This window comes from Wyeomyia smithii, chromosome 2 (assembly GCF_029784165.1).
Source record: "Wyeomyia smithii strain HCP4-BCI-WySm-NY-G18 chromosome 2, ASM2978416v1, whole genome shotgun sequence".
In the NCBI taxonomy this organism is placed as follows: domain Eukaryota; kingdom Metazoa; phylum Arthropoda; class Insecta; order Diptera; family Culicidae; genus Wyeomyia; species Wyeomyia smithii.
The window spans coordinates 220,621,687-220,693,627 of NC_073695.1; the positions used below are offsets into that span (position 1 = coordinate 220,621,687).

Sequence of the window (71,941 nt, forward strand, 5' to 3'; positions counted from 1 at the left end):
ATCGTAGCTTGGCCGAGTCCGGCAGGTTTTTCATCAAATTAAATTTGATCCTGTCTGGTCCTGTAGCCTTATTCTTGCAAGACGCGAGGGCAAATGAAAACTCCAACATGGTTAATTCTGGTTCTTCAATAGCCTTATATCGCTGAATTTTTGCTGTGATGAAATCATAGATCCAATGTTCAGAGTATTCATTAGCCTCATTACTGTCGGACCTATTGCGCATTTTTCGAGCCGTATTCCAGAGATAGCTCATAGAAGCATCTCTAGGTAACGTGCTTATGAAATTTTGCCAGTATGATCTTTTTTTCAGTTTGTGTAGCGTAGACTGTTTTATCTCAAGCTCCCTTAACTGATCATAAAGCTCAATTGAGCCACCATTCCTGAATGCTAAGTATGATGCTTTCAGAGCTTTTTTCATCTCGGTGCAATCTTTGTCCCACCATTGTTTGTTGGGACGAATTTTCAACTTGTTCTCAGGGGCGGGCCTCATCTGAGATTGCAACGCGCTATCTAGCACTAATGTTGCAAGGAAGTTGTATTCGTCAGATGGGGAAAGCTCTTCGTTTGTTTCGAGACCCTGGAATATTATGTTCGAGAATTTTTCCCAATCAATATTCCGGGTAAGATCATACTCTACTTCGACTGTGGTAGCAGAATGGAGCCTGTTCATAATCAAAATACTGATTGGCAAATGGTCGCTACCGTGGGGATCTTGAATAATTGCAGTTCAAAGCTATTGAGGAGGAGCACATCGACAAGCCTAATGTGCTCTCTCGTATTGGAGGCCTTGCTATTCTCGTAGCTAACCCAGGTATGTTCAATAAGGTCAGATCGAAGTCGTCTAACAAACTTTCAATGAGAACAGCACGGCTGTCATCCCTGGGTGCTCCCCACGCCGTACCGTGAGAGTTGAAATCTCCCAGGATAAGGCGTGGAGTCGGAAGAAGTTCAGCTATTTGTGTCAGCTGCAACCGATTAATAGAAGCTCTAGGCGGAATGTAGACTGATGCAACAGTGAGGCCCTCACCAGCAATTGTTATATGGCAAGCAACAATTTCTATACCGTCAATTGCTGGGAGAGGAATACGGAAGAATGTGTAGCATTTTTTGATACCAAGGAGCACTCCGCCATAAGAGTTTCCTCGGTCTAAACGGATGATATTGAAGTCTGGTACGGCTAGTGTCGTATCAGTTGATAACCATGTTTCAGATAACGCGTAAATATCGCATTTGCTATCGTGAACCAGAAGTTTAAATTTATCTAATTTGGGGATCAAACTTCTACAGTTCCATTGTATGACCCTTGTTGTCGATTTGTCACTTCTGTTGTCTAATTTAGACATCGAAGGATACGAACGCGAGGAGGGGCCATTTGGTGCTTAGTTGCTTACCCAACATGCAGATTGTTGGAAGCCAAGCCGAAATCATACTTTTAAGAGTCCCAAGTAACACACGTTGGTATAGAATAGTTGACGTTACCTATTCCATGACATCAATATCACCAGAAAAGCGCAAAACATGAAGGCTAGTAGAACAAGTACCGATAACTGCATGAAAGCAAGCCAACTTGATATAATTAAGTGGTAAAATACATCTCGAGTACTAATACGGCAATGCGCAAATCTTTTGCTATGACAACTGTTAACCAGCGCATGCGCAAATGTGTTGTGTCTGCGCAGTGCAACTAGGTCGGCAATTTCTTTTATCAGTGGCAGTTTTAATTGATTATAAAATGATGACAAAAAATAATATTCAACCTTTCAAAAAGAGTTGTTTCTTTCGCTTGAATATTGAAATTGTTTTCGCATAGTTTCAACGTTATCTGGATATAAAATCTAACAAAACTAGAAAACGTTGTTAAATAAACAATAACAAAAATCTCCAGTGATATTGGTTACACTGCAAGCGTTTTGTTTATCTTTTAATAGCGCGTTGTGAGCCGTTTCGAATAAATATTGAAATCGTTCATATAATTTAAATAATAATTTGATCAAGTAATTTTAAGTTGGGTGTTGAATGCTACGACTATTGTACTAAGGAAAAGCATTTTACAGGTACCTACGTAGTGTTGTTATTAGATGGTGTAATGTCTTACGGAAAGACCAAGTGATAGGGATTGTCATTCTTGAACTCATGTTATTAAAAACATCTCTAAAACCAGAAAAAACGAGCTTGTTTCAGAAATGCGGTTGTATTACTAATGAAAAACTACTTCAAACACAATATAATAACACAAGTTTTCAATTGCGCTTGTAGTACACTTATATGACTACTTTCGTTGTTACTTATTTTCTAACATGCTTTGTGTGTTACTTGGGGTATCGGATAAACCAAAAGTCGTAAATATCCATTCAACGATCATTTTGAATAAGATACGTCCATCAGTGGTCTGTATTTCAGGTTCCGATGACTGTTTTTTGGCGGAAGCAGATTGTTTTCCTGGTAGTTTGGGAAACTCTTTATCGAAATTGTTACCCTCAGGATAAGGCTTGAATCCTGGAGGTGATGGCTTAGCAATATTTTGCTTAGGAGGACCACTTGGGGTATCTGTATGCGTTTTCTTCTGCTCTTTTCTAGGGAGCTTGGGGGAAGATACGCTTGGTCGTTTCCGCACGGCCCCGCTTGACGGAAGAGGTTGATATACCTCTTCATCATCATTGGGATCGTCATGTTCCAAGCTGGAATACGGATTTTCCTGATGCTGTAAGGCAGTCTTTAGCATCTGTGCAAATGACTGCTTACAGCGTTGTTTCGTCGATTTTTTCAACGCTTCTGAGCGCAATTTATATGTTGGGCACGCTTCTATTTTATGTGGTTCACCTCCACATAGACAGCATTTTACGTGCTGTTCGCTACAAGTGTGGTTAATCTCGGAGATTTCACCACACTTGGAGCATTTAGATTTCTTATTGCAGTGGGTTTTCGTGTGCCCTAACTGCAAACAGTTCGTACACGTCATGACTTTCGGAAAAAAAAAGTCTTACGGGTACCGTGCTGGATCGAAACCCGTACAGTATCGAAATCCGTACACCTTGATGTTTTTCTTCAGTTTTAAGCATTATAAAAGTGAAAATTAATATGATAGTTACATGTACATATCCGTTGAGTTGTTGGCCTTCTGTTAAATTAAACTATGCGCCAGTAGGCCATGAAATAAAAATATTAAAAATGAAAAATCAATCGTGTATCGGTTTCAGTTGTCATTTCGTTGTATCGTTAAAGAATTTACTAAGGAATCGTTCTTCAGATAAAAACGATTTTCAAGTGAGATATAAGTGTTTTACTCTGTGAATCTTTTTAAAATTGATGAAAAAGGTAAGTCTTTGTCATTTTCGAGCTGTATATTGTCTAATAAATAGTGTAAGTTGTATTTATTAAACAAAAACTGTGCCGTACGGATTTTGATTCTTGTTATTTGTTTGAATCAAAATCCGTACAGCGTGTGTATCATGCATATATTGTTGAACTTTCTTCTTGTTTTCAGCATATAATGGAAGAAAACAAGTATAAATATACGACAAACAATTTTAAACGAGCTGTGACTGAGGTGCGCAAGGGAAAGTCGTACCGGGAAGCTTCGAGAGGTTCCGGCGTTCCGGTTACTATGAAACGCTACGAAAATTTCACTATTTCAGCTGATATCAAAAATTTGAAAACCGTGTGAAACTTTAGGAGCCAGTTGATCCTCAAAATATACTTATTCGGTAATTTAAAGATAAATTATAAATAAAAGATGTTCATTTTTGTATTTCTTCACCTATACGGAGTTTGATTTATTGTTGTATGGACTTTGATCCAGTCTATATCGCGTATGTGCGGATTTCGATTCAAAAGTGTACGGGTTTTGATTCAGACAAAAAACTGTGTACGGATTTCGATTCAAAACATGTTTTATTTAAACATGATTTTTTAGAGTTTCGGAGTGATTTTAATCATTTTGCTGGAAAATAGTGATAAAATATAAGTAGACCTATAACTAAACATGTCAGTTTAAAGCAATATGTCATTTCTTGATTTAAGATTGACCGTCGAAGATTATCATGTGCTTAGGTGTACGGATTTCGATCCAGCACGGTAGTCGAAGCTTGTGGAGCTCGACAAAATCCGGGAGTACTTTTCCCTCAAAAGTTACTCTAAACGAGTCGTTTGGGGAATATTTGCCCGTATTGTCCTTGGAATACATTCTCCTGCATTCAAGGATCTTGATTTCAGGAAGGGATGGATTTTTAAAACATCCAACACCTTTCATAATATCTTCTTCAGTGAGGTCAGCCTCTGTGATAACACCTTCTATTTCAACAACGCGTGCCGGTATATAAACGCGGTACTCGATGTTGAAATTTGGATCCTGGACGACAGCATTTGCTTGTCGAGGATCAGAAAAGGTTGCCTTCAGCTTGTCCGTTTTGACTTTAAAAATCTCAGTCAAGCTGGTGTAATCTTTCTTCAGAGTTTTGCATATCTGCATAACTCTGAGAGGTTTATTTTTGGGTCGGAAATACACGACCCAACGAAGACCGGGTTGGTTCACCTGGTACTGTTTGACCCGTATTGGCACATCATTAGTGGATGGGACAATCGGGACAGTTTTACGGGGCCTTTTACGCTTCTTTACTACATCAAAGAAAGCGTTGTTGTCATTTATGGGAATCTCGGCAAAGTCCGTCCCGGACTCTTCACCCTCTGAGGAGGATGAAAGGTCCGGTGGGGTAGCCAGACCCCCAACCGCCATTCAACGGCTGCGCAATGTATCAAGTATAAGAATATGTAATATACTAATGTATACAAGGTAAAAAAAATGAATATATGTATTAGAAAAAGAATGCAAGATAGATCAGATATGTATATACACAAGTGGGAGAGAGAATAAATAAAAATTGTCACTTATCTTTGTATGTAGTTGTAATCAGCACTAGCGGGAGTTACATCGACTGCAAAACGGCGCCGCCGATTTTCTCCTCTGTCAACGCACGCGCCAAAAACTAGCACGACACCTTCCAGCACAGTTGCGATGTTGCACCGTCTGAGAAACGGCGTCACCGCCTCCTTTCCCTCGCCGGAGCTCCGATCAAATCGCCCTGTTCTGCTGGGAGAAGAAGCAAACCAAAAAACAAGCGCTGCACCTTCCAGCACACGCGCCAAAAGCAAGCACTTCACCACTACCACACACTGTTCTTTACCAGCGAGCGCTAGAAAAAACGGTAAATTAATTTAAGCGAACTGCGGAGCGCACTAGAAAATGAACTTTCCTCTTCGGCTGCCGAATAAGCAATGAAATTCGATACCTGATATCTCTTAAAAAGTCATAAATAGGTATTATAAGCGCGGGGTTGCGGCTAGCAAGCGCATCCCGTACTTGCATTGTCACATTCTGTTTCCGGAGAAAATCAATAAGCTTGGTCCTTGCTCTGTGGTACTTTTTTTTTCTCTGTGTGGACTTATCACTGCGACCAGAGACATTTTGATCTATTGTTATATTGCCCAGGTGTTTTCTGTACTCCGCACTTCATATTATTGGCAGTATCACTATTGAAATGAATGATACGCTTTTTTTTATTTATATCCGTGCTTGTGTGTGAGAGTTTACCCTTACATTTCAAGCTTACTGCTCTACTATACCGAGCCTCTTTTCTATCCAACCAATATCGCCGAATTACAATTGCCTGAGCTGAGGCTACACCTAATGTTCCTCTCTGGCCAGTTTTATTCTAAGAGGGACATATTATGTCAAGAGGAAGGAGTCTTATCGAAACCTCGTTCCTCGTGCCAATATCGCCAATTACAATTCCCTGTAGAGGGTAAATATTTCTGAAATCAGTTTTATCATAAGAAGGACCTATTTTGTCAAGAGGAAGGAGTCTTATCAAACCTAGTTCCTCCTACCAACACCGCGTCACAATCACAATTCCCTGAAAGGCACTCAATGCTTCACCTCTGGTCAGGTTTATTATAAGTAGGACTTATATTTTTTGTCAAGAGGAAGGAGTCGTATCGAAACCTCGTTCCTCCAGCCAAGACCGCGCCATAATTACAATTCCCTGAAGAGAACTATTATACGTTACTCAGAACAGTTTTATTATAAGAGGGACTTTTTTGTTAGGATGAAAGTCAGCAAGGGTACTATAGAATTCAGCTTAAAGGAAGGGTATGTAGTAGAGAGCCTGAGAATGAACCCATGTTAAAGTCCTTTGACAACCAAATGGCCTGATTCTACTTAGATTCGAACCCACGACCACTCGCTTATCAAAGCGGACTCTGTAACCTTGCGGCTACGAAGCTCTCTTGTGGTACTTAGGGCATACGAAGACTATATGATCAATATCTTCGTACCCTCCACATTCGCACAGATTACTATCGACTAAGTTTATTCGATAAAGGTGTGCGTTTGCAACATAGTGATTGGACATTAGGCGCGAATTAACTCGAATGAAATCTCGAGTTAAATCTAAGCCTTTGAACCAAGCTTTTGTAGACGCTTTAGGCGAAATCGAATGCATCCATCGCCCAAGATCGTCTTTATCCCATTTTTCCTGCCAGTTTGCCGTGGCCAGCTGTCGAGGCAGGTGAAAATACTCGGTATAGGTGATCGGTCTATCAAATATATCTCCTTCTATGGCACCCCTTTTCGCTGATAAATCAGCTTCTTCATTGCCTGGGATTGAGCAATGAGAGGGGACCCACACAAAGCAGATAATGAAAGACCGATCAACCAGCACTTCTAATATCGGCTAATTTCCGGAAGGAAATAGGACGGGTGCTTGACCGGTTTGATCGATCGGATAGCTTCGATAGAACTGAGGCTGTCCGAGAAGATGAAATAATTGCCTGGTGTCTTGAGCTCCATAATTCGCAGTGAATTGTGTATGGCAGCTAATTCAGCTACGTATATGGAGCAAGGCTGTGCCAGTTTGCGGGATAGCGGATGATCTGTGTTAAAAACGCCATATCCGGCATGTCCATCCATTACAGATCCATCCGTGAAAAAGGAATTCTGTTCTGGGAGGTGGCCGAATTTTGCCGAAAATATTGATGGCACAACTGTTCGTTTGATGTGTTCGGGGATTCCCTGGATTTCTTGTTTCATCGTCAAATCAAATACAACAGAAGAATTGTTGAGCGATGGTGAAATCTCACGGTATGGAGCAACATCCGTAGGGTTTATCTCCATAGTCAAAAACTGCTGGTATACTGACATACAGGGTTTTTGAACAACTTCCAAACATTTCGTATAGTTCTCGATTATCATTGGGTTTGCTATCTCCGATCTGATGAGGAAACGAAGAGCCAACTCATATAGCCTCTCTTTGAGTGGTAGTACTCCCGCAATGACCTCTAGAGACATGGTATGTGTCGATTGCATGCAGCCTAGAGCGATACGCAAACAACGGTATTGTATCCTCTCTAGCTTCAGCATGTGTGAGGCTGCGACACCTCTGAAGCATATGCTGCCGTATTCTATTACGGGCAAAATCGTGGTTCGGTAGAGTCGTATCAAATCCTCTGGATGAGCTCCCCATGTGGTTCCTGTTACCATCCGAAGAAAATTAATTCTCGGTTGGCATCTTTGCTTCAGGTAATTGACATGTTTTTCCCATGTGCACTTAGAGTCATACCATACTCCTAGATACTTGAAGCTAGGTGACTGAGTGATGGGTCTTCCGGACAGAACTAGCTCGAAGCGAGGTGGTGGTCGCTTTTTCGAAAAAACTACCATCTCCGTTTTTTCAAGCGAGAACTCGATTCCAAGACAACTGGCTCAACCGGTCAGATTATCTAGCGTATTTTGCAGGCTGTTTTTCATGTCTACAGCTAGAGTCGCCGTGACTGATACAACGCAGTCGTCAGCTAACTGGCGCATTGTGCAGCCGTCCGTCAAGCATGTGTCGATGTCACTGATGTAGAAGTTGTACAACAGCGGACTCAGACAAGAGCCTTGGGGGAGACCCATGTAGCTTGTTCGTGTTATTGTTGAAGAACCGTGGTTGAAAAGTAAATGCTTTTCAGACAGCAGGTTGGTCAAAAAGTTTGTCAATACAGGGGAGAATCCTCTTTGATGCAGTTTCTCGGAAAGAATTTCGATTGAAACTGAATCAAATGCGCCTGTGATATCCAGGAAAACCGAGGTCATTTGTTGTTTGCTGCCAAGAGCCATTTCCGCTCCTGTGGCTAGCAATGCCAGGCAATCGTTAGGGCCCTTGCCCCTACGAAAGCCGAACTGGGTCTCTGAAAGTTGGTTAGTTGTTTCTGCCCAGTTGTCAAGTCATTTTTTCAAGCAATTTGCGTATGCATGAGAGCATCGCAATCGGCCTGTACGAGCGGTGATCTGCGGCAGGTTTGTCTGGCTTTTTGATTGCGATAATCTTAACCTGTCTCCAAGCTTCCGGAATCATATTGTTCCTGATAAGCTTATTAACAGTTTAAGAAATCGTAGCTTGGCCGAGTCCGGCAGGTTTTTCATCAAATTAAATTTGATCCTGTCCGGTCCTGGAGCCTTGTTCTTGCAAGACGCGAGGGCAATTGAAAACTCCAACATGGTAAATTCTGGTTCTTCAATAGCTGTTGTATCGCTAAATTTTTGCTGTGATGGGACAGCGTCTGGGCATACCTTTTTCGCGAAATCATAGATCCAACGTTCAGAGTATTCATTAGCCTCATTACTGTCTGACCTATTGCGCATTTTTCGAGCCGTATTCCAGAGATAGCTCATAGAAGCATCTCTGGGTAACGAGCTTATGAAATTTTGCCAGTATGATCTTTTTTTCAGTTTGTGTAGCTTAGACTGTTTTATTTCCAGCTCCCTAAACTGATCATAAAGCTCAATTGAACCACCATCCCTGAATGCTATGTATGATGCTTTTAGAGCTTTTTTCATCTCGGTGCATTCTTTGTCCCACCATTGCTTGTTGGGACGAATTTTCAACTTGTTCTCAGGGGCAGGTCTCTTCTGAGATTGCAACGCGCTATCTAGCACTAATGTTGCAAGGAAGTTGTATTCGTCGGATGGAGAAAGCTCATCCGTTGTTTCGAGACCCTGGGATATTGTGTTCGAGAATTTTTCCCAATCAATATTCCGGGTAAGATCATACTCTACTTCGACTGTGGTAGCAGAATGGAGCCTGCTCATAATCGAAATACTGATTGGCAAATGGTCGCTACCGTGGGGATCTTGAATAATCTCCCATTTGCAGTCCAAAGCCATTGAGGAGGAACACATCGACAAGTCTAATGTGCTCTCTCGTATTGGAGGCCTTGCAATTCTCGTAGCTAACCCAGGTATGTTCAATAAGGTCATATCGAAGTCATCGAGAAAGCTTTCAATAAGAACAGCGCGGCTATCATCCCTGGGTGCGCCCCCCGCCGTACCGTGAGAATTGAAATCTCCCAGGATGAGGCGTGAGACGGAAGCAGTTCCGTTATTTGTGACAGCTGCAACCGGTTAATAACCGCTCTAGGCGGAATGTAGACTGATGCGACAGTGAGGCCCTCCCCAGCAATTGTTATATGGCAAGCAACAATTTCTATTGCATCAATTGCTGGGAGAGGAATTCGGAAGAATGGGTAGCATTTTTTGATACCAAGAAGCACTCCGCCATAAGAGTTTCCTCGGTAAGCTTGAATCCTGGAGATGACGGCTTAGCAATATTTTGCTTAGAAGGTGGACCACTTGGGGTATCTATATGTGTTTTCTTCTGCTCCTTTCTAGGAAGCTTGGGGGAAGATACGCTTGGTCGTTTACGCACGGCTCCACTTGACGGAAGAGGTTGATATACCTCTTCATCATCATTGGGATCGTCATGTTCCAAGCTGGAATATGGGTTTTCCTGTTGCTGTAAGGCAGTCTTTAGCATCTGGGCAAATGACTGCTTACAGCGTTGTTTTGTCGATTTCTTTAACGCTTCTGAGCGTATTTCATATTTCGGACACGCTTCGACAGCATTATGTCTCTTGATCGCCGCAAGCGTGGTTAATTTCGGAGATTTCACCACACTTGGAGCATTTGGATTTTTTGTTGCAGTAGGTCTTCGTGTGCCCTAGCTGCAAACAGTTCGTACACGTCATGACTTTCGGAAAGAAAAGTCTCACGGGTAGTCGGAGCTTGTGAAGCTCGACAAAATCCGGGAGTACTTTTCCCTCAAAAGTCAATCTGAATGAGTCATTTGGGGAATACTTGCCCGTATTATCCTTGGAATACATTCTCCTGCACTCAAGGATCTTGATTTCAGGAAGGGATGGATTTTTAAAGCATCCAACACCTTTCATGATATCCTCTTCGGTGAGGTCAGCCTCGGTGATAACACCCTCTGTTTCAACTACGCGTGCCGGTATATAAACGCGGTACTCGATATTGAAATTTGGATCCTGGACGACAGCATTTGCCTGACGGGGATCCGAGAATGTTGCCTTGAGTCTATCTGCTTTGACCTTGTGAACCTCGGTCAAGCTTGAGTACTTTTCTTTTAGAGTTTTGCATATCTGTAAAACTCCAAGAGGCTTATTTTTGGGTCGGAAATACACGACCCAACGTAGACCAGGTTGATTCAGCTGGTACATTTTAACCCGAGTTGCCCCGTCATTAGTGGGTGGGGCAATTGGGGAAGTTTTACGGGGTCTTTTACGCTTTTTAACTACGTCAAAAAAGCGTTGTTTTCGTTATTTGGGATGTCAGAGAAATCCATCCTGAACTCGTCACCTTCTGAGCAAGATGAGAGGTCCGGTGGAATAGGCAATCCACCCACCGCCATAGCGGTTGTGAACTATATGCCGCTAATAGCTAATATATGAAATATATAGAGAAATACTTATATATTTAATGCTAAAAAGAATGACTATATATATATAAAAGGAATGAAAATGCGAAATCAAAATATATATATATATATATATATATATATATATATATATATATATATATATATATATATATATATATATATATATATATATATATATATATATATATATATATATATATATATATATATATATATATATATATATATATATATATATATATATATATATATATATATATATATGTATATATATATATATATTTGTATATATGGAAATAAAAAATGTAAAAAAGTAAGGGTTGTGTCACTTATCTTATGAATCAGCAGCACTGCTTGCGCTGTCTCTTCAACTGCAGAGCGGCGATGCCGTACGCTTTCCCCCCGTCGGGGTTCCACAGCATACACGCCAACTAACCACTTCCACAGCTCCGTATTCCTCTGCTGCGGGAATCGACCTTCGCTGATGCTGGACCAGCACGACACCTTTCAGCACTCGGGCCAAAACAAGCACGACTCACCACCTTCACACGCGAACGCCGCAATCGCGCCGATTAGCATCACTACCACTGGCGCTGTTCGGTTGTCGGGGCTCCCCCACCAAAAACGACGCGTATTCGCACACCAAACAACTGCGCACGCGAACGCTAAAAAAAAAAGAGCGGTAAATTATTTTTCGGTAATCCACAGAGCACTCTAGAAAAACGACTTTCCTGCTCGGCTGCCGAAAAGACTATCGGATGGATAGCGTTGAAAAATAAGTGGGTTTTCAAGGTAAAGACAAACACGGATGGTTGTACCGAGCGGTATAAGGCCCGGTTCGTAATCATGGACTATTCGCAAATAAAAGGCGTGGATTTAAAAAAAAACTTATTCTCCTGTTGTGTGGTATGCAACCGTGCGTTATCTTCTGGCGTGGGTGGCAAAGTTAAAGCTTGTCGTACACCAGATGGACGCGGTAACAGCTTTCCTACAGGGCGATCTAGAGTAGGAAGAAATCTTTATGGAACAGCCAGGATGATTCCGTGACAATGGAACACCAACGAAGGTGTGCAGGCTGTATAAAGCTCTGTACGACCTTAAGTTGGCTAGTAGAGTATGGAACCAAAAGCTGGATGCGCAACTCAAACGAATGGGCTAAGAGTGATCAGATTTAACATTGCTGTGGTAATAAACCTTGAACTTGAGGCCCCCTACTACTATGGTTTAAATCCTGCTTGACAGATCGGCGTTTAGCAGTGAACATCGACGGAGTTTCCTCGAATTCGTTTTCCGCTCACTCCGGCATTCCTCAAGGTAGCCACCTCGGACCACCTGAACGATGTCAACTTCCGGCTTCAGGGCCCTCGACTGTCCTTCGCTGACGATCTGAAGCTATTTGCAAAAATGAAGGTCCCATCAGATGCCACTGCACTCCAGGAGCAGTTATCGATTTTCGCGAAATGGTGTGTCGACAATCGCATGCAATTGAACGTCGACAAATGCGAGATTATAACGTTCTCAAGGAAGCTTAGCCCAGTAACTTTTGATTATAAGCTATCACATACGCCTCTACGACGCACAACCTGTGTTAATAACTTGGGAGTACTGCTCGACTCCAAACTCACATTTAAACAACATATGACCTTCACCGTCGACAAGGCCAGCAGGAACCTGGGATTCATAATGCGCATTACAAAAAATTTCAGCGACATTTACTGTCTAAAATCTTTATATGCGCTTTGGTACGATCTAGCTTAGAATACTGCGCTTCAGTGTGGAGTCCCTACTACCTGAACGGAGTAAGCAGAATCGAGGCAGTACAACGACGGTTCATTCGCTTTGCTCTCCGTAGACTACCGTGGACTGACCCCTTTCAACTACCAAGCTACGAACAGCGTTGCAGGCTAATCGATTTGGACACCCTGCAAATTCGTCGGGATGTGATCAGAGCTATATTCATCTCGGACGTATTGACTTCACGGATAGATTGCCCGGCGATTCTCGAACAACTTAACATCTATGTCAGACCACGTATGTTGCGAAATAGCCTGTTTCTTCACGTGCAAAGTAGACGAACAAACTACAGTAGCTTCGGCACGATAACCGGTCTACAGCGCCATTTTAACCGTTACGCATCATGTTTCGACTTTGACGCCAGTCGCGATGTACTGAAGAATCGATTTTTAACATTAGCACGTAGCACTTAGATTAAGAAAATCAGTTGGGCCACAAGGCCTGTTGATGTATTTTTTACAAATAAACAAATAAGGAACCATTCAAATATTACATAACGCGGAATTTGGCAATTTTCAATACCCACCCACCCCCATGTAACGCAATTTTACCACATCCCTGTCACGAACGTCATCCCCATACATTTTGGTTGAAGCCGTTTTTCTCTGGCTCTTTGGCTCGATTATCCGTCAAAAGGCTGTCAGTGCTTGCGAAACAGCCGAATAAGCTCCGTCCATGCGAGATCAACTGTTGCTGCAAGTGGTGTGTAGGAATGCAAAAAGCGAAGAACGACTGTTTTGCTTTGAACGTTCTATGGATTTTGTGCGGGACACAAATGGTGATGTTCAAACATGTTTCAACACGTTCTGGATAGCCCTAAATTCAATATAGTTAGAAGCACGAAAAAAATCTGTACAGTAACACATGCGGCACAATGAACGGAGCTTATGATCATATTTTCAACACTAGCGTCATCATCATCGGCGGCGGCTTCAGGAAACAGTTGCCATGACATCGGTCTGAATTTTACATGTTTGTCACATATAACGCTCCGCTAAATATCCCCCCATCCCCTAGAGCGTTATGTATTATTTGAATGATCCCTAAGCTCTACCATCAAGTTGCCAAAGGAAAACTAATCACCATTGCAATTTGCGTCGATAATTTCCTTATCCTGTCGGATGAGGAGCAGTTGATGAGCCGAATCAAGCCGCAGTTGTGAGCGGACTTTAAAATGAAGGACCTGGGATCAATCAAGCAGGTGTTTGGATTAAGAGTGATCAGATTTAACATTGCTGTGGTGATAGACCAAGGACAATACATCAATGAATTACTAACCAAATTCAACTTGATTGATTGTAACGCTGTTCCGACTCCTTTGGAAGCAAACCAGCGTCTAACCGAGAAAATATGCCCTTCGATTGAAGTGATGGAGACAATGAAAAATATTCCGTACAGAGAGCTAGTCGGAGGATCTCAATTCGTCACGCAGTGTACCAGACCAGATATCAGTCATGCTGTCGGTATTGTTAGTAGCTTCTGTAGCAACCCTGGACCTGCTCATTAGACTGCGTTCAAGAGGATTCTTAGGTACTTGAAGAACACGAAGCACGAGAAACTCACGTACAGACGGAATGAAGACAGGAATTTTCACGGCTAAAGCGATGCAGATTGAGGAAATGGTCCAGTCATATTTTTTTCTTGAAAAACATTTTTGTTTCGACAGGAGTTAAAGATACACTCATTCATTAGTTCGATATTAGCGTGTAATTATGTGACAGGATGAGAACTACTGTACCGACTTGAAACATATTCTATTTGTGACGATTTTTCACTATTAAATACAAGAGATCCAATGCTGCTCATCGCATTTGTTTCACTCTAAAGTGAAGTTGTCCCCGATAAACAGTATTCAAACATTCAGCGCATTTACTGAACAAAATCACGTTTGGCAATTGCGCCATTTACATCCGTAGGGAAAAGATATTTCACGAATCAACATGGAAGGTAAATACAACATTGAAACATTGAAATGGGATCATGCAATTATTTGTTTTATAATTGCAGAGCTGCAAAATACGTCCAATGATATGGATTCAGTGAATACGATCGAATCGATTGCTATTAACTACGAATACCCTGCAGCATCCATTATTGTAAATGAAGATGAAGTGGTTCAACATGAGGAAACGGTCCATACAGAGGAGGATTCGTCGGCAATGTACAACTGCGACTCCTGTGGTATGGCGTTTCGTTCCATCGAGGAACACATCCGTCAATACCATCGAGATGAGGAGGTCATGATTGAGCTGGAAGAAGAGCAGCTGGTCGATGATCAGGATGATTTTGGAATAGCAGAGTTCACAGATGAAGATAGTTCCGAGGAATCATCTGGTTTCAAATGCAGAATTTGCAAAACAGAACTGCAAAGCGCAAGAAGCCTAAAACTTCATTTAAAAATGCATGACAGAGAGAAGCATTCAGGTGCGAAAGTGAACCTCGCAAATCATTGCAGCATATGCAATAGGTCATTCAGTAGTAGTGAGCATTTGCAGCTGCATATTTTGGGTCACGGTGAAGCATCCCGGCTGATAAAAATCAGTTCGACTGGGAGTGGCTATCCGTGCAACTACTGTGGCAAACGATTCAAGCGACCGCACGAAAAAGTGAAACATGAACGAATTCACACCGGTGAACGACCGTATTGTTGTGATATCTGCGGGAAGCGATTTCGTATTTCGAATTGCCTAACAATCCACCTAAGGACGCACGAGGATTCCCGACCATTTGTTTGTCCGTACTGCAAGAAAAGGTGGGTAGCACAGGTGTGAGAAAATGACAATTTTAAGTAATACGCGAAAAACATTTGTAAGGTTCTTATGCATCGATAGAACTGTTTTTTCGGAGCCTTGGTATATATATTCGAAACTTTCACGCGGTGAATGTGTCTTTTGAAAGGAGAGCAGGTTAGCACTCCCCTTGACAAGGATGGAACATAACCGGACCAGGAGGCACAATTCTGGTTCCGACTCATTTTTTTTCTTAATAGTAATACTACCCATTTTTTTTCTTAATAGTAATATTACCCATTTTTTTTATTCCATTACAGGTTCAAAGTGCAATCAGCCTACAACCACCATTTGAAAACGCATTCAAGTGTACGAAATTATCGCTGCTCCTTGTGTCCGAAAGCGTTCAAAACTGCTGTTCAGTTGAATGGGCACAAAAAGTGTCACACCAAACCATTCTCCTGCTCCGAATGCAGTCGGCCCTTTGGAACTTTGTACGCTGTGCGTAAACATATGCAAGAACACCAGCTTGCGAATAATAAGCTCACTTATGGCTGCGACATTTGTGGAGCCCATTATGCTCGGGCGTTTGCTTTGCGCGATCACCGGAAGGAGAAACATGGTGTTGAAAAATGTGGCGATAATGCGACCGTTGTTACCAATAATCAAACTGCTGAACGTATTTCCGTGGTTCATGAACAAATTATTCTTTCTGATGTTGGACCTGACGTTACTGAGGATGTGATGTTATAAAGCTCAAATAAATGAAATTGAAACTGCAATTATTTGTATTAATTTTTCTTTGTTATTTTTTCAACAGATATGCTAATTGCGCAAATGTTTTTTATATGTTTTGTTTTGCTATATCCTTGCATTGCAATACCCTTCACTAGATATCGTGACCTTTCCTTACACACTATCGGTAAGTCGATAAAATGTTGCTAATTAGAGTGTAATAGCTATTGTTCCATGTCTTTTTATGCTATGAAGAATGTTTGTTTCTCTCAATACTTGGTAATTTACTTTCTTCATTAAACGAAAATTGCAATAACAATAAGGTTTACTTAGGTTTTCCATTATGCCTAGCGTCATCACCTGTAGTGTTATTTCGTTTTTTTTTTTCGAATCATGACCCCACATTTTAGTACGAAGATCAAGTGTGACATCCTACTTCATATTAACAAACTGGGTATACAGATTCGATTTTTATATCTAACAATATTTCAAACATATAATTTAATAATAAATACAAAAAATATATACACACATAAAGCTGCTCCTAACAATAACGGCATTCGAATTACAGATTAATAAAGGTAAAATCTTTCTTTTAATGCCAATTAGCGTTGGAATGTGTTTGTTTGTTTGGTACACTTGTTTCTTTTTTTCTATAGTAGATACAATCTATTGCAGCATACACCGTCAGCTAATAGATGCCCTATTCATGCGTATTGTTATGATTTTTGTAGTCATACTGTTTAGTGCTATATCAATGACATAATTTTTAACTTGATTGACTATCCTGCTATTGATTAGATTCTGCTGAAAGGTTGAGTAGATTCCCACTATTAGGTAATCAATTTCAATATATTATTGCGGTAAGATTGTGTGTTTTATAAGCAACAACTAAACATAAACTTTGGGAGTATTTCTCTTAAGGATTGTTCGGCCGCGCAGGAAGAGGAGGTGCACCACCGCTTCGGTTTGGAATTGGCGGAGGCATACCACGGCGAATCGGTAACGGAGGAGGATTAGCTTTTGGCATGTCTGACGTAATGGATCCTGGCGGTATCGAGGATTGTGGTGAGCCAGCGCCAGAGCTGCCAGATGTACCAGGAGGAGATATTTTATTTGACTTATTGTTGTTGCTGCTGCTGTTGTTGTTGCCAACGATGTCCAGGTCGTACACATCACAGCGTGGAGGAGGAGGCGGAGGACCGCGTGGTTCCGGTATGGCCTGAAATAGTAAGATGAATTTCAATTTCTATAAATTTCTGGTCAATGACGAGGACTTACAATGTCATCGCTAATTTCCTCGTAGATAGCTCCGGTATCTTGCATGGTGGTACGGTTGGCAGACGAACTCCCTTGCACAGGAGAGCCACTGATCGGACTAGAGCGGGCATACTCTTCAATGGGAGGAGTAGTTTTAGAAGTAGCCGACGACGGCACCAGCGGTATCGGTGGAATGGCGGGCTTCTGCTGCAATTTAGAGGCCAGTAAAACTTCAGCGCCCAGACTGATGACACCGGCCTTTGGATGGTGATGATGATGATGGACAGGTTGGTGTTTTGGTGACGCTTGAGGAGACTTAGGTAATGGAGGTCGGCCAGGAGGCGCTGGTCGCAATGGCGGTTGCTGTGGAGTTGGTGGACTTTTTGGACGCGAAGGAACTTCCGGAATGCCAAGACTGTTGTAGTCACCCATTTGGTTGTCACAGAAACTAACAGTATTGGGAGTGCACAGCAAGATCTCTTTTTCCACACTTTGTACCCAATTTTCGGTTTTCAGCTTAATGGCAAGATTGACCCCACAAACTAACACACATTTCTTCTGGGCAGCAGTAAGAGCAGATTGTCCATCTCGGAAAGTAACCCACATCGTATCACCCACGAAACGTACCAACGTTACTTCACCGATTTGAGTTAATTCCTGAATCAGTGCGCTCATTAAATTCTCATCGTAAATGCTTCCTTCATCCTCATCTCCTGAGTCTGCGCCACTAGTGGTAGGATTCGTTGCTTGAATTAAAATTGTTCCGTCCGGTGGTCCCAAATCCCTTATGACATCGTTGAAAACTTGCGATCTTCGTTGCTGATCGATTTTACAAATTCCTACATCGATTATCGCAATTACAGGACGATGGTCACTTTGCTTTAACTCAGCTCGCCCGTAGTGCACCAGTCTGCCAGGATTCCAATCGGGATGTTTATCGGCATCTGGACTCTGCTTGCGCCTTCGCCATAACACCCGGTCCGTCCAAGCGGGTGCGCGACATTTTTCACTTGTATCGTAATCGTCACTAAATAGATCATACTTGTATGTTGGAGGAAAAGAAATCTCGCCTTCTAGGAAATCATTGAACACACTTCCCGTGTTTTGTTGAATTCTCAATTGATCATACTGCAGCACCGAAGCGATATCGCCTTGTTTAAGAAATTCCTTCAACTCGTCCTTTTCCATGTCGATACGGTAGTTGAAATCACCGCACCAAAATATATAGTCATGCGACTTCAGTGATCTTCCCATTGGGAATACAATTTTTCTGGTAATCTCGGCATAATCTGCATTGCGTTCGGCAACCTGTGACTGTCCGGCAGCAAAATGAGCACACACAAAGCAAATAGAAGTTCCATGGATAACGAAACGAATTGCGGCTGCACCCTTGTTTCCAGTAGCACCGCCCAGACCAGTTTTGACGCAATCGATTGCGACATCGCGAATGTATTGCGCATGTTTTGGCCGAATATAAATATACAAACAAACACCGACCAGCTGCTGGTACGTCAACAGAACATATTCCTCGTCTCGACTAATAACCTTCTGCAGTTCCTCGGCCCATGCTTTTGCATTATCAGAACTAGAAGAAACGAAAAATTATTTTTCAAGATTTTCCTACCGGTTAGAATTTGAAGTACCTTGCCGCCACTATGTTCGAAGCATTCAAATCGACAATTTCTTGAAAACCGATAGCAAATATATCGATGGGAGGTTCTTCAGTTTCCTCGGGATGGCTTACGTCAACTAGCGCTGAAAAAAGAAACGAATAATTATGCCACAGCTTGAAACTACTTCGAATAACCTACATCTCGATCTGGCCAACCGATGGCAATCTAATAGCCAATCAGCTAGAGAAACATCCTTATAGACGACGCTTCTGAAGTGTTTTCCACCATTCACATTATATGTACCGCATGTGATGCGAAGTTCCAACGGTTCAACAAATTCTTCATATCGACGACACATTTCCCGCAAAACAGGTGTTGGTGCTGCAAATCTTAATCCGGTTAATAATTATCACCAATATACATCACGTTCGTTACTTACCATGAAGCATGTTGGATGGCAACAGGATTCTGGCACGATCAGCCAGTTCGGAACTGAGCGTTGATCCGACTAGTAAAACATCGATGGCTTCCTGTTTCGAACTATCCAATAAATTGTTCTGAATCGTACGGGCAGCCGATCGGGCTCCATCCATCAGCTTCGAACCTCCTTGTATTGCACCTGTTCCTGCATAAATTTTACTTACTTCATTACCATTATTAATCCACATCTGACGAAAAACTTCTTCGAAGCGCGAACTTATTTGCTGTTTCTTGTCTGATAACGCCGACATTTGCAGTATTTGTTCATTCAATATTTCCAGCCCGATGTAAGTTTGAACGCAATTGGTACGATCTAAACAGTCCAGACAATTCGTTCGAATTGCTCCCTTCTGTTCACGGAAAACACTGTCTCCCATTGCATGCAGTAGTCCGAAGTCAGCACACATAGCGTCAATCTTCGCTTTCAGCTTGGACAATGCACTAGTATTTCCGCCCCGACACTCTTGGTGGTAATCGAAAACGATGTGTGGCACATCAGTATGATTAGATTCTTTGTGGTGTCTTTGAAATTCGTTGCTTAGCATTGCCTCTCCCTCCTTACTTCCTATTAAGCTTGTTCCGAGTAGGTTAATTATGGCTTGTTTTCCATAGCGTGCCTTCATGGTGTTCATATGCCTATCGAAAGCAGCTTTGGATGCTTCGTAGCCACGCGATAATTTGACTTTATGAGATCCCACTTGAACGCCTGGTTGTTCCCAGAAGAGCGGCACACTTCCTCGCGTTTGAATGTATGATGATACTTCGTTATCTAAATAGATACATTGCTCTGTTTCTACGAAGTTTGCCACGCATCCTTCATCATTCGTTCCTCTGACATTAAACCGAGTGCCCGCACGTTCACAGCTAAGGCGGGAAATTATTGCAGCTCGAGCCTGCTTACTTCCGGCGTAAACAGTTCGAATTTCCACCGATCCACACATTGCCTTCAAAAGCCAGAAGTCGCATTCTACTCCGAACCGTAGCATGTGAATAAATAGCATCCGATTCCAGAAAAATCGATTATCGGTGTCGGTAGTTCTTCGCCGTCGCTGAGCGGAAAGTGTAATATCGAAGTTATAACCACCACTAGATTGCTGCAGTCCACTGTTCGCTGCCGGATTCCAGAAGGAAAAATAGAACGTTCCCGAGTTGAGAACTTTTCTAATTTCCGATATACGATCTTCGCTTGTTGGCTGATATTGGAGCGACACAAATTGCGTTTGTGTAATACGAAAGACTTCGCTGTCCAGGATTTTTCCAACCGAAAAACAACCGGTCACCATCACCAGATAGAGCAGCGAACTGTCTCCGGCGTTGAGCTGCAGTACTCCGAGACATCCGTAGGCATCCAACACTTTAGTGTATTGCTTGCGAACGATTTCTGTTTCTTGGGCAGCTGTGAGAGTAAAAAATCGATAAATATTTTTTTAGTGCAATTATTCAGCAATCTTAGATAACTTTATAAATCAAACTTTAACCCAACACATTGTATATGCATGCAATAACCACAATGAAAACCTGCACGATGCAAAGCATATCAACCGTGTCATTCTTCGAAGGCGTGTGCATTCATTGGTCGATTACAATGAATCTGCCCACTTTGTACCAGCAGCACTTATCGCCACTTCATGCTCCAACATATATCAACGTCAAAGAGTTTGTTGAACTTACATAATACAGCAACAGCTTGTGACTCGAAAAGAAGCGTTTCCGATTTGTTGCGATGTTCCAGCAGTACACTATGCGGAGATGGTGGCTTAGATTTTTCAAGCACTCGAAATCCCTTTGACATTGCCATGGTCAGTACTTTAAGGGATTAGTCGCTGATCAAACTTTATCACCTATAATGGAAAAAAAAAAACAATTAATCAATTACCAAGAATTAAAACACGTAGTTAAAATTGTGCAAAGATCATGAACAAACAACAAAGGGGAAGTGATTTTTACCACTGTTTACGACACGCTAACTGTAGCCCATAAGATCTTCTGCTAGCATCACAGAGGATCGCTACGAAGAAAAATAAACCAACTCAGCTTATTTTTTTTTCTTTTAGCATCATTTTCTCACGATTTCGTTATTTTCCCACGGTTAATGTTAATTACAGTGAAGACAGTGCTGCCAAAAACTGACTTCACCATTTCCTTATCGAATCATTTTTTGGGTGAATCGTAACGTAACAAAACATAAAAAGTTTTGTGTTAACAAAAGTTCTCATGCTGAAAATTCATGATTTTTGGAGAAAAAAAATCGAACGAGATTTTACTTTTACGCTCAAGTAAAATGACACTTTTTGTAACCAGTGGAACTTTGATAATTTAGGAATATTGACCACACTGGTACATGCATACCTTTCGCTTTCGCCTTTGCTGCGCGGCCCGCCTGTCGTTTTTGAGAATATAGGAACGTACGCCCCCGCGTCTGGATTCCTCTTGTGACTGCAGGATAAAAAAAAATGAAAGAACCGATCCAATAGCACCTTTTATACCCTAATAGCGACGATAACAACTAGCGCAGATTGTTTCTACTAATCACCTTATGCACTTTTATCACTCCAAAGTTCACGAATGAAAACTGGAAAATCGCTTCGAGTGACGTAAGTGCAACTCTTTCTTTTTACTGCATATGCAGTGAAGTTATTTTTCTCTTGCTGCTTTGAAACGGGTGTTACATATCAGACTTTTACGTGAATGTGATCATGCCATCATCCACTAGGAAAATAGTTTCCCACTTTATTCAAATGGAAGTTGGACGTTCCATGTGCATTGTTTGTAGGAAAGCATGATTAGATTTGCGAAAAACACTAATTTTGCGGAACAAAAACTGTAGTAAAAACATTTACTGAAGAACCAATCTGTCTCCAACTTTAACACTTGAATGTTTGACGTTTCGTATGCGATTGAAAAATCGATTGCGAATGGCTGAAGTGTTGGCAGCCAACGAAATCGGTGATGGAAAAGCTACGAGAGAGTGATAAATAGAGAGAGAATCAAGATCGTTGGAGCGAGCAAATGTTTTTGTTTTGATGTTCGTGGCTGCGTACTTCGTGCAAAACGTTCACATTTTTATCTAGATTTCAGTGAACGGTAATGCAGCCCATTAAATTAATCCATGTACTTTATTTATTTCTGAATTTCGCTGATATTTCATAAAATGAATCGCTGCCCATTAATATATGACCACGTCAATATAAACTAAGCCCAATCAACCATTATTAGACGTACCGTTTTGAACGGGATAGTACCGTTTTTAGAATTATTTTCGCAATGTTGTTTTAAAACAACACTACTTAAAACTTTTTAAAGTATACGTATTTTAGTATTTTAGTATTTTCTAGAAATATAATTCATTAGAACAGCTCTCTAGACTCTAACGAAGAAAACTTAATAGCTGGAAGTACTGTATTTGAATGTTTTAAAATTGTTTTTATTTTTGGCTGTAAAAATCTCGGAAACAAAAAAAACATGGCGAGATTACCTTCTGGTGTTTACTGTCTATGAAAATAAATTTTAAAATGAGGTTAGTGGTAAGTGAAAATGTCTGAATTATTAGAAATTATACTACCGAAAGGTTAATTTTAAAGTTACTGTTAACAAAAGTAATTGTTTTGACTTTATTCTGCGATAAAGTCACAGTGTTGTTTAAAAATAACATGGTAATATTTGCACATTTAAAAGTAAATCTTTAAATTTTTTTGTGCATATTGGTTAGTTTTAGAGCAGTAAACTTGTTGAACAAAGATTTTATGTTTTTAGATGATTTTTTAACGTCGTGCGCAAAAAAACGAAAAAAGTGAAAAATATGTCCAATTTCAAATGCTAATAAATCGGTTAGTATCCGATGGATTTCCTTCGTTTTTGCAGTAATAGATTGGAAAATTTTATAAGATTCTTCCCAAAAGAAGATAATTGTAATTTTATTATTCACACTATTGTACTATTGAAAATAGTCAAGCCTTGTCAAAACGAAAAATTCGACCTCTGATTGGTCGTTATATGATAGCTTCCCAAGCACGGTCGACAGAATCATATACCTTGCAATTGAAAACATGCTATTTGGCCTATATAGCAGCCTGTTACAGCCGAAGCCGCTCATAATAGTTCTAGACAGCGACAACAGCAGTCGTCCTTAGCAGCAGCACTAGCAGTGCAGTGGATACCAGCGATGGCGGAAAGCGGCCACAGCTGTGGCGTACCATTGGATAGCGCACTATTTGCAGCGGATTCCAGCAACGATAGCAGCTGGGCCAGCTGATGCAGGGACAGTGGAAACCAATGGCAGCGTATAGCGGCCACCACTGTGGCATGGCTATGGATAGCGAACTAGTTGCAGCGGATCTCAGCATCGATAGCGGCTGATGCAGTCTGGCACTTTAGCGAAATGCAGTCTCTGAGCGATAGTGGGCACTAGTAAATGCATTCAATGAAAAGTTGACTCTTTTTGACAACACGTGAGCCGTCTAGTTTTGAGTGTTATATTAGCATTTCACTGTTTACTTTATCACAACGAATACTTTGTTCGCACTGTCAGTGATAACGCAAAGATGTTATCGGCATCTTATCCGATACTAAATCGAACAACAAATTGTTCTTTTCAGGATGAAATAAAAACCTGATGATTAAAGCGTAAATGTTTTCTCTTGAGTTAATTTACATTTTTAAATTTGTAGAAGTTATAAATTTTACTTTATTTCCGTATCTCAGAACGTACTGAATTATCTTTTCCTTCAGTCATGAGCACGACATCCGAAAAAATTTCATCTCAAAATTTAAAAATTGTCAAGCCCCAACCATGACAAGCAACTTACTATATTATTGAATTTGAATGATCTGATTAGTCAACGTTTATTTACTAGAAAAATGACTGACACGCAAGCAGCCGGGTTATCTTTCTTGTAAAAGTATTCTACTTCAACCTTGCGGTCGTGGCATTGCACACAACCCTCCTGTTTTTCGTATCTGAGATACTTAATTGTGGTTTCTATCCAAACCAGTTCCCAGTAAATCATTCTTTTGCAGCATTGAACGGATATACCGCTGCCGCTGCCGTTACCGATATTGCTACCCGCTGCTGCTATCAGCTGCTATAAAGTTGGGACCGTTCTTTCTATCATCCATTACTAAAGTGATTGGTTTGAGCAGAAGCAGGTTTTTATATAGTCCAAGAAGTGTATTGCTGCACACTTAAAACTGGATTCCGAGGTCGGCTGAATAATCCGAGTACACTTGGCAACTTGATGTTCAACCACAACCTAGAGTTCAACGGATATTTCAAAATACTACAAGGTATACAGCCATAGGGGTTGCATGATATGTGTGACGTGTAATTAGAAGGATTTTCAGTTACAAAGGTTACAGAGTCCGCAGACAACTTTGTTCAGTGATTTACATATTTTTGCTCTCAATCTTTCCATAAAATGTTTAAGAAATATATTCACAACACTCGAAAGAATTTCGTTTACGCTTGGCCATATTGTACAATGTTTTTTTGAAGTAGAATACTTCTCTCAGGAAGTTCGGCTACATAGGGATGTGAAATGAAAATCTAAAACCGAAAAAAGTGAAAAATATGTCCAATTTCAAATGCTAATAAATCGGTTAGTATTCAATGGATTTCCTTAGTTCTTGCAGCAATAGATTGGAAAATCTTCTAAGATTCTTCCCAAAATAAGATAATTGTAATCTTATTATTCACACTATTGTACTATTGAAAATAGTCAAGCCTTGTCAAAACGAAAAATTCGACCCCTGATTGGTCGTTATATGCTTGCTTCCCAAGCACGGTCGACAGAATCATATACCTTGCAATTGAAAACATGCTATTTGGCCTATATAAGAGCCTGTTTCAGCCGGAGCCGCTCATAATAGTTCTGAACAGCGACGACAGCAGTCCTCCCTTAGCAGCAGCGGGAGCGAGCAGTGGGTACCATCGATAGTGGAAAGCGGCCACAACTGTGGCATGGTTGTGGATAGGCGTAGCAGTTCCAGCGGATCTCACCATCGATAACAGCAGGGCCAGCAGATGCAGGTACAGTGGATACCAATGGCGGCCACAACTGTGGCATGACTACGGATAGTGTTGCAGTTGCTCAGCAGTTAGGCCAGTGTATAGCGGCCACAACTGTGGCATGGCTATGCATAGCGTAGCATCAGACAGCGACAACAGCAGTCGTCCTTCCTCAGCAGCAGCACTAGCCCTGTGGTTGGTCACCACGTCTCAGGAGCAGCGCGGTTTTTCTCAGCGTGTGTCGCCAGACAGCCATTATTCCCCCCGTGTTGGGGCAGCATGATGATTGCCATCAGGAAATCCAGTTTCGGAAATCAAAATGCCTTTTTGAAGGCAAATAAACAAGTCATTGAAAGTTAATAATTTTTGTCAACGCAAGCAAGCATTCTGTGTTGCATCCTAGCAATTCAAATTTGTCGCACCCGTCTAATTTACTGAATGTGAAATAGCTTCCACAGTGCATGTTGTCCGTGTATCTTAATTCCCCCAATGTTAGGGCAGCTCAAAGGTTGTAATTAGCAACCAATTTTGAACAGCAAAATGCTTTTTTGAAGGCAAATAAAAAATAATCGAAGGTTAATAATTTTCTGGCATCAACACAAGCAGACATTCTGTGCGGGATGCAATCAAATTCTGTTGTAGTTGTCTAATTTTTACTTTCACTTTATTTAGTAAACCCCCCACTGTAGGGGCAGCGCAAAGGCTGCGATCAGCATAAACGACATTGAATAATAAATTGCCCTGTTAGTACGCATTCACAAAAGCAGTTAGCTCGACTATGCAGAGCTAATATGAAGTCGATTCAATCAATCAGCATAAACAGAATTTCGTCGTCCCCCAGCTGCCAAGTTGCAACATGATGCAACACGCAACAGCGAGCAAACGAAATCGGTTGATGTTACAAACCGCAATAAGATACGGGTTAAAACCGTTGCGTGTGTGAGAGCACCATCGGTGTTTATTCGCTGGATACACTATCTACTGTCTACTGAGCGCAATAATCTGCTTACATGCGACACGGGGACGGGAACATTTTCTTCAACCAAGCTGCACAACACGACACAAAACATGTTATTTTGTTGTTTCAATGAGAGTGCTATCGGTCCGGCTCGACAAGAAATCATTTTTGTGCATCCGTGCTACGAAACTGAGGAAAAACTTTAGAAACTGAAAAAAGAGGTGGAGCTTATCAAATGATCGCTCTGAGCCATGAGCTATATCATTCCACCACGTACGTAAAATAATTCATTCCTATTTTCATTCCTATATAAGAGCCTGTTTTAGTCGAAGCCGCTCATAATAGTTCTGAACAGCGACAACAACAGTCTTCCCTTAGCAGCAGCGGGAGCAGAGCAATGGGTACCATCGATAGCGGATAGCGGCCACAACTGTGGCATGGCTGTGGATAAGCGTAGCAGTTTCTGCGGATCTCAGCATCGCATCGATAGCAGCTGGGCAAGCAAAAGCAGGTACAGCGGAAACAAATGGCAGCGTTTAGCGGCCACAACTGTGGCGTGGCTACGGATAGCGTTGCAGTTGCTCAGCAGTTGGGCCAGCGTATAGCGGCCACAACTGTGCCATGGCTATGCATAGCGTAGCTGTTACAGCGGGTATATCAGCATCGATAGTAGCAGGGTCAGCTGATGCAACGACACTCCCTGCACTAAAATGCTGTTTCAGTGTGGTAGCGGGAAGCATCAGCAGCAGGCTTGCATGAAGTGAATACATCAGCCAGCAACTTTCTCTAAGGCCTCTGCCATAGTAGACGCGAAAAGCGGCGCGAACCGATTCGCTCGGCTGTAGGTTAATGTACAGCTCCACTGATGGCTGTACATTAACCTACAGCCGAGCGAATCGGTTCGCGTCGCTTTTCGCGTCTATTATGGCAGAGGCCTAATGGGAAAGTTGTATCATTTTGTTCAGAAGAATATTATTGTCAGTAATATTACAGAGATGCGATTGCGTAAATCCGATTTTGAATTAAAAAATTGTTCTTTTGAGAACAAATAAAACACTTATTTGAAGAGTTAATAGCTTTTGGTACCAATAGCAGTATAGTGACAGCCTCAACGGTAGATGCAGATGCAGCCGGTTCTTCCCTGAGGCCGATGTAAAGGTAAATGGGAGCAGCACGGCGAAACAGTTCGGGTTATGCTTAGACGCGCGTCATTTTTCGTTGTTGATATTCTCCACATGAAACGACGCGCTTTCGTATGATAGCGGTGGTATTAGCGGTAGATGCATTTGCCAACAAGCCGTGTCTAGTTTTCAATGTGAAAACACCTTTCTCATTGTGTTGACCGTGCGCCTTAGTCCTCACTATCAAGGTAACACAGAGATGTAAGATAAACACTACATCCTATGATAAATTGAACAATTGTCCTTATAAGGACAACAAATGAATTAATGAAGATTTAATTTTGAATTAGAATACTTCTCTCAGGAAGTTCGGCTACATAGGGATGTGAAATGAAAATCTAAAACTGAAAAAAGTGCGAAAAATTTCAAATGCTAATAAATCGGTTAGTTTCCGATGGAATCCCTTTGTTTTTGCAGCAATCGATTAGAAAATCTTCTAAGATTCCTACCAAATGCATGAAATTGCAATTTTATCATTCGAACTATTGTACTATTGAAAACTCTTAAGCCTTGTCAAAACACAAAATTCGACCTCTGATTGGTCGTTATACCGCGCTTTCCCAAGCACGGTCGGCAGAGTTATGGACCTAGTAAATTGGGAATGCATCATTTGGCCATATAAGAGCTTCATCAGATAATGAACAAACATTTCATCGGATATTAAATTGAACAACTGAAATTTGAAGAACACAAATGATTATTTGAAGAGTTAATATTTTCTCGTTTTGCGCTATAATTCAAAGTTTAGTATCTTCCTCTACATGCATACTTTGATTATTATTACGTGTTTGCGTCGCTTAGTGTTTGGCTACGGTCATGCAGAAGGCAAATAACGGCGCGATGCGATTCGGCAAGACGAAATCTGTTGAAATGTATAGCTCTACTTCGCCTTAAAAAGAGCTGTACATTTCACCACGGTAAGGCGATTCGCAACGCGCCGGCATTCGCGTTCTGCATAACCGTAGCCTTTGTTCCGTTCCCGTTTAATGATGTCGTATTAAATGTGCATATTACAATTCGGCAGCACTTCAACGTCTCATTTGCACAAAATTTAAAAATATTCAATGAACTTCATTCAAAATATCAGACAAAAAGAAATTACTATACTGCCAATTAACGGTCAACGTTTATTTACTAGAAAAAATGACTGACACGCAAGCAGCCGGGTTATCTTTCTTGTAAAAGTATTCTACTTCAACCTTGCGGTCGTGGCTTTGCATACAACCTTCTTGTGATTTTTTTGTTTATTGTTCAAACAACATTTATTTGACACAGCACAAGCGCGTCGTTGTTTTTGAATAAGCACCAAGAATTTCTCCCCAATCTAAATAAATCTAAATAAGAATTCATTCTATTTTCTCGAAAACCAAATCTCTCAAATTCAACGTATATTTGACGTTGAATATAATAACGTGAATAAATGAATGATTTTGTCCTAATTAACTCTGGCGAAATCAAATTTATTATATAAATCTTGATCTGAAAATGGTTTTGAAGCCATTACATAAGCTCACAATAGATCAACATACATGTCAAACATTATCAACAAGTTCTAAAAAAAAATTCAGGGCGGCGAAAAAATTTTCAAGATGAATTTCCCTGATTTTCCCTAATACTCCTATCATATTATATAAATATCATGTTAATTTTCCTGATATTCTTCAGCATTCCACACAGAAAAGTTCAACGAGATTAACGCAACTCTGGAATCCCGGGTAAAAAAGTATTCAATCGGATATGGAACCGAACCGTGGAGGTCTCAAAATAGCCTTTTATGCTAAAAGTTTTTGCGCTAAAGAGTCTTTTAAAAAAGAATCGCGCCTCGATTAATAATTTTATACCCTGAATATTTTTTCATTTTCCCTGATATTCCCTGATTTCCCTGAGCGAAAAATGAATTCTCTGACATTCCCAGATTTTCCAGGTTTTTCCCGGTTTTCGACACCCTGAAAACAATAAAAAAAATCGTACCGTAAAATGTAAAATGGGTGTAAAGGAAGAGTGGGGCGAATAGAAAAAAAACCTCTAAACTTAAAAAATGTTATTGGAAGCAAATAACTGTCTCTTCGTCAAGCGGCCCCAAAGTATGGCATCAAATTCCTCAGTTGATGATGATGATGATGGTCCCGCCACATACCCCTACAAAGGTTTGAGCTGGACGATTTATCTATAGATAATTAATGTAGTCACATTTAAATCAGTTATACAAAAAAAAACGAACTGATTTTACCTCCAGATATAAACTTCTTCAAAAACTGATTACTTGATTCACATCGGTAAGAATGTGAAGAGCTATAGAGCTACACAAAACTAGCACAGGGTTTTCATGACCTTCAGCCAGACTAACCACAACTACTTCATGATTTTTCTCTAAGCATTGTTAAAGAATCCATTTATATCTGAATTCCGCGCGCGAGGCTCAAACTTATGTAGTCACTTTCTATTATTTTTTAAAGCTACAACAACATAAAGGAAAAAATCCATCATCACCACCGTGACGAACACAGTAGTTTTTGTTATTACATTACATATTAAAAAAGATCTAATACAAAATATGAATAAAATTTTACAACACAATCAGATCCGTTCGTAAAAACTTCGTCATTTACATGCTTCAATAAAACAATAAATAAATAGATAGGTTCCAAAAATAAATAGTTCATCCAAAATAAATCCGTTGTTTAAACTTCGTCAGATAAACTCTCGTCATTTTATAAAAGTTTTAATTTTCGTTCTGTACAACAGAAACTTTCACGTGTGAAATACATTGTCTCTTGAACTCCGCAAGCGTTGGTGCACGTTTAACATGTCTTGGCATCGAATTGAAAAAAAATATACCTTTATAAAACAATGAATTTTGTGAAGCTCTTGTTAGAAAGAAAGGTGTTCTTAGTTCATCCGCGTTTCTAGTGTTATATCTATGAAAATCTCTTCCTCTTTCAATTCGATCACACAAATATTGAGGTAGCAAACCATTAATTATTTTAAAAATGAACACCATAGACAAATAAACGATTCGTTGCTTCACGGATAACCATTGCAAAGCGTCCAACATAAAGGTAGAGGAAGTTAATCTATCACAATTTAAAATCAAACGCATTATTCTATTCTGCAAACGCTGTAACCTCAATAATTGTGTGTTATTGGCCAAAAACAAAAAGGTAGGGCAAAAATCCAAATGTGGAGAGATGATTGACTTGTATAGCTGTATTTTACTACTAATCGTTAATTCGTTTTTCAAACGGCATAGAATTCCATACTTTTTGGCAATTTTCTTGATGACATTGTCAATGTGAGCGTTGAACTTTAGGTTGTCATCAATAATCACGCCAAGATATTTAATCTCCCGAACGCGACCAATTGCCTCATCATTAATCAAAACAGAGACATCGTCATTTACAACGGTGCGCGAGAAAATCATATATTTAGTTTTATCTATATTTAATTTCAATTGCTTATACTTCAACCATCTGTTTAGAGAACGTAAATCTTCGTTCAAGTGTGAAACGGCTTCTTCTACATTCTTAGCTGCAATGAATAACACGGTGTCGTCGGCAAAAAGATTGATATCACAAAAACGTAAATCTCGTCGCATGTCATTTATATACATAATGAACAAAAGGGGCCCTAATACTCTTCCCTGTGGAACTCCAAGATCATTCTCCACGGGACTAGATACCGAATCATTAAACAGTCCGTTGAGTTATGTCTGACAAATAGCTCTCAAACCATCTGAATGCAGTACTCGAAATTCCAAAGCGCTTGATTGTGTTCAACAATAAGGGCCTAGAAATTGTCTCAAAAGCGCGTTTTAGATCCAAAAAAACAGCAAATATTGTGTCTCTATTCTCTAAGTTGTCTTTCCATTTTGCTAGTACTAAGTTCAACGCGGTTTCACACGAATGGCCTTCCCGGTAGCCAGATTGTTCTGGAATTAATAACGAGTTACTATTTAAAAATTCTAACAGCTGACCTTTAACAACAAGTTCTAATATCTTTTCTAACGTGTGTAACATGTTGATGGGACGAAACGCTTCGGCTTTAATCGTTCCAGCAACCTTTTGAATCGGAACAACCAACGATTCTTTCCACACTTTAGGCACGTACCCAGTTAGCAATGATTCATTAATAAGGTTCAGCAGAGTGTGACCAATAACATTGAAGCGATCTTGAATGACCCTAGCATTTACATTGTCTACTCCAGCCGTTTTACCTAATGAAAAACAAATATTTTTAAGGTCATCCATTGTGATTGGGTGAAAACCATCAAATCTACTATTAACGTTAGTCGGCTGTTTTATTTCATCCGGTTCATCGACCAGTTCAATTGATTGATTGATCAATGAAACACTATTGATGAAATAATCATTGAACTTACTAGCAATTACTTGTTCTGTTTGTTCTAATGTGCCATCAAAAGTTATGGACCGCGGTTTATTATTACTAGGTTTTAATAAAGATTTCAAAATTTTCCATAACTCTTTGCTGTTGTATTGATGCTGAATAATCTTCTTCTGTATATATTCACAACGCGTCTTTTTTAACGTTTGTGAATACTTATTACGCGCGATCGTGTACTCCTTCCAATGATTCTGCCTGTTAGACCTACAAAACTTTTTGTACAATTTATCCCTCTTGCGTTTAAGGCGCAAAAGATCAAAATTGTACCAGCTGTTCGAGTTTCTCAGAGAAACTAATTTGTGTTCAACTAATTGATTCGTACACGTTTTCAAGATGTTTGTAAGAACAGCTGCCGAATCATCTAAATTACGGCCCGCGATTGGAAAATCCAAGCTTCTTTCAACAAGATTCAAAACAGCCTGTTTCGAATATTTTCTCCAGCATTTCAATTTTATTAAATCATTGTAATCATTCATTATATCTAATACATTAATCATTAATGTCTCATGATCGGTTATTTTCATATCGAAATTCGTAACTGAACGAATAGAATCAAAATTGGAATAAACATGATCAATCAAAGTTCTACTTCGCTGAGAGATGCGCGTATACTCGTCAACACTTTGTTTTAAATTGAAAGATTCAACTAAGCGCTTCAAATGATTCGAATTTGCATCATCTCGCTAGTTAATATTAAAATCACCAGCCAATATGTTCAATTTACTAAAATCAAGAAATTCCTCAAGCCAGTTTTCCAACATTTCAAGGAAACGCTGGTCACTGGTATTAGGAGAATGATATAAAACACCAAAATTACCCAACTTCATGCCACGAATTACTGTTATGCCCAAGAGCCAGTTACCATCCTTAGCTTCGTTTCGGCAAAGCTCGAACTGAACCGATTCTCTGACATAAATAACAACACCGCCAGATTGTCTAGAGTGTGATAAGCAAGCAGCAACGTTATATCCCGGAATACTATACTGATCAAATGCTTCAATATCGACAATATGTGTCTCTGATAAGAACACTAAAAGTGGACGTTTATCTTCAACAACCTGACGTAATGCAACGTAGTTTGTTGTCAACCCTGTAATATTAAAATACAGAAAATCAATGTGATTCACACTCTTCTTGGAACTTGTTTGCTATTTATTGAAACGCAAGCTGCTTTTCTTTTGATTAAAAAGTCTTTTATAAATCACGCACTCTGAACTGAATGCGGCATGGTTGACGTCCAAGTTCATTTTACGCTCTCTATTCATTTTTAAACAATTAACGCATTTCAATACAGTAGACGTGCACTCAGATGTCTTGTGCTTTTGGCTACACCTAGAGCATGTATCACAATTTTTGCAACCCATGCTATTGTGTCCAAATTCTCCACATTCGAAGCATCTCAACACGTTTCTGACGCGTATTTAATTCCAAAACCGAGTTATTCAATTTTTCAAATTGCTCACAAAATAATTTTTCAAGAGACTCATTAACATTTAATCTCAACTGTTCAACACCGGCACTCAACGCGTTGTTTATCTGGGCCGATATTTGGCCTCGCATTGCAATGACCGATACAGTGAGAGAAGATAATTTCTTCATCTCTTCTTCGATACGCTTGACGTCCGAAACCAAATGCTGCCCACCACAACACTGGTTTGATAAACATTCATCACACTTGAAGCAAAGATTATCGTTATCTGTTATAATCTTTGCCGTTGCCTTGGTGAGTCCAGTGCACTTGTAGTGAAACAAACGTGCACAGTTGAAGCCCACACATTTCAACGGCAAATCCGATAGAACAATTGCCGTTCCACAGCCAGAACAAATCATCGCACACAACACACGTTAACACGGGACGCTATACAAACAGACATGCAGGGAAACAAGAGAAAGGCAAAAAAAAAAATGATCACCACCGCAGCTAATGCGCCGGGGGGATTTCATTTAAACATACTTTAATGCGAACAAGCTGCTTAAGCAACTGTTCTTGTACTTAGCCTTGTGTAGATTCACTACCGAAACACGTTAGAATATATCTACCGTGAATCACTTCACTATTTCACACGTAAAATAACGATTAAATATCACCAGAAAATAACACGAACTACTCTGTTCGCCATCAGAGAGAGAAGTTAAAAACTTGACAAGAGCCAGATTTATTTGGGGCTGTTGCTTGACATGAATTGACAACGACATCAGCAACCCGAAAGAAACGAACCAAGATTCCAGTTCTCCATTTCCGCTATTTAAAATTTTTTTTAACGTTGTTCTGCATCCAATATCAATAAAGTAGATGCAATTGTTCTTTTTCCCCCAAAATAAAATACGAATCTTTCATCAGAACAACAAAAACGCAGTGCGGGGTGAATAGAAACATGCAACATTTTTTTCAATGAAAGATTGAATTATTTATTTATCAAAATGGTGTTTACACCCATGATAGAGAAAGGCTAGACCCATATTTTAAAGCTTTAAATACGACCAAGTGGCCAAATACCGTTCGCCAATAGTGTTGTTTCGCAGAAACTTAAAGTTTGATTTGTCACAAGCAAGGTTTCGCTACCGTCCTGTGTCTCTGTAAGGGTGCTTACCCCACGGTTCTCCTCGATAAATCCGGAACGACGGAAAATTTCGATATGTCCCCCACTGTCCCAAAAACTATGATAAATTTATGATCTTTTCGAAAAGGTTCGACCAAATTCGGTTCAGGTCTTGCGGAATAGCAGGTAAAAGAATTTTTATTTTTTCGGCTCTGGAGTGGTCAGGTACGCAAGTGTTAAGAAAGAGGGCTGTTTCAAATTTTTCGAGAATTTTTTACTTTCGAGATATCAAATAAGTCACCGAGGATGTCACCGTAAATGGCTGGTGTCTGTTCATGTCGTCTGTATTAGGCATGCTCGGTTCATTTCTCGCGTAAATGTGTCCTTTTTATCAATTTTTACCGCCAAGCAATGAAATAATAATGATAACTAGCGTATTACAAAATTGTTCCAATATTTCATCTATCTGACAACATATTGATTATAGTTATCCATCATGTGGTTATGCCGTTATTGTCGTTTAAAATCTGATGGAACATTTTCTAGTTGCATTTTTTATTTTAGTTTCTTTTCTACCGAAAAAGAAGAAACCAAAAAGGGAGTCCCACGTCAAAAACTCTTTGTACCCCCAGTTTGTGGTTTCAGGAAATCTTCATTTTTACAACAGTAAAATAAATAATACAAGCGAAAATTGAGTATATTCAGAATATCACACCGACTGAAATAGATTTAATCCGAGTCGCTAATTACTTCCGCCTTAATGGTGTCAATCACCGGGATAAGATTACTAACAATGGGTGTATCCGGCTGATTGACATCATTAACTCTCGCTTCCTTATCGGCACTATTATTAGACTGGGGGAAATGTTGAGACGATCCAAAACCGAAATCATCCCCCACACTAACAGTACTGCTGTAGCTTTGGAGCATATTGTTAAGATCATTCAGAGCTTCCACTAGCGAGCACGCCATTTGTTTTTCATTATTGAGCCGTTCCCGCTCAACGTTCATTCTGCTTCGCGATATGGCCAAACTTTCACGTTGCAAGCACACCAACTGATTGAGTAATCCTTTGAACCCGGTTTGTTTGGGCGTAGGAACCGGTACTGGCGCAATGGTAACCGGCATTGGAGGAGGAGGATCTGTTTTTTTCTGGGATATTGTCGCCATCAAATTGGTGGCATTCGTTATAATTGGCTTCGGTTGAATTGATATCTGTGTTGCTGGGGTAGTCTTGACAACGGGAGTCGAAGTCGTGGTGTACATTTGATTGGATGCTGACGTGAAGATTTGCTGCTTTTGAGAGCCAGCTGTGTTGACCAGTAACAGTTTCATAGGCTGTACCGAAGAGGCTGATGAAACAACCACAGATGTCGGAGCACTATTAGCGATAGATACGGTGGGTTTCGTATAAAGTTGAATTGGCGAATTGAAGTTAATGTTCGGCTGCTGCGGTTTCAGTAGAAAGTTCGTGGGTACGAGAGAAATTTTCCCGGCATTACTAGTGGTGGTCATTGTTGGCGAAGCCGATACAATTGCTACATTTTGTCCAGCTTGTGAGGAAACTACATTAGGATTCGAAACAATCGTTGATATATTGAGTCCAGATAGTCCAGGTTTTCCGGCATAGTTAATTATTTTAATTGTGCTTGGTGGAGGCTGCACTGACGGTGGTGCAATTATTGGTGGTTGCAAAGTAGTGACAGTCGTTGAAACTGTTGTCGAAGTAGTTGATGTAGTGGCCGAAACGGTTACGCTCTCCGTACTCTTTTTAGATACTTTGCGTGACGCTCGGCGACGTAAGCGTGCTCGACGACGCTCACTGCAAATGAAAACAAAACATAAAATGATTAGGTTTGGTGAACGACCACCTGTGCCACGTAGCACGTGGCTTCCAACATGAAGAATGTCCCTAAACCAATGACCGCGCATACACAGAGATACTCTGAGATACTTGATCCTTGCTTTAAAATTCATTCTACCTCATGAGTGACCGAATGAACACAAACAGTGATACTTTTGTGGCGCATGCGCGGTTGTAGCCAAGAATGAACATGCTTTGGAAAAATAATTTCTACCACCCTCTCTGTGGGGTTGCTAGTTGATACCGATTTCGAGGTAGGGGTGGAAAATACATGCTAGGTGCTGCTTGAACGTCAAATGAAAATATCAAATCAAACTTACTCGTTTATGTCGAAATCAGAGTCGTCGCTTATTTCTTCGCTCATGGTTTCATCCTCATCGTCGCCATCGTTAACAAAATCGGGATCATTCGGGTCATCTTCCTCATTATCGGCATCTACCGGTTCGTCTTTTGGTATAAGCAAATTGGGTTCTTTTAGTTCGACTTGCTCGGCATTTTTCAGCAGCTCTTCCGTTCGGATTTCCTTGTCATCATCAGTTACCATCTCTAGCTTAACTTCAACTTGGTCGGATAATTGAGCACTTCTCCCGCTTGATGATGCTTCTTTACCATCTGAGCTAGAATGCTGATGATTATTGCCGAAAATTGGTCGCAACATTATCTCATCCATGGACTGGAAATGTTTCCACGACGTTTCATTGATAACTCCGGTTTCGAGATCTTTTTTTATTCGATTGTAGAAACATTTCAAATTTTTAATTCTCGTATTTATCTCCTCGGTTGATCGATTGTAGCCATATTCTCTCATCTTAGTGGCCAGCTTAGCGATTACTGGATTCTTACGGTGTGTCGTAACAAGTGTTTTCTGAACTTTTGGATCACCCCAAAGAGATATAAGTAGCTTGGTTTCCTCGCAGTCAAAGTTTGGATTTCTACAATGGGGCTTCTTCGGGCCCCCAACAGATCCAATGAGCACTTTGTTAGTTGATACCCACATGTTGAATGAATTGCCTTCTGAAGCGGGTCGTTTCAATCGTGTACTCATACTCTTATGATACAATCAAAGCTTCAATTTCACAAGTATTTCACACAGCGCAATGGAACCAATCCCGACGAGAAAAATCGATATTTTCCTGCTCCTGCTACTTGCACAGCAGAATGTAACAAAAACTGAAGTTCACGCTTGCGGAACAGAACCTCGAATAAATGCGCACTGCCGGCGCTGAAGCACACCTAGTACTGACTGATTTTTAAAGGGTCCCACCGAGCAGGCGTTTAATTCAAGCTTGTGCTGGTGGGTAAACATCCTATACCCTTCGCACTCACTGCAATAGGGAGATAGTAAACTTGCGGTGCGCAAGACGCACATGCCCACCAGACCCGCAAACAGGACATTGTTTTGTTGCAAGCAATCCCGTTTTTCCCTTTCCCTTTGCTTTCGCAACCGGTACCAAGTGCAACGCTAGTGAACGATACGCGCGCACGTGTTCCGTTCTGAGCAGCTCTTCAAACGGGTGTACACAGGAACAAAAATACATGCATGAACTACAAACAGGGATGAACGGAGAGATTGAGTGTGAATTGTTGCATGCGTGTTCATATCAGTCACACGATATTGCTGCTGCTGTTAACAAGCTCAGCATGTCAGTAGGCCAGTTTTTCGTAGCATGGTTATTAAGAACTTTTCTTCGTTTATCACAATTGAAATTGATTAAATAATCAAGTGTTGATAATTATCTGAGTTGCTAATATTAATTACAGCTGAGAAAAGTGCTAACGAGTATTCGAGAAAAATTGGTGTGTTATCAGTAGAATTTTTCTTGAACACAATTTTACAGATGAGATGTTCTGAGCCAAAGTTATGTGTGCCTCTGGAAATGCAACTTTGTCTTATATTAGAAAGCTGATATATACCAGCCAGCTTGTGGAATGATACTTTCATAATTTTACAATCTTATATTTCCAATCTTCATATTTTGTGAATACTTGTGTTCTTGTTTGAAAATACATTTGACTCCTTATGCATGTCTTATCTTATAGTAAAAAGATAACAAATAACATTTAATTCATTATTAATTCTGAACACTTGTTTAAAAAAAAAATCAAAAATAATTTGAAAATTGAACGTTGATTGAGGTGTTAATTGTTTTTCTTTAGATAACTGAAATCAAAGAATTGGTTGAAAAAAATTCGTGTTTACTTATCCAAAAAAGAATGTTTATAAATATTCTCGGCGAAAATTAATTGAACTTCCAAATGAAATTATGTCAAGCAATATAATCAAGAGTAATATTCCACGAACAAAGCCATTGAATTTGCTATTACTCGATTTAAGATTGAGTTAAACTTGAACACATTTGACCTTTGTTTTTGGATTTGGCAGAAAAAGTATGGATCAATTGTGAAGTTTTATGAATTTAAATTTAATTTGATGATCTTTAAGGCAATGGTGAAAAGACGCTTTGAAATTCCTGAAAAAGCCAAGTATGCAGTTTAATTAAATTAAAAAAAAATATTTTAATGAATTTAAATTAAATGATATATTTTTTCATTATTAGTTATGCAAATTCAGAAAAATTCCTGAAATTTACATTTCTGTAAATCTTGTCATACTACAGCCATATTTTTTTTTTCTACAAAAACAATTGTATTGGAATTCCATTCTCAGTTTTGCAGAACTCGTCATTATCAACTTTCAAGAAAACAGCTTCGCTGCACTGCACCTTTTGTAATTCACATTGTAAAAAAGTCTGCGGCTGCGTACAGACCTGTAGATTCTCCCTAATGTCAAATGATTGGACAAAAACAAAATTAAAACGACTTGAAATCGAATCAGAAAATGTAATCCTATAAAATGTGAACGATCTCGTGCTTTTCAAGATTTGTGTTTTAACTGACGAAAGAAACAGCGAACAGTTATCATTAGAAAGCTTTTAGATATTGAATTACTTCATCATGGTGGAAGAAACCGCGCCTGTCGTTAAAACAAAGGTGAGTACACATTGACCAAAATATATAAACTTGCATTCAATCACTTATCAAACCTCGATGATTATGTAGAATAAGGAGAACAAAGCAGCACGCCCAAAACCAGTATATTTGTGGACCGTACCGGATACCCAGAAATGGCTACGGCGACACTGCAGTGAACGCTGCGGTAAATACAGTGACCTCTTCCAAAAGGTAAATAAGTTTCATTGAAGAGAAAAAAATCAAGCTGACTATAATTACTACAGCACGAGATTACCGGTCGAGCGCTTTTGCGGATCACAGATAACTCGCTGTACCGAATGGGCATCGAGGATGAGAAAGACCGCGAAGATATACTACGGGAGATGATAAAACAACGGCTCAAAACAGATATTATGGAAATTCGTGATATGGAACTGATGAACAATGTTTACGAGAATTTATATTAGAAATATATCGTCTTTATTTATTGTAACAGGTTTGCTCTTCTGAGGTGCTTAAATTAATATTTTTTGTGGTTCATTCTTATGATTGGGGTGAGGAGAATAAATTACTAGCAATAAATTAAATAAATTAAAAATCTTAATGGAATGCAAACGGAATGAAATCTGAAAACTTATTCAATTCTCTTCAGTATCACTAATCACTTCAGCTTTGATGGCTTCTGTCGTGGTAACAGCCGGTTGCTGTTGTTTATCTGCACTGTTTTCAGTACGTCTTTTCTTGGCTGAAGGTTGTCCACTCTCTTCACGCGCGGCAGCGTTAGTTTTCTGATGCTGCTGCATAAACCCGTTAAAGAAACTACTCAAGCTTCGTACGACGTCAACCAATGGGCCTCCAATTTGTTTTTCAAACTGGAGGCGCTCTTTTTCCAGTGCCAACCTGGCTTTGGAAACAGTAAGATTTTCGCGTTGAACAGAAACCAACTGATTGAGTAGGGCTTTCACGCTTGATGACTTCTCCCCATTCAGTAGAACTGGTTTCGGGTTTCTTCCAGCAGTGGTCAAATTGTCCGGGGCCGATGCTTGTGGAACATTGATGGCAGGTATGCTCACGGTTGGAGGTTTAGGGGCAATCGGAATGACGGTTGGTTTTGGAGCCAACATGGGGGCTGGACGCATCTGGGGCATTTTTGGAACCTCCGAAGCTGGCGTCAAAATCTGTTGCGTTGTTCCATCCTTTGAGACGGTATTGACTAGTAGCAGTTTCATTGGTGCCATACCGGCTGCCGATGAACTAGATGTTATCACACCTTGCGGAGCAGGTGCAAGAGTGGGTGGTTTGGCCAGGGTAACCGTCGGTTGGGTGTAGATTTGAATCGGCGAACTTATGCTGACGTTTGCCGGGGTTGGTTTTAGCAGGAGGTTTGTCGGGACAACAGATATTTTACCTTGTGAACTCGCGGGAGAGGAGGTGGCGCTTGTGATGGTTACAGACTCGCTGACGCTGGTGGGTTTAGGTGTCAGGCGGGTAGCAGCCGATGGCTGTTCAGAAGCCGGAGTGGTATTACTAGTTGTAGCCTTTGCTTTGGAAAGCAACTCATCCAGCCCATCGTTGAACTCACTGTGAATGAGTAATATAAAACATAAATGTTAGTTCTTTTTATTGCATGAACTAATATTTTAATCAAATTACCAAATAAAGAACAAAATAATTTTAGCAGAAATATTAGAAAAATACTTACTTTTCCACATCGAAATCACTATCGTCATCTTCGTCGTCGTCATCATCATCGTCTTCCTCGTAATTGTTCTTAGAATCATCTTTAATATTCAGTTCATTCTTTTCCAAGGCATTTAATGACTCATCTGGCGGATTAGTATCGATAGTCAAGAGATCTTCTGCACGGATTTCCGTTGAATCATCATCGCTCATTAATTCCAGTTTGACGGGAAAGCGTTGCATTTGTTCTTGCTGCTCTAGAATTTGTTTTTTGAGCTCCTCTTCTTCCTGCTGCTGTTTTTGCTGCTGCATCATGTGCAACCGATGAGCATTTCCGAATACCGGTCGGCTTATGATTTCGTCCATTTCACTAAAGTGTTTCCAAGTTGTCTGATTGATGATTCCGGCCGCCATATCCTTTTTGATGCGATTGTAGAAGCACTTGAGATTTTTTATGCGCGTATTAATTTCCTCCGTAGACCGGTTGTATCCAAATTCACGCATTTTCAGTGCCAATTCGGCAATTACCGGGTGCTTCTTGTGGGTGGTGATGAGTGTTTTCTGAACTTGTGGATCCCCCCATAGTGATATAAGCAATTTTGTTTCGTCGTAGTCGAAATTAGGATTGCGGCTGTTCATGCGCTTTGCACTCAGACTACTATTGAGAATTTTATTTGTCGATACCCACGTTTCACGGTGCACCGGTTGAGCAGCGGGTTCGGCCGAATCTGTGCTGCGTTTTTTCAAACCCATCCTGAACTACGGTCCACTAGCGTCAAGCTCACCTTTCTAATCTAAACACTGGTCACGGGTAGACGAGACAACGGGTGGAGTCGCTGAGCCGTAAGTTGGTTGCTGCGGTGAAGCGCAGAAAAAAATCGATAACTTGAACGACGAGCACCGCTTGCAGTTATGGCCTACTGTTCTGCTATAACCCCAAACAACTTATATGGATATTCCTATTTGGCGCGAGTGCACGACAACACAACAGCGTCCCTTTCGACAGGATCGCCAAACTCAAACTGATTGACTCAGCCTAATCGGCCTCCTTCGATTCTCGCTCACTACAAAAAAGCGCCCTGCTGCTGGTTCAGCTACATTTCACAAGCAAATCCAGCTTTTCCCCTTCCTCTGCCAGGCTAAATGGCAGTGCTTTCGCCTGACATCGATGGAGGGAAAATCGGATTCCAACAAGGTGCGCATGTCTGGTTTCCTTCCTTTATTCGCTTATAGCCGAGCCGAACGAGAGTACGAGAATCAAATGCAGTTCAAACATATTTAATACACACGCAGTGGAAGCGCAATAAAAAGGATACACGCAGCAAACAATAATAATAGCATCAACAACAACAGTCGTAGCACTAAAACATGAGCCGCATGGAAAAGGACGAGATTTACGTCCCCTCTAGTCGAACGCCTTATGGCATTACGATTTTAAACAGGCCTAGCGCCTATTTGGCTGAGCTGGCGTGTGTTCCATTGCACACCGGAGCGAATGATTATTTCATATCATGCCGCCGGTGGCTACCACACAGTTCAGCTGAAGGGAGCAGGCGAGTCGAAGCGACTAAAGCACACATACAGTCAAATGAATCGCACTATGCTATCTTACGAAAAAAAATCGATAAAGCTGTTTAGCGTGACACATGGGCGGATGGAATTAAATAAATGCGGGTTGCTTTGCTACGAAGGGTAGTACGCAAATTTTATCATTACCTACTGATAAAGCTAAATTTGACTTAAGGGGCTATAGGCACTTGTTCTAGGAGTAGAATTTTGTTCATGCTTGATAGCAGTTCGCAGAACAAGTCCTAGCACTTATTTGTATACGTCCGTCGCGGTGAGCATAATAAGTAGGGAATCCGATAAGTGCAATCTATCGAAAAAGGTACAAAATTTGAACGTCAGGTTATATTCATATAAATATTTGGATATTGTTTAACACGTTTTTCATACTAAGCTAGACTTACTGCACAAAGAAAATAAATAAGTGTATGATTTGACTGGTTATTATGAAAATGTACCACGATTAGACTGATTATTTACACATGGTATTGGCTTATTTTTTCTTCTTTCTGGTAATTATGTTTTGTAAAAAGAAAAACACATTTATGGTGCGGACGAACTTTGAGCAGCTTATGCTTAGCTTTCTGAGCATTGAGACGATAGACTCAAACTGTATTAGGTTGAAATACAAACATAAGTACCTGTTCAACGTGATGAACGATAGTTCACATGTTAGTAAGACAATTAGTGAATTAAAGTTTTTGTTCCCGTCATTGAAATTGTCGAAACTGATAAAAACTCAGTAGTTTGAGACATGTTTTCTTCAACTGATGAGTATAGTGGACCCCTGATTAATCTGCTTTTTACCTTATTCATAAGAAAAATTTGTAGTAGGGTGTTGTATCATGATCGGACCAGTCAGAAAATGTACCATGATCGGACCATTTTTTATATGCGAGATTTCTCAACTATTGAATAAAAACAAACTGTATCAAATATGTAGCCGCATCATCAAAAATCTTCTTCTGATGATGCTCAGAAGGTTTCATTCAGATTGTTTAAGTATTACTATTATTAAAAAAGTTTAAAAAAATGTACTATTTTCGAGTACAATTTGCCCTTACAATTGTTATCTAGTCATGTTTTCAAGCAGTGATTTTAGAATCAAATATTTAAATATTGCAGTATATTTTACAGTAACATGCTTCTGCAACATTTAAATTTTATGTAGAAACACTGTTCATATGAAATATTTGCTTTAAAGTTGGAACTATTGATGAAACGCAAAGACCTGTTTTGTATCATGATCGGACCAGCATTGAACCATGATCGGACCAGCCTACTTCTGAGACATCACCGTTTCACTTTGCTTATGCTTGATATGCCCTACGAAGCTTATATTTTATAGAATGAAACCTCTCAAAAACGACGTAAGGTTCGCCAATTCGAGCAAAATCGTATAAAATTTCACTACAGACAGCCCTCCACGCTTCAAATAGGGAAAATATAACTCAGTGTCATGCTTATTTAAGAAGCACTTTTTCCCGCGAGTTTTCGACCAATTTACGAGAGAGTCATACATAGAAATATATGAAAATTTATATTTGTGAATGTTTGGTTGTTATAGCTTTCACCGAGGCATCTCAAACATGTCTTAGCTTAATAAAAAACGGTCGTAGATATCCAATACAATGACGAATATGACTAAGGTTTCTACAAAAATATTTATGATATAGCACCAATAACTTTCTTCAATGTAACTAAAACTAAGATTGAAGTTTTGAGAAGTATAAAATAATTGCTTTTATTCTTTCAAACATCTTTATCAAAAAGATGCGATAATCACTAACAAATCAGTTTTGAAAAATGACAGATAGTACTTTCGTGAAGACATAGCCAATCTCATTAAATTGAAATCGCATAGTTAATAGCACTTTCGCGAGATGTTTCAACAAGCAGTTGAAATGCTATGAAAATATAACGGTTTTTAAAGAGAACGGTTGGTTAAAAATTAAAGGAAAAATGAAACAAACAAAGTAAAGCTTCTGAGTGCTTTAACAGAATGGACACCAATTAATATTCAATAAATACATACATGTCAGCGACAAACACTATTCTAACACACAGTGAGAAAAATTGGTTGGAGTTAGTTAAATGTTAATAAACGTTTTATATTTTGAGTGGAGTTTATGTAATTATACCTCGATATAAGGCAACTTAATTTTTTTTTCGTTACGTTATAACGAAGCAAAAAAAATTTTTTTTTCAATGATGTAAAATTCTTGACGGTTGCTCAAAGGTGCGCAAAACTTATTTCCCTTACCTAGCAGTATATATAAAACTGTCTTCATGCCAATTTTCGTAGACAAACACAACCAGTCACAAAATATTGAAAAAAAGTTAATTTTACCCCATTTTATGGTACTTATTGGTTTCAAAATTTACTAAAAACATTTATTCGGAACATTCTACACCCCAAAAAAAATTGTTGTTCTTTAATTTTAAGATATTTCAAAAAGATACGTTATATCCAGTCACGTTATATTGAGGTTGCCTTATATCGAGGTATGACTGTATTATGCTGTTTACCGCGAATATTGGTGTTTATTGCGCGAGTCACTTCACGGTGAAAACAGAGTGAAGTTAATGCACTCACGTAGGTAAAAATACGTCGCAAAGTGACAACTGTTGTGAAATCTGGGTTATTATGAGTTTCATATCACTAAAATGAACACGTAACCAGTGACGTTTTGCGTGAAATTTTTTCACGACCATTTTGAACAGTAAAATGATTTGATCCAATGATAATAAGGCTGAATATCGCACTTCAGGCATAAAAGTTGGAGCATTGCAATATTCGGAAATTTATAGTACTACTTGGGGACTACAAGTTTGTCATACATTGCTTCTCAAAATTGTGCTGGTGGAGTGAGCTATCGGTAAAACGAAACGGCAATCGAAAAAAACCCCGGAATTAAATTAGCAAACTTGCCGTATTGGAAACTCAAATATAATTCATAACGTTTTCGCAATAATAGGAAAAATGTTTGAAAATATTTTTAGAATCACGAAAAAATGTTCAGAAATATCCAAACCAAACACCATGCATGTAAAGCCCAGCACACTGGTCCGATTATGATACATTTTTTGGTCCGTTCATGATTCACCCTGGTCGGATCATGATACAAATTCTATGATTAGGAAAAACGATATATTTAAATGAATTTACGTCGGATTTGCTATAAATTGTTATTTTTGTAAACTAGACAGACAGACTTTTCCGATAAATGTATTTTATTTATGATTACATGTAATAATAATGGTGATAATGTGACATGAAAAGCGATGTACCTTGAAAATAGTCTAAATTGGTCGGATCATGATACATTACCCTATGGTATGTTTGTTTCCAAACATTTCGACAAAAGAAATAAATAATCGAAAATTGCAGTATTTGTTCAGTACAATGCTTTTATAATATATTAAGTTCATGTGTAACGCCATTTTAATCGAAATATTTGCTTAAAAGTCTCTGAGGTGATATTGAGGTAGGTTTAAATACTTGTCTAACTAGCCGGTTGTGGTGAACGCAAAAGTTCGAATACTGATAAAATATTCTGTCAAATATTCTTCCAATTTGCGCAAGTTTCGATCTAATTTTCCCCGAAAATATATAGTCGGTATCATATAAAGGATCTTTCACTACACGGGCAGAGACAACGTTGAATGTGATGATGCAAGTTCACTTTCCTGGTTCTCTTTCTATGTCTAGTACATTATTAAACACTTCAATACTGGCCTGCAATTGTAGTGCTTTTGCTGTTCGCACATTTTTGTTTTTACCTTTTTGCAGTGTTACTTATTAAGAAGTAACCTGCTCCGTGTTATCTGTCTTTTTTGTCTTCTCCTTGAGACTTAGTAACCTACTTCCTTCCTCATCGACCTTATCATATCCTCTTGCAAGCTACCACTCTAACAGCGTATAACGTGCTATAGTCTATGATATTATCGAAGCTTTAGACCAGTGGTTATTAAGTCTAGAGGGAAGATTTTGTGTGAAAGAGCCTGAGAACAAACTCATACTTAAGAGCCCTTTTGCCAACGAATGGCTTGGTTCTACTAAGATTCGAACCTATCACAACTCACTTGTCAAAGCGGACTCTGTAACCTTACGGATACGAATCTGTAGAGTGGTGTTTATTCCTAAGACAAACAGTAAAGACAAATCGTTACCAAAATCCTTCGGACCAATAAGTTAGACCTCTATTTTTCTAAAAATAATGGAAAAACATATTGACGAACACATCAAGGTAAAATACTTTACAGAAACCCGTTGAGCAAAATGAAATTTGCGTATCAAAGTGGGAATACTCTTCACTCCGTAGTAACAAACATTGGAAAATTTTTCGAAGCTAGAGAAGTGTTATTGGCAGCATTTCTGGACATAACATAAAAGGAGTTGACAATGCAAGTTATATGTTCATGAAAAATGCAATAAAAGCACACAGATTTGGAAATTGTTTAATTATTGAAATGGTTACTACACGAGAAATATTTGCGCATTTTGGAGACTCTTCGCTTAAAGTAATAGCTGTTAAAGACTGTCCGCAAGGGGGAGTTCTTTCTCTACTGCTATGGTCATAAGTAGTTAACGATCTCTTGATAAACTTAGAGTCACTGGGGTTTGAAGTGATCGGTTTTGCCGTGGTGAATTCGAAGGCATTTTCTGAAAACGAATGGAATCAGTTTAAGCGTAGGAATGGCTTCGGTGGAAGACGCAAAAAAAAGTATCCAGTTGAAAGCGGGGGCCTAGTGTGGTTGGTTACGTCTCCGCCAACCACGCTCGACGCCTGGGTTCGAATCCCACCGCCGACATAGGTCTCGATGGTTGTGAGGTGGCGTGATCCACTCACAACCAACCCAACTGGTCTAGATTCAATCCTAGCCGACACCGGGAGATTTTCTGAGGCGAAAAATCTCTGGGATCACGCCTTCCATCGCATGAGGAAGTAAAGCCGTTGGCGCCGGTCCGTTAATGAACGGGTCGTGAGTTAGGGTCTTGGGTGTGGAGTCGCTCGCCTCCCTGGGCGTCGGTGATTGGCCACAACAGTGGCGGAACTAGACCGACGGAAAATAAGCGAGAACATAAAAAAAAGTATCCAGTTTAAGCGGGATCCAAAGTCCAACTCGGAGAATGTCTAATAAAGTCACCAAACGCGCCGTATTATATCACAACACTTTTAATAATTTTAGTTTAGCTTCTAAGAAAATGCATGCCAATTAGATATAAGAACACTTGTACACATGTATATTTTAGGTTTATTCTTAATTTCAGGTTACTACACTAAGTTTACAAATTTTGGAGATCCGTTTTGCTGTCGAGGTGGAATGCGACTCCTCTAAGATTTTTATCCGATCAGATTTATAGGTCCAACCACAGCTGAAGGCTTCTTCGGCGATGTTTTCCGATCGTCGATTTTGGAGTTAAGAGTATCGGAATGATCTCTTATCAGCTCCCATCAGCTCCTATCAGCGATCGTTATCACTCCCACGGGCGGCTAGCAGTTTATGATGATGGTCGTGTTGCGATGACTCTCCTGTGGCCAGGCTGGGATGATAATCGGCTGCTTCGTTCTCGCGTACGGTTGCGGATGAGAGTTTGTGATATCTTTGAATTTGTTGAAGTTATGGGTGGCGTTACTACTCCTGAACACTATGCTTTCTCGTGGTGTAGAAGACAAAAACTAAAATGATTAATTCGAACTACTCAGCTATAGTAAAACCAAGAATAACACATGCAGCAGCAGCATTGATATGGTGGCTAAAACCAAAGAAAAACGACTCAACTAAAAAAGTACAAAGCTTGCTACTACTGTTATAACATGGGCAAAGGGTATCACTCCTTCCGAAGCCCTGGATGCTCTTCTCATTCTTTCCCATTATCTCAAAGTATTCGATTAGATGTGGTTGAAAGTGCAATAAGACCCAGTGCTAGGCCGTTTACATACTGGCGCATTCTGTGTTGCGGTGAATTGGAATGTGGAGGGCCCAGCACTCGAGATGGCTCAATATTTTTTTTCTACTGACGGTTCAAAAATTGGAAATCGAGTAGGGTCTGGCATATCAAGCCCTGGAGTAAGTCTTTAAGTGGCGATGCGAAAATGGCCTACGGCACAGAGTAGATATACAACTTCGAACAAAACTACTGTTTTCTAAGCTGATATCTATGCTATTTTGGAATGTACTCCGATCTGCTTAAAAATAAAATTAAAAAAATGCTAACATATGTATTTTTTCTGTTTGTCTAGCAGCAATGAATGCTTCGAAATCTGTTACTTGCACTTCCAAACTAGTTTGAAAATGTTTTGAAATGCTTCAGCAACTAGCTATACGCAAAAAAGGAAAACCACAGAAGTAAACTTTTGCAAGGTTTCTGCACACTGTGGTATCTAAGGAAATGAAAAAGCGGATGAACTAGTGGTAGCTGGATCAGCCATGACACTTATCGGTCCTGAACCATTCCATGGGGTTTCCTTTAGTGCACTAAAGATGGAGCTATCAGAATAGGAAAAAGGTCAGGCGGAACCAGAATAACACTGCAATAACTCGTCATGCAAAACGATACATCAAGCCTAACGCTTCTCCGTGTCATTTGCGGAAGGTTGCGAAAAAATCCTTTCATTATTAGAAATTCTAAACTTTGTTTGAAGAATAAACTTTTCATTCACAAACAAATTCTTAGACCAGCTATACTCTATCTGGTCAAGTTGTTATTTAACAAGTAAAAAACGTTTTAAAGGATTCAGAATAAAATTCTTAAAATGATTTTGAAGCGTTCTCCTTGGTTTGGTACACTCGATTTGCATAGACATACCGGTGTTGAAACATTAAAAGCTATGTCAAATAAAATTATCACCAATTTTCGAAAAAAAAATCGTTGCAATCCTCAATTGTTAAGCTCTTTCTATAGCCAAAGTTAGCAATTAAGTTAGTTGTAAGTTCATTTTTTGTTGTTGATAAGTTGATTTAAGACCCTACGAATGATAAGTCCTGATTGCGAAGAAAAAAATCACAAGGGTTGTTTGTAAAGCCACGACCGCAAAGTTGACGTAGAACTACATAAGGTTGTTTGTTGCATTACTTGTATTGATTATGTTTAAAATTTTGTGCGAAAGAGGAGCTGCTACCGAATTTTAGTTTGCACATACATTACTGAACAAAAATGAAGCAAACACTATACAACGCAAACAAGTTTCAACAGTCAAAGTGCTTACAGATTAAAATAACATTTTACTTTCAATTCCAGCGCAAAACGAGAAAATATTATATCTTCAATAACTTTGTTGTTGTCCTTATAAGGACTGTTGTTGTTCAATTTGATATCGGATATAATGTTGATCGCATCTGTGTGCTACCCCGCCAGAGGAGAGGCATTTTTCTGATAACACAGTTGAAACCTTTTTTCACACTGAAAATTTGACGGCCCATATACTTTGAAAGCCAGCATTCCAAAACGTGTGTTGTCAAAATACGACAACTCTTCATTAGAGGAAGTGCCGGCTAATGTACCTACTACTGATGCTGCTCGCTACTGCACAAAGGAAGCTTTTACTAGAGGAAGTGCCGCTGCACCAGCTGGCCCAAATATCGCTGCTGCTGATGCTATCCGCTGCCACAGCTGGTGCTGCTGAGAGAGGACTGCTGTCTAGAACTGATATGAGCGGTTTCGGTTGAAACAGGCTCTTATATAGGACAAATAGCACATTAAAATTACAAGGTCTGTAATTCTGTCGACCGTGCTTGGAAAACAATCATTTAATGACCGATCAGAGGTCGAATTTTGCGTTTTGACAAGGCTTGACAATTTTTAATAGTACATTAGTTTGAATAATAAAATTACATTTTTTTGCATTCGTGAGAAATTTTAGAAGATTTTCCAATCTTTTGCTGCAAAGAACAAAGGAAATCCATCGAAAACTAACCGATATATTAGCATTTGAAACTGGATAAATTTTTCACTTTTGCCGGGTTTAGATTTTCATTTTACATTCCTATGTAGCCGAGTATGTAGCCGAACTTTCTGAAAGACGTAGTTCTACGTCAAAAAAAAATCTTATAAAGATCTAGCACCAACGAAAGGTAAGCAAAAGTTTATTTTATGTATTGCATGCGCTATCGAATTTTTCGCAAAACGAAGTGTGCTGCCTGCTATCAAATCGAATTGTCCTTAAAGTATCCTTGAATCATTTTCAAATAAAATTAAAACTGCTCGAAATCTGCTCGAAGTAGCTACAATGATAGTTCTCCCATGTACCAACTGTCATTCAAGCGATTTAGAGCGATTTTTATCCTTCATTTAAAAATCGAAAGACAATGATATAAGATTTTACCAATTCACGTTTTGCTCAGAAAATTACACTCTTATATCGACTATATATAGAAATCAGGAATCCGTGAATAGCTGAACAACCCAGTTCAATTGAATTTTGCTTTAGGATTTTTTTTTTAAATTTTACCCGAATGTCTCTGACAGAATATTCACAAATGAAAGCCAGAAGAAAAGTTCGTGAACGATCGCGCGAAAAATTTGGAATTTAATAAGACACCAAAAGTCGAAAATCTAAAGTTAAACAATGGCTCTGAAAAAAGTTCAATTGACGTTAAGCGGGAATGTGAATGAAATTTAACAATCAGAAATCACAATGAGAACAGTCAGCTTAGGATTGGATGTTGACAGTCGAAAAAAAATCGGACACCAAGGGAGCAAACCCTTTTTCTTAGGAAGATTAATTTTGAGCAGTTCATAATTTTTTTCCTTTCTCCTAGAAAGGTATAGCAATCACTGAAAAAACTAAAGGTATAAAAGTGCTCAAAAGGGCCGAATGTCGTATATCACTCGACTCAGTTCGACGAGCTGAGCATTTTCTGTATGTGTGTGTGTATGTGTGTGTATGTATGTGTATGTGTGTGTATGTGTGTGTGTGTAACGCTTGAACAAAACTAATTTCAAATGAACGGGCTACCTAAAAAACCCCTAACTTTTGAATTTTATGAAGATTGAATTTGTTGTTCAGAAGTAATAGAAAGAAACGTGTTCTGGAGACTATTTGGTCGGCGTGCGACCAGACCGAACCAAGCGCCAAAAACATTATTCCGAGTAATCGGCGATCGAAGTTTACTCACCCCATATGCTTTCTGCAAGCTGCTGCAGAGAACCTTTGTTATAATACCAGTTTAAACTGTTTAAATGATTTCGTTTTTTCATGAAAGATAGATTATCAATTTTACCATCCACTAGTGTTAAAAACTCAATTTTCAAAAAAATGGCGCTTGGTTCGGTCTGGTCGCACGCCGACCATTTAATCTCACTCATGTTTCTCAGAGATGGCTGGACCGATTTTCATAAAATCAGTGTCATATGGAAGGTCTTGTTGCCCCATAACACCCTATTGATTTTTTTGCGAACGGATTATTACTTTGCCTGTTATTTTTAAAAATGTGAAATCCAGCTATGAAAAGAAACATATTCCGAAAACTACATAAGCTCACTCACTTTTCTCAGAGATGGTTGAACCGATTTCTACAAAATTAGTGTCAAATGAAAGGTCTAGCTGCCTCATAACACCCTATTGAATTTTGCTGTAATCGGACTGTAACTTCGTTTGTAATGTATCGAAATGTGAAAATCACGAAACTTCATTATCTTAGAAACTACACAACCGATCTGAACACTATAGATATCAGATGAACGGGCTAGTGAGGGATTAACTGATGAATTATGATTGAACACGTGATTTCAAAGTTTGACTGCCCTATACGTTCTCATTTCATTTGATTATAATCGAACTTAAGCAACCGTTATGTATTAGATTGTTTAATAAAACAACGAAAGTATATTATCTCAAGTATTACACGACTTATTTGAACATAACAAGTGTCATACAAACGAGTCATCTCTCAAATTTACAAATAACAAACTTCATATCAATTTGATATGTGGTTCAAAAGTTTTGGAAAGAAAAGGAATTCAAAGACTATCTAAAACTATACCTGCTTTGATCAATATATGGCCTCAACATCATTTAAATGTGGTATCGCACTATTTGAACGTCCCCGGTATCGCTCATGATTAAATTGTTCGAAATTAAGAGTCATTTCTATTGTTTCGCTATTTCTTAAGCACTAACATTACGACAAATTTCATATTTTATACTCCAATTACTACATCAATATTTTAGAACCTAAAGAGTGAATATACTTTTATTGGATTTTGACATTCATGTAAATCTATTTTTACAAATAATAAGTTTGAATGAGAAAGGCTGAGTCTGACCGCTAGGTGGATTAATTTAAGTTTTTATTGGTCTATTTCTCTTGTATTTATCATTATATCCTCTACAAGCAGCACTTCGTTTTAAAGAGAAATAGCGAAGCTCTCATTTGAACCGATTTTAACCCTCTAGTGCCCAAGTTAATTTCCAGATGGGCTTCGGTAAAATCACTATGAATCATTATAAACACTTTTTAAGTATTTATTCAAGCTTTTGAGAGGTTTGACTGAAGCCCGCCAAATGGCGGCATTGAGCACTAGAGGGTTAAATTCGTTATTCGAGATAAAATCCTCCAAGATACATTCATAAAATAAGCTAACGACTTTACCTCGCATTCAGATCTCTTTTCAAAATCGAGCTTCGAACAGTTCAACGGAATGTGAACTAATCAGAGAGGTTTTCTCAATTGTTCTCTACTTTCAATCATTTAGATACAAGAATACTCTTTTTGAAAGACCTTGTGTCACCAGTGGGATGGTTTCATCGAAAATTGCTCATGTGTGAATAGTAGGGTATAAATGGTTAATTGTAGTATGAAATATTTGAGTTGCATATTGCAAACAGATGTGGCATAGCAACCTTCTATTCTATCGTTGAGGTCTCGCAGCGTGAGCAATAACGCTTGGGTTCAATTGCCTATGTTAGAACCACCAACGATGCAAGTTCACAGGCTCAGCCTCGACCGTACTCAAATTACAGCATTTCCATATTTCACGACGGGTTGACAACCGTCATAAAATTCAAGTACACATGCCTGTTACCAGGTACCTCCAATTCTCTCTCTTTCTTGAGAGACACTCTCGTCTCTCTATTTTCCAATTATGTATTTTGACTAGCATTAAGTTCGATTTAGTGATATTGAAATAAACTCATGCATTCGTAACCAGTACTTGATGGCGTAAAGTCCTCATTCAGAAACAAGTCCCTAAGTTGGGGTCAATCATCATCCACAGTCTAACTGGGTAATAACCACATGGCTGACCGTAACTCGGAACAAGAGACCTGTAATTATTGCAGTAACTCAATTGATTTGATCTGAGTGGCAAATTGAATTTACCAATAGTGCTAGTGCCTGTGTAAAAACCAGTCAAGTTATCAACTGTGCAAGATAAAATGGGCAACTCCAAGTCAAAAGACACCGAAATTAACGGAGACCCTCAAGTGCAAGTACTGAATCAATTACAAGTACACGAAGAACTACATAGCAGCCACGATACAAAACTCAACATAATCCTGGCTTTGTTAATAGTGCAGTTTGCCGTTATGGTGTATAAGCTCTTCAGGGAGCACACAAAAAAGCAGGCTTTGAAAGCAGCCAAAAGCATGGCTTCAATCAATCACGTATGAAGCTCTTCTAGTGATTTGAACAATCAATGGTAAATCTGACTTTTAAGTGACTTTCATGTTAGGGAACAGTGCAAAAAAAAATGTGAAGAAAAAAGCAAACACATAATACAACAAAAAACGGAACAGCGAGGAACAACACGATCGACAGCAGAGCGAGCGACAGCAGCAGAGCACAACGAACCCGTAGGAACGGTTACCAGCGAGCGGCGATTTCCAACGACGACATGCAGATGACGATTTCAAATCGTAAGTTACCGTAAATGGAGATTTTTTTTAATTAGATGGATTTTGAAGTTGATAACATAAGAGTTCAAAACGGAATAAGAGAACTAACTCGAATACTTAATAATCTAAAAAAAGCCCCCTATAGGAATTTTAAAAAAGATACATTGCTGAAAAAAATAACATATTCTAGGGAACTTTTTAAAAATATAGAAAAAACGCTAATTAAAATCGAAAGCGTAACTCTTCCGGACACTTTAAACTTCTATATAAAATCATCCAGACAAACTTTTCTTGAAATTAAAGATCTAATTGAGGCAAAATTACCTTTTGCGAAAAATAGCCATTCATTTAAATCAATAGTGTTGGCAGTTCTATTTTGCATAAAAGTGAGTAGAGCTAGCAGAAAAATAATAATAATGCCGTCAGTAGATATAAAACTGGGCACCGCATTGGTTAATACCTATGACGGTTCACCAGCGCAATTAAATGCATTTATCGACGCGGTCACATTATTTGCTGACACCGTCGAGGCAGAGTTTGAGGCCGCAACAGCTGCACAAAAAGTAACAGCGCAAAACACAGTGGTCCGTTTTATTAAAACGAGGCTTACCGGTGTAGCGCGACAAGCGATTGGAGAACTAAATGAGCTCCAACAAATACTCAACGCTATAAAACTTCGATGTGCCTCAAAAGCAACATCAGATGCAATTCTGGCCAAACTAAAAATAACAAAACAGAATTCAACCTCCGAACAATTTTGCGACGCGGTTGAAAAATTAACAAACGATCTGAGATCTACCTACCTCACTGAAGGAATCCCTCCAGACACAGCCGAAAAGATGGCTACGAAACGAGGAGTGGAAACATTAATAAATGGTATAAAAAACCAAGATACAAAGTTAATCCTGAAAGCAGGAAACTTTGAAAAAATCAATGATGCAGTTCAAAAACTGCAAGAAAATGACTCTTCAGAGTCATTGCAACAAAAACATATTTTCCATGCAACACAGAGAGGTCATGGAAGACACAGATACCAACGTGGTCAGAGCGGACGAGGATATGGTCCTCGAGGTAGAAACACATATAATAATAGTGGACGCTATAACAATAACCGCAATTTTAATCAGTACAATAATAACGGTTACAGAACTGGTAACAACAATAATTGGCGTGGTAGAGGTAACCAGCAATCCTACTATCGAAATCAGGGAGCTGGACAGCAAATTTATTACGCAAATCAGAACCAGGGAAACGTCCAGATCCCCCAAAAGCAACAACAAATTGGGGGAATACTTCCGAACCAACAAATACAGCAACAAAATCAACCTGTGCGTCTAGCCCAAATAGTGCAGCGCCAGTAAAACCAACGAAACAATTCTTTGCAATTAATTCAACCTGTAGTAATTTTGTGGTCCTGAAGCTAGATTTTCTCGACTCAGAATGCACTCTACTAGTGGATTCTGGTGCTGAAATATCTATTTTCAAAACAAACAGAATTAATCCAGCAACATTTGTTGACACCAATGACCAATGTTCTGTTTCAGGAATAAATGACTATGCAGTACCTACTTTAGGTACCGCACTTACCTACATTACTTTACAAAATCAAAATAAAATTGGTCATAAATTTCATCTAGTTGACCATCCTTTACCGATCCCTACCGACGGAATACCCGGTAGAGACTTTTTATGCAAGTACCATTGTACTATTGATTATGATACCTGGATTCTGACAGGTAGAAATAAATCTGAAAACTTTGAATTTCCCATTCATGACAGCATCGAGGGCAACATTTTTATCCCACCTCATTGCGAAGTGTTTAGACAGGTCAATATTGGAAGCACGACTAGTACATATTTAGTAAAATCTAACGAAATTAAACCAGGAGTATTCGTCGCAAACTCTTTAGTAAATTCAAAAAATTCAATTTTAAAATTCTTAAATACTACCGACAAAATGGTAGCTATTAGCAGAAATTTTCAAAATCATTTGACCGATATCGAGAACTACGACGTTTATACTTTCAATAAGCATAATGAAAATGTAGGAAAACGACAAGAACAATTGATCTCGGAATTACAACTGGATCAAACACCGCGAGAACTAAATTCAAAAGTCATTGAATTATGTAAGGGGTATGACGATATATTCACCCTAAAGACTGATAACTTAACGAGTAACAATTTTTATAAACAGGGAATCGAGCTCATTGACAACTCGCCTGTTTACATTAAAAATTATAGACTTCCTGAAGTTCATCGGGAAGAAATTAAAATCCAAGTTGACAAAATGTTGAAGGAAGATATCATACAACCATCGTTATCCCCTTACAACTCACCCATTCTAGTTGTTCCCAAGAAGTCTGCGACAAATGACAAAAAATGGCGTCTTGTCGTAGATTTCAGACAATTGAATAAAAAGATTCTAGGGGATAAATTTCCTCTCCCTAGAATCGATGATATTTTAGATCAACTAGGTAGAGCTAAATATTTCTCTACTCTAGATTTGATGTCCGGATTTCATCAAATAGAAATTGATGATAATTCGAAGAAATATACAGCCTTCTCCACTGATTCAGGCCATTACGAGTTTAAAAGACTTCCATTTGGTCTGAATATATCTCCTAACAGTTTCCAAAGGATGATGACCATAGCATTGAGTGGTCTCCCTGCGGACTGTGCGTTTTTATACATCGATGACATAATTGTCATTGGATGTTCCGTTACACATCACTTACAAAATTTAAAGCTTGTTTTCGATAAACTTCGCCAACGAAATCTGAAGCTAAACCCAGCGAAGTGTAACTTCTTTTGCTCTGATGTGACCTATCTTGGTCACCATATTTTCAATGAGGGGATACAACCCGATAAATCTAAATTTTCAGCAATCAAAGACTTCCCAGTTCCTCAGAACGCAGACGACGTAAGAAGATTCGTCGCCTTTTGTAATTATTATAGGCGTTTTATACCCTATTTTGCAGAAATAGTACATCCTCTAAACAATTTATTAAGAAAAAATGTAAAATTTGAATGGTCAGAAGATTGTGGAAATTCTTTTGAAATTTTAAAACACAAATTAATTTCTCCACAAATTTTGAAATTTCCTGACTTCAGAAAACCTTTTATTTTAAGCACGGATGCATCCCAAATAGCTTGTGGCGCAGTGCTTACTCAACAATATGACGACATTTACTTGCCAGTGGCATTTGCAAGTAAATCCTTTACTAAGGGTGAACGCAATAAGTCCACCATAGAACAGGAGTTGATTGCAATCCACTGGGCAATCACCTATTTTCGACCATACCTATATGGAAGACGGTTTACAGTGAAAACTGATCACCGCCCATTGGTATACCTTTTTACGATGAAAAATCCTTCCTCTAGATTGACTAGAATTCGAGTGGATTTGGAAGAGTTTGATTTCAGCATTGAACACGTCGGAGGAAAGCTAAATATCGGCGCCGACGCAATTTCACGTGTAATTGTTGACTCAGATGAACTAAAATCTATCTCTGTTTTACCAATACAGACAAGGTCTATGACAAGAAGTAAAGCCAATAACGACACTGAAATTCGAAACCCTGAGACTGATCACCCTAGGGCATACGACTCGGTGAATAATATTGACGCTTTTAATCTCCCGAAACTAGTTTTGAAAATAAATGAAACCACACCAACTTTGACAATGGATATATATGATAAAAAAATGAAAAAGAATCTTGCTCAAGCGCAACTTTCTGAAAATAAGTGCAAGGAAATACAAGATGTCAAAGAAATAATTGACATAATTAATGTGATGGCCACACATTTAAATATAAAAAGATTAGCAATTGCAAGAAACAGTGTTATTTTTTCGAAAATCAACTCTGAAAATTTTAAAGCGCTATATAATAAATCACTAAATGAAGTAGACCTAGTAGTCTACACACCAGCACAAATTATAACAAACAAAACTGACATCGACAAAATAATTCTTGAAAGTCACACGTCTCCTCTAGGTGGACATGTTGGAACCACAAGATTATTAAATAAACTACGAACGACATATTACTGGAAAAACATGCGAAAAACTATCAACCAGTTCGTTAAAAACTGCATTGATTGCAAAAGAAATAAACACACGATACATACGAGGGAAAAATTTACTGAAACAACTACTCCCAGTAAAGCATTCAACCTTGTATCTATTGATACAATAGGTCCTATGACAAAAACCATAAACGGGAATAGATACGCCTTGACGTTACAATGTGATCTCACAAAGTACGTTATTGCCGTACCTATACCCGATAAGCAAGCACAAACTCTTGCGAAAGCATTCGTAGATCATTTTATACTTATATTCGGATGCCCAATTTTGATAAAAACAGATTTAGGAACGGAATACAAGAACGAACTGTTCCAAAATATATGTCTATTACTTTCAATTAATCACAATTTTTCTACAGCCTACCACCCGCAAACAATAGGTGGCTTAGAACGCAATCATCGATGCCTTAATGAATATTTACGACAATTTATTAGTGAGCAACAAGATGATTGGGATTCTTGGCTTAAATACTATACTTTCTGCTATAATACTACTCCCAACACTGAGCATAATTACACACCATATGAATTGGTCTTTGGAAATTTGGCAAATTATCCTCAAAGATTAGCAAATCCCGAGAAAATAGATCCAATATATAATTACGATAGTTATTATACCGAACTTAATTACAGACTACAATACGCAGCAAGTAAGGCTAGAGAATTATTAATAAAATCCAAACAAAAAAGAATTACAAAACAATCAGCAACAGCAAAACCTACAGATATCTCAATCGGAGAAAAAATACTACTAAAATCTGAAAATAATAGAAAACTAGATATGGTATACAATGGCCCACACGAGGTAATATCAATTAATCACCCAAATATAACAATAAAAAATTGTATCACAAACGGACAAAAAACAGTACATAAGAACCGAATAATTAAACTATAACGTAACATTAAAAACGATATCAAACCGTTATTATATAACTAGATTTAAAATTTGAAGGTATTTGGTAACATTTTATGATTTAAAAATGATTTCCCTACGCTCATCATTTTTCATAAAAGGGGAAGATGTAGTATGAAATATTTGAGTTGCATATTGCAAACAGATGTGGCATAGCAACCTTCAATTCTATCGTTGAGGTCTCGCAGCGTGAGCAATAACGCTTGGGTTCAATTGCCTATGTTAGAACCACCAACGATGCAAGTTCACAGGCTCAGCCTCGACCGTACTCAAATTACAGCATTTCCATATTTCACGACGGGTTGACAACCGTCATAAAATTCAAGTACACATGCCTGTTACCAGGTACCTCCAATTCTCTCTCTTTCTTGAGAGACACTCTCGTCTCTCTATTTTCCAATTATGTATTTTGACTAGCATTAAGTTCGATTTAGTGATATTGAAATAAACTCATGCATTCGTAACCAGTACTTGATGGCGTAAAGTCCTCATTCAGAAACAAGTCCCTAAGTTGGGGTCAATCATCATCCACAGTCTAACTGGGTAATAACCACATAATTATTTTAATACTTTCTAGAGCAATAATGATCAGTAAAATTTAGCTACTTTTTCACAGCTCCTGGTGAAGCGCTAATAATATATTTTCTAATATTTTTCAAAGACACATTTGAATAGTTAGAAATTCCCGGATCACTTACGCGTGCAGCAGATCTCTAGAATATTTTATAACAAATATAAAAACATCAACTGCGACAATGCGTTTTATACTGATGGATCACTTCTTAACGGGTCCACTGGCTTCGGTATCTTCAACAATAATTTTACCGCCTCCTACAAGCTCGATAATCCTGCTTCTGTTTACGTCGCAGAACTGGCAGCAATTCAGTATACCTTAGAGATTATTGAAAAAATGCCCACGGACCATTACTTCATCTTTACGGATAGTCTCAGTTCTATTGAGGCTCTCCGATCGATGAAGGATGTAAGGCACTCTCCGTATTTCCTGGGGAAAATACGGGAACATCTGAGTGCTTTATCCATAAAATCTTCTCAGATTACCTTAGCGTGGGTTCCTTCTCATTGTTCCATTCCGGGCGATGAAAAAGCGGACACTTTGGCTAAGGTGGGCGCAACAAACGGTGATATTTACAACAGACCAATTGCCTACAATGAATTTTGAAGATTTTCACGTCAGAATACACTTATCAACTGGCAGGCCTCGTGGGATAAGGGAGAACTTGGGGGGTGGCTACACAGCATCATCCCCAAGGTTTCCACCAAACCTTGGTTTCGGGAGTTAAATGTAGGACGAGATTTCATTCGCATGATGTCTCGGATTATGTCCAACCACTAACCACGGGTTAGATGCACATCTCCTGCGTATTGGGCTGGCGAGCAGTAATCATTGCGTTTTTGGATCGGGGTATCAAGACATTGAACACGTGGTTTGGGTGTGTGCTGAATTCCGCGGCGCCAGATCTCTACTTTTGGATACCCTTTGGAAACTTGCCATACATGCTACTTGTTGATAGCTATTTGAAGACCATCAAGGTGCCCATTTAACAGCAAAACGAATCTCGGATAAAAAAAACATGTTAGTTTTAGTAGTAGATTTAGTTTCAGCTCGTAGTCGGCAGCGAGGATAAAAAATTTGCCTTTAGCTTATAAGATATTTTAGACCATAAGGCATTAGATTTAATTGGCTCCGTAAAACATTAATTTGTGTTGTGCCGTGTCAAACAAATGTTGTGTGAACAAAAAAAAAAAAAAAATAGTTAGAAATAAAAAGAAACGCGTTTATATTTTAAGTTTTTTCAGAAATCTGTGAAATTTCACACACTAGCGAAGCTTAACATCAACAATTTGTTAAATCTGTTGGGCGCATCACGATCTGAATCCCTCATAATTTTGAAATATACGCTGCAATCGTCAGTGGGCGTGATGCTAAACTGAATAGTATCCGAAAAGCCCTGATTCTCCAGAACGAAGGAAAGAAAAAACAGATATTGTTAGTGACAGTCATAAAGTATACTAAAGATGATGAATTTTTAGCTTTTCTAAAATCAATAGAAGAGATATTTTTCCGCTGCGAGCAGCATCTCTCCAAGCAGGCCGAAAATGAAATACGCTCCAACAAGAGGCACCGAATGTAATTATATTTCCACCGCGTATTCCGCTTTGATTGCGCTAATGCACTGCTGAGCCGCGATGGGTGGTGGTGGTGGGAAATGATGCGGTTGAATGAACCGGCCACACGGCTAGGACACACACATGCTGATTTTTCGTGGACGTCAGGACCAGCCGTGGAATAATGGGAAGAAAAAGAAGACGAAAAAAAAACACACAGCACAGCTGAAGGGTGCCTGTCGTCGCTGCAATACTCACGCTTCGGCTTCGCAAGCAGGGTCGCGAATGATTCAGCGCGACGCATGCGCTTAAGTACGTGGCTGAGTCAAATTGTGTGTGGGTTTTTGCTGTTCGATACAAAGCCTTGTAATTGCAGCAGGGCTGACGAAGGATGGAACGGCCTCGGAAGGTACACTCTGCTTCGTGTGCATACGTACCTACGCCTGCCAAAGGATATTAGTTCGAAAATGAGGACGACGATGCGCATGTTCAAGATGTAGTGCTAGTCTCCCGAGTTTCATTTTCAGCTTTGGCAGCGATTTTCGATTTGTAGTATGAGGCTCCTACGCCGGAACAAGAGAGAGCAGGGAGAATTGTTGACTGAGTTTTAATGTTCTATTATTCTAAGATGAACTCAAGATGCCTACAGCTTAAAAGAGCATTCAGATTATTGATAAAAGAACTCATTTTAGTATACTTTTCTAAGTGCAATCATAACTTTGCATAGTTTGCAGGGTAGAAAATATTAGTCAGTGGGTATGTAATAACTTATGATTGCTGTACCATTGAAGAACTATCATCACTTATAAGGTCAGCTATGAGTAATTTAAACGGATCATGAAACATTTATGCATTAGTCGTGTGGCGTTCGATGCGTCGCGAGCTGCATCACTTTGCTCTGACCAGACAGTAAACAAACAAAACGAGCGAGAGTGCTAATGCTAAACGAAAGTTTCTCCCTGTGGATATAACATTTCTCTCAAAGCTTTTCCGTTTGTTATCCTGCGAACAGTCCTTCAGTTATCCTCTTTGCAGCAGCTTTTAAAGTTTGATTCAGATAGAGAAGTGAAGCTTTTGCCAAAGTAAACTGCCATAACATATCAGAATGAATTGCTATAAAATTGAATTTCTATTACAAGGATGTTTCATGCGAAAGTTTAGAAATTTTATCTAGTGACGAAACTTTCCAATAATTTTTCCAGTATTTACAAGTTGAATAAAATACTTTCTGGTCGGTTTCTAGTTTCTAACCGAGTAACCAAAATTTAAAGAAGTTTAAATTTAGCATTTTTCCTGTTATATTATGTTTCTCACTGTCATACAATTTTCAAGTTCTATTAATTGTAGTAAGTCAAACAATAATTTTATTACAAAAAACATTTACATTGTAAAATATATTAAATTTTTGGAAATTTTCAACTTTTAAGTTCTATTTCTCTAAAATTAAACAACTATCAATGTTTAACTAATATTGTATGTATACATTGTAATATATTTTTAGATATTCAATTCACAATAATAGTTTTGTGTTTTTTCTAGCCTTTTTTTATGTCCTGTCTACAACTTTACGGAAGGCTCAAACGCACTGTGCCGCTTCAATTTGTTTCCTTTTTTAGAAAATCTCAACTTTTTTCTCATGCCTTCATGATGAGATAACCATTAAAGTTAGGCTAACCTTTTCTAGTTTCTATAGATGATAAGATTTTAAGCTAACTGAGCTTTTTCAACTTTTTTATATTTTCTTCTTGGATTTTATTTTAAAGTCTATATTTTTTTCGAAAAGACAAAAGAACTTTACTGAAGACGTCACAACGATCAAAGAAACCGCCTTGACTCTGTAGATATTTGTAATCATCAGCCATTTTTACATAAAACTTTATCAAAAAATAGTCATGATTCCAAAAAAATACTTATAGCACATCTCTAGCTCGGTGAACAATAGTGTTAGGAGGAAGGGTAAAGAGATAAAGGAAGAAAGGATTATATACTCAGAGAGAAAAAGACATAAAAAGAATTCGAAATAGACAATGAAAAAATAGCTTATTTGGCAACTGGTTTTCACATGTCAGAGGTGCCAGATCTCTTCTCAAAGCGCAATGTTGACTAACATTTGACTCATATATCCGGTAAACCATGAAGGAAGTCAGTCTTAAGTATACGTTTAACTTGATACACTGTCACCAAAATTGATCACCACACTTGATCATTACTTCGTTAACCATATAAAAGGTTTGTGAACCTCGGGTTAAAATCACTGTAATAATTTGATTTTGGAGCAAAACGGCGAACAAAAAGGGCAAGAAGGTTTCAAATACACAAAAAAATTTCTGAGTTAAGTCAAAATGATTTATTCAGTAGTATGTTATTTCCCAATGCTTTTTGTCTGAACTTAGGTTAAAAAAGAAATTATATTTATTATATTGATAAACAATTTACAGTAATGGTGCCTTAAAGTTTTATGATTTTAAATTTGGATTGGTATTTTCAAGCGAATGTTCGATATCAATTGACTCAATCTTTATAATCGCATGGGAGATAATAATTAAGGAGCGGCTCGAACAACGTCTGTTTCGAAGCAAGCAACTGACTAAGAAATGTCTTATTTCTTTGGTTGTTTTCAAGATGACAATACAAGTCGGCAGAAAACACGACAGTGATTGTTGGTAAACGATTGAAAACTCGACACTTGAAATGACTAAATCCCTAATGAACTCAACTCGAACATGGAGAGTATTACCTTCGATTGATAAAACTTGTCATCGAAAATGCTAACGCACAGGTTAGAAAGCAGACATTCTTCCCTCCAGTCATTGAGAGATTCAACCTATGAGTCGAAATTGAGTTAAAAAAATGAACATGAGATTTTATTTTGACCACGAAGCTCTGTACTCCAACCAACGCAACACATCCCTCTTCGACTGATTATGCTGCTCCTCTGAGTTGTCTGATCAAATATTCTGTGATGCTCGCTTAACTTGCGTGTCAAGCATTTGTTTTGTGAAGCTGTACAGAATCAAATCATAAAGCACCGTACCACAACAATGCCACAACACACATAAGCAGCCGTCTTGCTGGGGACTAGAGGATCATTTGCAAATTCCACATACTTTTTTATGTCGTGAGCAGTCTTGTTTCATTTGGATTGGAATATAAATGTGTGTCACTACCAGAACCAATTTATGCATTTCAATTGTCGAGAGAAGTGGATTGTTTATATCCTGCTCATTGCCTCACAACTTATGCCATTAAAAATACATTGCATTGCTATTTTATCGCTCTATGAATCATGATTGCCGGATGTAAGTTCGTAAGATGATGCGAAATGTGTATCCCACACGCAGTAAGTAGTTACTTTTTTTCTCATTCAACCGCGGTTATAGGTTTAGGGATCCGTGAGATGCAAGTTAGATCGAATAACATTAAATTTTGTTATTATTTTTTTGTAAATCTTATTCAGTTCGGAGAGATGTATATTATACCGCTTAACTTCTTACGGTAGACATACCATCATTCTGTACAAATAGAGACTTTACTGTTGCTCTGGTATCCACATCATGAATAAGAAAGTGAAATGAGATGTAGGCATACTGCGGGTACTATTTTATCGAGGATATATTATTGTTTTATGTTTTTCCTTGCAAAGAAAATATTTGTGGATCAAAAAGCTCGCTCACCTAATTGATTTGATGAAGTGAATTATCCTACCATGTTTTCATGAACATCTGTAGAGAAGAAACCTTGGTAATAATCGAACTTACGATGCTTTTAAATTAAGATAACTTGGAGAAAAATATGGTTTTCAATATGAAATGTATCGCCAATCATTGCCATCTAATGATGTAATCGCTTTCATAGATACTAGCGATTGATTAGACTAAATAAGTTGATTTTATGAAGAAAAGAACAACCTGAAAATGCTTGCATTCGTGCTACCAAATATCACAAATCATTCTATTGATTGGAATCGGTCCTCATATAAACTATTGACAATTTTCCAGGTATTGACCATCGTACATAAATAAATAAAAATAAATAATCATAAGAGGCGTAGAAATAGACATCCATTTTTGGATATCTGATGATCGCGATTTGACTCTAAACGAATTACAGGATTTGACTATTGTTGTATTAGTTTTGGTGTGGTGCATTTCAGGTTTACGTTCCATAAAAATAATGAAAAATCAACTGAAAAAAGCGCAACAATAACGCCATCAGCTTACCTCACTTTTTGTGACAGCTCCGGAAGGTTTGTTTACAAGGTCTTAGAAGCGACTATTCGATTTTTTTGTTCTTACGATCATTATGTCCTATTCCATTAGAAAAAGCATGAGAAACTAGTGATAATTAACACATTTCTATAAGAGTAATTCAATTCCGAAATGCAATAAAACAAAAACCTTTTTCAGCTCCATTGGAAATAAGTCTAACTCCACAAAATTTACCTTCCAGAATTGTCAAATTAGGCTGATACAAATTTCGAATTCTTTTTATGTCCAAGGTTATCAAAGTTAGCGAAGGGGGTGGAGAAAAATTAATAACACCGAGATGAAAAAAAAAAGAAATATCTTTGATCAAAGTTTGTGTGCAAGTTATGACGTTTGTAACTTGCACTCAAATAAATGTTGAAAAATAACACTTGATTATTATTATTATTTATTTCGCTTGCCTTTTGACGACACCCTCGCTGTTACTGGACTTGTTTGTTGCTAAATAAAGCATTTATGCTGTCGGAAAACCAATAAAATGACCAAACGGTTTGAGCTTTTTTTTTCTTCCCCTTCCAATATCTAAGATTTTTGAAGGGGGGTGACATAAATGAAAATAAAATTTGTAACGGCCTTACGTCATTGTGCAATGATCTATAGTTGTAACAATAGTTCTTCATTCTTAACGTATATATTTACTAAGAACTATGATAGTATTTTATGTTTGTGAATTCCAATCGGTTCCTGGTTGCATTCTACGTTCAATTTAGTTTTTTAGGTGAGGTTTTAGGTTTAGGTGAGTTTTTGCTTTGGTACGAGGGTTTGAACAAGTTGTTGAGGAATCTTTTGGTACGAATTAAAAGGAAAGATAAAAAAATATCATTAGTTTTGCAAAAATTTTATCCGACCGTCAACAGTATTTCTACATTTCATAGTAAACAATATTCGTAAGGCCTTACAAAAATTTTCGCTTAAAATATATGAAATGGACTTTTGCATTCACGTCTATACATTTCTTTTAAACGAAGGGTATACAAATCGCTTTAACTTAAACCGCCAGCCAATTACTTACTCTTCTTCTTCGCTCACTTTTAGTTGCTTGCTTATGGAAAACGTGCGGAAATCAATCGCTCATTTTGTTTTGGTGGTCGTGACGCGCAGACAGAGCCCGAGAAACTGAAGCGATGAAGCGCTCTCAGCCCCGTAAGAATATAGCACGTTGTATTGGATTGCTGCTCGGGACTGTGGCTCAGAGGACAACGAAATTCTGTGAAGCAGGTTTGCCTCACTTGAATCTGAAATTTTCTCTTAAAAATGTGTACCTACTTTTGTGTATGCAACAAAAATATCTGCTAAAAAAATTCTGTATGATTAAAATACACTAAAGTCGCCTTTTACGCGGGGGATACGTGCCGCGTAAAAAAACCGCGTAAATTCTGGAATCCGCGTAAAAAAACCGCGTACATTCCGGAATCCACGTACAAAAAACACGTAAAAAACCGCGTTAAAAGGGACCTTGGTGTATAATGGAAAACACATATGTGCATGAACTTATACATAATTCAGCAGAACATAAAAGCCAACTGAAACATCGATTATTTAACCCGGATTAATTAAAAATTGACAGATAGAAGAATATGGAATTAGGTATTCTTCATAGTCCTCATGGTAATTAGAATTACTAACTATTTCGAGCTGTAACGTGTAGATAATTGAGATTGTTTTCAATTTCAATAAAATTTATTGCATTGTAGTTAGAGTGTTCATAAAATGAAAGGCAATTTTGTAAGATCTGTCAATCTGCAACTTTTGATGAAAATCTGCATGTACAGAGGTTCTGTAACGATATATCGGTTCAAAAATCTGTAAAATCTTCTATTAAAACATTTAAATGTTCAATGAAAAGTAATGATTTTTCTTATACGACACCACTTTTTTTATACCCAGTATTGACTTTTGTAAAATTTCACACTACTGCGAACGTGCAGTGGATTCAAATCAATACTAACATTTATGTTAATTATCGATTAAATGCGTCATGGGCAGTAATGCCACATTTTCTTCTGTATTTTGATATCAAAAAATCTCGTCGCCTTGGTAACAATTCAAAAAATCTGTATAAAAATCTGCATATGTACTGTCATAACCTTCTCGTTAAAAAATAAAATATAGATTGTTTACATATATCCCATGATTCATTCATGCACACTAGGGTGTCCCAAAAAAAATCGATGTTGAAAAAGTCAAGGGGCTCAGCCCTCAATTGAAAGATAATGTTCTTGATAGCTTTTTTGTAGAACATTTCGACTTTCTAAAAAATTGTTTTCAGGTTGCCCAAACGTGATTTATGCAAAAATTACTTTTTCAAGCTAAGAATCCACTCTTGCACTTTTTCCAATTCTGCTCGATTCCCAAATTTTTTCATATATTTTTTTTATTTTGTTGGGGTTGTTTTTGGATATTTTGCATGATTCAGTTCAGCAAAGCATTCAGTTATTTGACTCTTAAAGCCCAGCAAACATTACAGAAAAAATAATTTGTCCCATAATTTTCAGATAAAACCCTACAAAACACTCATAATAAAATTTTTGATTAAAAACTGAAATTTTTAATTGCAAAGCAGGATTTCTAAAGAAAATTTACATGAAACAAGATACTTGATATCTTATCGGGGAGCTGAGTTATTGGCATTTTTATATGTGATGGAAAACTATGCATTTTAACAAATAAGTTAAATAACTGTTTTATTTTGAGAGATAAAAAAAATGTTTAGAAAACAAATGCATTTTTGGATGGCTGATAACTTAGTAGAAGGTTTGAAAATTAGGAAACCCTACAAAACACTCATAATAAAATTTTTGATTAAAAACTGAAATTTTTAATTGCAAAGCAGGATTTCTAAAGAAAATTTACATGAAACAAGATACTTGATATCTTATCGGGGAGCTGAGTTATTGGCATTTTTATATGTGATGGAAAACTATGCATTTTAACAAATAAGTTAAATAACTGTTTTATTTTGAGAGATAAAAAAAATGTTTAGAAAACAAATGCATTTTTGGATGGCTGATAACTTAGTAGAAGGTTTGAAAATTAGGAAAAATCTGCGGAAAAAGTTAGAACGGAAATTGTGATTTTTAGTGCCTCCTCATAGAAAACACAATGTTGCTCGTAATATGTAAGGGATAGAAACATGATATCTTCGGTGAAGTTTCTTGTTTTAAGATAACCAAAAACTTTGCCGAAGATACCTTGCGTCTATCTTATTCTGGTTAAAAAGTAAATTTTTTATCACCCATTGTTGGATTGATCACCCATTTTTCTATATCAAAAGATGCATTTTTGAATACTCTGAAACATATCCGAACATACCTCATGACTATAATTAACATTTGAATCACTATTCAATAAATCGCACAAAAACGGCAAATAAACATTTTGCAATGAAGATATTGAGCTTTAGTGGGATTTTTGTGAAAATGCATAGTTTTCCATCACATGTAAAAACGCCAATATCTCAGCCCCCCGATTAGATATCAAGGATTTTTTTCCATGTAAATTTTCGTCTTTAATCTCGCTTTGCATTAAAAATTTCAGTTCTTGATCGGAAAAAAATTTTATACGTGTTTTGAAGGGTTTTATCTAAAATTATGAGAAAAATTCACTTTTTTGTGATGTTCAATAGGCTTTGTGAGTCAAATATTTGAATGCGATGCTGAACTAAACCATGCAAAATATTCAAAAACAATTTCACAAAATGGTTTTGTAGCTAAAAAAAGTCATTTTTTCAAAAATCACGTTTGGGCAACCTGAAAACAATTTTTTAGAAAGTCGAAATGTTCTACAAAAATGCTAGAAATAACATTATTTTTCATTCTGTGCCGAACACGCATCAGTACTGGACGTGTTTGGTGATCGGTCCGATAGAGTATAAAACAAAAGACGTGTGAACAAGTGTTGGCATTGTTTGCCTGGTCGAGTGAAATAAATCCGGGTTCAAGGTCGTTCCTTTGTGCAACTGTTTCGCATCGTGACTGCCAGCTGGTGCGTAAGCCGATTTGGCTGCTGGCTGGATTGTGCTACAGCAGTGGACGAGACACAAACGAGGAAAAAGAAGAAGCCATCAGTGTCAGCGAGTCGTATCGCTGTGTGGAGTGATCTCACACCTGGCTCGCTGCTGGTGGCTGTTTGGTGCTGCTGTATTGGTGCTGCTGGCTGTAACGGCTGCTACTTCGAACGATCGGACAACCAACCTTACTGGAAGGGAGAAATAAAAAGGTACGTGTTCTTGTCAGCGCTAGTGCGCTAAACATAGCGCGATGGATGTAGATCCCTCGCCTCCCGCGCCACCATCCCCGAACCCCTCTGACCCTGACCCTTCTGTTACCCCCTCCCCTGTTCATTCTTCAGTCCCCCCTCGCCCCAGGCTTTACCCAGACGGAGCCCAGGGCAGCTATACTGTCTATTTTCGGCCAAAGGCGGGACCGAAATCGAAACAGTTGAACCTCTTGCAGATTTCTAAAGACCTGACGAAGGAGTACAAGGGCGTGACCGAAATTTCCAAGGTCCGGCCTAACAAGCTCCGTGTCGTGGTCGGTAACCTGAAAGAGGCCAACGATATAGCTTGCTCTGAGCTCTTCACACGCGAGTATCGCGTTTACATACCCGCACGAGACGTGGAGATCGACGGTGTCATAACCGATTCGAGTCTGTCCGTCGAGTGTATACTGCAAAGTGCCAAAGGGTGCTTTAAGAACAAAACGTGTCCCGAAGTAAAGGTGCTCGACTGCAAGCAATTGCGGTCAGCATCGATCATCGGTGGCAAAACAGTATACACTCCGTCAGACTCGTTTCGAGTTACGTTCGCCGGGTCTGCACTACCAAGCCACGTCTCGATCCACCGGGTTCGTCTCCCTGTGAGGCTCTACGTGCCCCGCGTCATGAACTGCCTGAATTGCAAGCAGTTAGGCCATACAGCCGCCTACTGCTGCAATAAGGCACGTTGTGGCAAGTGTGGGGAGTCTCATGCGGAAGATTCTTGCAGTGTTAACGCTGAAAAGTGTATTCACTGCGGAGAAAATCTGCATGAGCTCTCGACATGTGCGGTGTACATGCAGCGCAGGGATAAAATAAAACGGTCTCTCAAAGAGCGTTCAAAGCGTTCCTACGCTGACATGCTGAAGAAGACCGTTACCACTTCTCCCGTTACTTCGAACCCCTTCGATCTGTTGCCCTCTGAGGAAACCGATTCTGACGATTCACCAGCGGGAGCATCTTACGCCAATCCTGGGGAGTCTAGAAAGAGGAAAAATATTTCCTCTCCTAAACTTCCCAGAAAAGGTCCTAAGATTTCTCAAAGTGAAATGAAAGTTACAAACAAACCAAACAGTGCTGCGGAAAAACCGAAGCAAACTCCTCCTGGGCTGGCAAATTTAAAGTCCCAGAAGGAGTTCCCAGCACTGCCAGGAACATCTAAAACCCCAGTTGCTCCTTTTACACTCCCAGTTGATGAAACAAACTCTGGATTAGTAATATTTTCTGACATTGTGGACTGGATTTTTGAAACTTTCAATGTACCCGATCCAATTAAAATTTTTCTTACAGCATTCCTCCCAACAGTTAGATCATTTTTGAAGCAGTTGACTGCCCAATGGCCTCTCCTTGCAGCGATTGTATCCTTCGATGCCTAATTCAACTGCGTATATGAAGGATTCTATCTCTGTCTTACAGTGGAATTGTAGAAGTATTTTACCAAAAATTGATTCGTTTAAAGTTTTGATAAATAAAAACAAATGCGATGCATTTTCCCTTTGTGAAACTTGGCTTACTTCAAATATTGATCTCAACTTCCATGATTTTAATATTATTCGCCTTGATCGAGACACCCCATATGGAGGAGTACTTTTAGGGATTAAAAAGTGCTATTCTTTCTATCGTATTAACCTCCCCTCGATTCCAGGCATCGAAGTTGTCGCATGTCAAATGACAATACAAGGTAAAGAGCTTTGTATTGCCTCAATATATATTCCTCCCAGAGCACAGGTTGGGCAACGGCTGCTCTTTGATTTAATAGAACTTCTTCCCTCGCCACGTTTGATTTTGGGAGACTTCAACTCTCATGGCGTGGCTTGGGGTTCCCCATACAATGATAACCGCTCCTCTTTAATCTATAACCTTTGCGATGACTTCGACATGACTATTTTAAACAACGGTGAAATGACACGTATCCCGA

At 38.9% G+C, this 71,941-nt stretch overlaps 5 protein-coding genes and 1 non-coding gene across 8 annotated transcripts; 3 read left to right on the plus strand and 3 right to left on the minus strand.

Moving 5' to 3' along the window:
- Window positions 1-14,330: 14,330 nt before the first annotated feature.
- LOC129723278 (zinc finger protein 700-like) lies at window positions 14,331-16,077 on the plus strand. The gene is made up of 3 exons (XM_055677401.1): window positions 14,331-14,513; window positions 14,574-15,318; window positions 15,616-16,077. Exons 1-3 carry the CDS (start codon window positions 14,507-14,509, stop codon window positions 16,046-16,048), a joined length of 1,185 nt encoding a protein of 394 aa, XP_055533376.1. The 5' UTR covers window positions 14,331-14,506; the 3' UTR covers window positions 16,049-16,077.
- On the plus strand, window positions 15,451-15,575 carry LOC129726217 (U6atac minor spliceosomal RNA). Its single transcript, XR_008728269.1, has one exon. It is a non-coding gene; the product is annotated as a U6atac minor spliceosomal RNA (small nuclear RNA).
- Window positions 16,066-22,285, minus strand: LOC129723277 (synaptojanin-1). Of its 3 annotated transcripts, none has more exons than XM_055677398.1 (8): window positions 21,917-22,285; window positions 21,733-21,819; window positions 21,055-21,224; window positions 19,343-20,779; window positions 19,102-19,284; window positions 18,934-19,045; window positions 17,312-18,875; window positions 16,066-17,252 (listed from the first exon to the last, which is right to left on the minus strand). In XM_055677398.1, the coding sequence occupies exons 3-8, from the start codon at window positions 21,179-21,181 to the stop codon at window positions 16,950-16,952; spliced, it is 3,726 nt and encodes a 1,241-aa protein (XP_055533373.1). In that variant the 5' UTR covers window positions 21,182-21,224; window positions 21,733-21,819; window positions 21,917-22,285; the 3' UTR covers window positions 16,066-16,949. The 3 variants fall into 3 exon arrangements, with proteins under 3 accessions (XP_055533373.1, XP_055533374.1, XP_055533375.1); XM_055677399.1 differs by having other exon boundaries at window positions 22,224-22,253; XM_055677400.1 differs by lacking the exons at window positions 21,733-21,819; window positions 21,917-22,285 and adding an exon at window positions 21,331-21,468.
- A 12,854-nt stretch (window positions 22,286-35,139) lies between these two features.
- Window positions 35,140-37,655, minus strand: LOC129722261 (uncharacterized). The gene is made up of 2 exons (XM_055675581.1): window positions 36,652-37,655; window positions 35,140-36,289 (listed from the first exon to the last, which is right to left on the minus strand). Exons 1-2 carry the CDS (start codon window positions 37,374-37,376, stop codon window positions 35,197-35,199), a joined length of 1,818 nt encoding a protein of 605 aa, XP_055531556.1. The 5' UTR covers window positions 37,377-37,655; the 3' UTR covers window positions 35,140-35,196.
- A 1,349-nt stretch (window positions 37,656-39,004) lies between these two features.
- On the plus strand, window positions 39,005-39,908 carry LOC129721505 (protein aveugle). Its single transcript, XM_055674160.1, has 3 exons — window positions 39,005-39,322; window positions 39,392-39,514; window positions 39,568-39,908. Exons 1-3 carry the CDS (start codon window positions 39,287-39,289, stop codon window positions 39,748-39,750), a joined length of 342 nt encoding a protein of 113 aa, XP_055530135.1. The 5' UTR covers window positions 39,005-39,286; the 3' UTR covers window positions 39,751-39,908.
- LOC129721504 (histone-lysine N-methyltransferase SETD1A) lies at window positions 39,731-42,127 on the minus strand. The gene is made up of 2 exons (XM_055674159.1): window positions 40,986-42,127; window positions 39,731-40,864 (listed from the first exon to the last, which is right to left on the minus strand). The coding sequence occupies exons 1-2, from the start codon at window positions 41,714-41,716 to the stop codon at window positions 39,922-39,924; spliced, it is 1,674 nt and encodes a 557-aa protein (XP_055530134.1). The 5' UTR covers window positions 41,717-42,127; the 3' UTR covers window positions 39,731-39,921.
- Between the last annotated feature and the right edge of the window lie 29,814 nt (window positions 42,128-71,941).

Bases quoted from the DNA above. Each gene is read 5' to 3' on its own strand.
- LOC129723277 (XM_055677398.1), bottom strand. From the start codon at position 21,181: ATGGCAATGTCAAAGGGATTTCGAGTGCTTGAAAAATCTAAGCCACCA. The intron at 19,285-19,342 runs GTAAGTAACGAA...TAAGATTTGCAG, and splicing joins GCCATCCAACATGCTTCATG to CACCAACACCTGTTTTGCGG. The intron at 18,876-18,933 runs GTACTTCAAATT...CGTTTCTTCTAG, and splicing joins TCGAACATAGTGGCGGCAAG to TTCTGATAATGCAAAAGCAT.
- LOC129721505 (XM_055674160.1), top strand. From the start codon at position 39,287: ATGGTGGAAGAAACCGCGCCTGTCGTTAAAACAAAG. The intron at 39,323-39,391 runs GTGAGTACACAT...ATGATTATGTAG, and splicing joins CGCCTGTCGTTAAAACAAAG to AATAAGGAGAACAAAGCAGC. The intron at 39,515-39,567 runs GTAAATAAGTTT...TAATTACTACAG, and splicing joins ACAGTGACCTCTTCCAAAAG to CACGAGATTACCGGTCGAGC.
- LOC129721504 (XM_055674159.1), bottom strand. From the start codon at position 41,716: ATGGGTTTGAAAAAACGCAGCACAGATTCGGCCGAACCCGCTGCTCAA. The intron at 40,865-40,985 runs GTAAGTATTTTT...ACTCATTCACAG, and splicing joins AGTGATTTCGATGTGGAAAA to TGAGTTCAACGATGGGCTGG.
- LOC129722261 (XM_055675581.1), bottom strand. From the start codon at position 37,376: ATGAGTACACGATTGAAACGACCCGCTTCAGAAGGCAATTCATTCAAC. The intron at 36,290-36,651 runs GTAAGTTTGATT...TTTCATTTGCAG, and splicing joins TCTGATTTCGACATAAACGA to TGAGCGTCGTCGAGCACGCT.
- LOC129723278 (XM_055677401.1), top strand. The intron at 15,319-15,615 runs GTGGGTAGCACA...ATTCCATTACAG, and splicing joins TGTCCGTACTGCAAGAAAAG to GTTCAAAGTGCAATCAGCCT.